At 35.1% G+C, this 72,089-nt stretch overlaps 2 pseudogenes; both read right to left on the minus strand.

Moving 5' to 3' along the window:
• Positions 1–556: 556 nt before the first annotated feature.
• LOC124521062 (D-aminoacyl-tRNA deacylase 2-like) lies at positions 557–38,520 on the minus strand (annotated as a pseudogene).
• A 4,509-nt stretch (positions 38,521–43,029) lies between these two features.
• LOC124520845 (actin, cytoplasmic type 5-like) lies at positions 43,030–45,353 on the minus strand (annotated as a pseudogene).
• Between the last annotated feature and the right edge of the window lie 26,736 nt (positions 45,354–72,089).

Consider the following 72,089-nt stretch of genomic DNA (forward strand, 5'->3'; position numbering starts at 1 on the left):
CTTGTGGCTTTTGAGCCAGCTCTGTGGCAAGGCCTTTCCTGTTCTGTTAGCCCTTAGAGGTAGCTCTGAAAGTGTGACTGTTAACTTTCAGGGTGGCTCCAAAGGTGTGGCCAGCACCTGCTTTATCCTTCCTTGCTCATGTCTAACTAACACAGTGTTTTGCGACTTGACAAGGTCATCCAATTAGCAGGTTACAGAGTTATGGATGGGACCCAGGATTTTCTTATCTAAAATTGCTGCAGGTTAGCATAGTCAAGAAGAAGAGGAAGAATGGGGCACTTGGGTCACTTAGTGGGTTAAACGTCTGACTTCAGCTCAGGTCATGATCTCGCGGTTTGTGAGTTCAAGCTCTGCATCCGGCTCTGTGCTGACAGCTCAGAGCCTGGAGCCTGCTTCGGATTCTGTGTCTCCCTCGCTCTTTGCCCCTCCCCTTCTCACACTCTCTCTCACTCTCTCAAAAATAAACATTAAAAAAAAAGAAGGCGAAGAAAATAATTAGAGTTGAGATCATTTTATACCACAAAACAATTGCAGAAGCTAACTTAATTTTTCAAAACTAAACTAGGTGTGTATATGGTCCACTGGTATCCAGCTTTATAACTCCTGTTTGTTCGGGCAAGTATCCTGTTCCCGCCACAACCGTGGCTTCAGCTGTCTTGCTGTTAGCAACTAATTCCTTTTCACACAGAGTCACAAATTGCGGATAAAGTTTTAACCCTTCTGCTTTTCCAGAGTTAGAGTGATACTGCATGTTTCTGCCTTTTATTCTCCCACCAAGGGTGGCTTGAGGGATGATAAGAATGTTGCCAAGGAGCTCTAATACAGACACGTGCTTGCCATTTTCTGTTTCACTTAATCATATTAACCATTTTGTGAAGAAGTTTTTTATTAGGTGCCTTGCAAAAACACACATAGATCACTAATGCTCCCTGAACCTCCTGGGTCTCGGTGACCCCCTTGGGTGGGTGTATTTACAGCCAGCCCCGCAGGCACTGATCCAGAACTCCCCGGGCCTGAGGTATCCGGCCACCCTCAGCCTGGGCTCAAACCCTGGCAATCTAACATGTCCAGGTCCTGGGCTTGAGGCCATTTACATTTTTAGCCATAGTAACTAATATGTAATCTTTGGAAGAATTATATTTTGAGTACATCTTCTGGTAGTTAATGACTGAGTGTGTTTCCCGAAAATTCACATGGTGAAGTCTTAACTCCCAATGTGATAGTATTTGGAGGTGGGACCTTTGGAAGGTAATAAGGTTTAGATGAGGTCATGAGGATACAGTCCTCAGGATGAGATTAGTGCCCTAATAAGAATAGACCAGATAACCTGCTTTCTTTCTTCTCTCTTCTATTTCCTCACCATTTGAGGATACACCAAGAAAGCAGTCATCTGCAAGACAGATGACTTCACCATAATTTAATGATGTTGGCATTCTGATCTCAGGTCAGACTTACATCCAGAACTGTAAGAAACAAATGTCTGCAATTTAGGACACCTAGCCCATGGCATTTTGTTATAGCAGCCTGTGCTAAGACACTGTATTGGATTTCGATTCTTCTCTCTATGACTTGTAAATAGAGATTTCCAAAGGTCTGCTGTTTTAGTGAATCAAATTTTTAAATTTTTATTAATAAAGTAAATTTGAGAGAGAGACAAAGAGAGACGAGAGAGTGAGTGGGGGAGGGGCAGAGAGTGAGGGAGACACAGAATCTGAAAGAGGCTCCTGGCTGTGAGCTCTCAGCACAGAGCCCAATGTGGGGCTCGAACTTACAAGCCATGAACTGACCTGAGCCAACTATCATATGTTCAAGCAATTCTACTTTTGGGTATTTATCTGAAGAAAACAAAAATGTCAATTCAAAGATATATATATTTATATATATATATATATATATATATATATATATATAGCAGCATTATTTACAATAGCTAAGACATAAAAGTAACCTAAGTGTCCATTGATAAGTGAATAAAGATGATGGATGTATGTATGTGTATATGCATTCCTTCACTGGACATACTTCATTTTATTGTACTCACTTTACTGCACTTTGTAGATACTGCCTTCTCTACGAATTGAAGATTTATGGCAACTCTCGAGCAAGTCTATCAGTCCCATTTTGCTCTCAGCATTTGCTCACTCCATGTCTGTCATATTTTGATAATTCTTGTAATATTTCAAACTTTTTCATTGTTATTATATTTGTAATGGTGATCTATGATCAATGATTATGATTTGCTGAAAGTTCAGATGATGGTTAGCATTTTTTAGCAATAAAGTATTTTTTCATTAAGGTACGTACTCTTTTTTGACATAATGATATTGCACACTTACTAGTCTACAGTAGAAACAGAACTTTCATATATGTATTGGGAACCAGAAAAATTATTTGTTGTAAAGATCACTTTATTGCTGTGGTCTGGAACTGAACTTGTAGCATCTTCAAGGGACTCCTGTGCCTCAGAATATTACTCAGCATTAAAGAAGAAAGAAATGTTGCCATTTGTGACATCATGGATGGGCTTACAGAGTATTATGCTAAGTGAAATAAATCTGAAAAGGACAAATACTTATATGTGGAATCTAAACAAGACAAACAAACAAAATAAAGCAAACTTATAGAGAACAAAGTGTTGGTTGGTGACCAGCTGGGAGATGCTGAAGGTGATCAAAATATGTGAAGGGCACTAAGAGGTACAAACTTCTAGAAGAGAGAGAGAGAGAGAGAGAGAGAGAGAGAGAGAGGATGGGACCAATACTGTATGCTCTCACTTCTGTGTTAGAAATTTAAAAATAAATAAATAAACAGATAACACAAATTCATAGAAAACATCAGATCTGTGATTACCAGAAATAGGGGTGGGGAAGGGGGAAATGGAGGAAGGTGGTCAAATTTTCAGTTACAAGTACTAGGGATGTAATGTACAACATGATGACTATAGTTAACACTGCTGTTTGGCATACGTAAAAGTTGTTTGGCATATATAAAAGTTGTTAAGAGTAAATCCTCAACGTTCTCATCACCAGGAAAAATAAATGTATTTTCTTTTTTTTTCGCTGTATCTATATGAGGTGATCAGAGTTAACTTACTGTAGTAATCATTTCATGGTATGTGAAATGGTAAGTGAAATCATTAAGCTGTACACTTTACTTATGTGGTGATATGTCAATTACATCTCAATATAACTGAGGATAAGACACTTGAAAAATATTATTGATGGATTTGAGTACTGAAAACATATAGCTTTTAAAGTTCTAAAACATAGAAAAGCAGTAAGTTAATAAACAAGAAGTAAAGATCAAACTAGGAAAATATTTAAAAATAACATTATTAATGGTTACTATCCGCGATATATATGAAGTTTCCATAAGTAAGAAACATTAGATTCTACATAAAATAAGAAGATGCATAAGGAGACAATGTGTAGAGCAAACAAAATTGGCCAATTCACTTAGAAATATATCATGCTTAAAAGTGAAACTAATGTGCAGTTTTAAAGTGTTTTGTCTATCACATTTGCAAAGTTATAAATAAATCCTGGAATATATCATAGTTTTCAAGCATAAATTATGTTTAAGCATAAACTAGTACTATCTTTATGAGACATATTTAGGCATAATTTTAACTTTTTTGGTTTGTTTGCCATATTTTGACCCAGAATTTGCATTTTTGGGGATCTAGCTTAAAACCTCCACACTGTGGAATAATTAATGTTCCATACATTTATTTCATCATTAATCACAGTAATCCAAAATTAACATTAAAAATCTCAGAGAGATACTTTTCTTTAGTGGTTACTGATCCCAATACCCACTCTCCTTTTCTTTTTTTTTTTAATACTAGAACATTGATAATTTTAGCTGGATGCATGACCATCTACTTAAAGACCACATTAGCAAGACTCTGGTAAGTTCAAAATTGCCATATCTTGTCCAGTAAGATAGCAGCAGATGGTGAATGTCACTGTCTAATAATTCCTGAAAAGAAAATGCTACCCATTCAAGTATGTTTTCTGACATTCAGTCTTATTTAGATGAGGCATGGTGACAGAAACAACCTAGGGGATGGTAGCCTAACAGTATAGAAGATACCTCTTTCCCTCCAACTCATCTGGCATTTCAGAATTTTTAGAAAAGACGAGCATGATTATTACATTGTTTAAGACACCACTATCAGCTCTCAAAGAGCATTGACCACGTCTTAACTAATAGTTTTCTGTACTTTCCCAATAATCTACAATGAATATCTACACAGATAACACAAGTCAACATTTAAAAGAAGAAAGTGGGGCGCCTGGGTGGCGCAGTCGGTTAAGCGTCCGACTTCAGCTCAGGTCACGATCTCGCGGTCCGTGAGTTCGAGCCCCGCATCAGGCTCTGGGCTGATGGCTCAGAGCCTGGAGCCTGTTTCCCATTCTGTGTCTCCCTCTCTCTCTGCCCCTCCCCCGTTCATGCTCTGTCTCTCTCTGTCCCAAAAATAAATAAACGTTGAAAAAAAAATTTAAAAAAATTAAAATAAAAGAAGAAAGTAACCAAAAATAAAACTGGACAGAATTCACTCAACTGGTGTTTTACTGCTAAAAGCTGGTGGTCTTAACTCTAAGCTATTTGGGTGCTTAAGAATTTCTTAGGACTTATCACTAGAAAATATTCTATATGTAAGTAATAGATGTAATATACTGACTTTAAACGAATGCTTTTATGTGTATATTCATATATACATGAATATAACAGAATTGGGGGAAAGGTAATATATAACAGCCTTGTTGAATTAGCAGAAGGTCCTCTATACTTAGAAAAAAAAACAACAGAATAATGTTAGCACTATGCTTCTTAGAGAAACCTTGCATTTTAGCATTGTCAAATAGACTTAGAAATAGTTATTCTGTATAATGATAACCATTAATTTGGGTTAACTTTTTAGTCATAATTAAGTGACTATAATACAACAACCTAGCTCATCGAGTTAGATGAGGATTAAAAAATAACTTATCACTGTAGCTAGCACGCACACATGGAGTTCCATAAAGATTAGTTTTTGTGATTATGATAAGCAAATTTAGAGATGAGATACTAAGATTAAGTGACAAACAGAAAACGTATACCTGGGTACCTCTCAATGGACGTTAAGGTTAGAAAGTTAATGTGGATTAATTGAAAAGGACTACGTGGTAGTTAATAATTTTTCACTTATTCAGTTAGTAATTCAAAGCTGGAGATGTGCCTTGGAATAAAGATATAACAAAACACATATTTTAAGATATTGAACCGTGTCAAATTATACTTAACATGTGTATTTAAAATTTATTGTGCTATGACCTTTTTACTGGCACACATGACTAATATCCTCCAATGATGCTATAGAGGCAAAGTGTTTTCATAGATGAAATATTTTTATAGGCAGAATGTAGCCTCAATAGAGAATAATTATTTTATTTCTAGTATCATTCAGTATCAAAAGACTGCTTAATATCATCATTAATAAACTTAAATGTAAAAAAAAAAGAAAAAAAATTAAAAAAAATAAACTTAAATGTAATATCTGTCTGGGTGTCATTGCTCACTTTTATAGAATGTCATCTAGAGTAAGAAGATGCAGGAGATTATGTTTGAGTTCTATACTACTCCACGTAAATTATGTAATGTGTTTTTTAGGTAGGTGAAGGAGTAGAAGTGGGATAAAGTAGGCTGAGTAAATTCATTAGGGATACATGTAAGCTGTGTTTTAATTATACATTATCCCAAGGTAATATATACCTAATAAACTATATACATAACTATATATAACTATATGAGAAACTACGTATATAACAGTTTATGTTACTGAAAACCATAGATTTGTAAAAATATATCCATTTTCTTTCTTCTAAGCCTGGCTTTCATGTCTTCTGATATTAATTACTCCATCATTATTTTCCCTTAATTTTTATTACCAATCTTATTAGAATGTAAGCTTCTCAGCAGAAGAATATAGGTCTGTTTTATTCAACAGTTCATCATCATCATCAAACTGCCTTGCAATAAAACTGCCATATAGTCTCTTACACATATAAATAAAATGTTTAATAAATACATATTTTTAACTAAAGAGAATCAGCAACATTAGTAAAGGAAAGAAACTTGGAGATCATCAAGTTTTCGTAAATAAGAAAACTGAGGCCAAGAGAGGACAGACAAAAAAGCTCAAGATCACAGAACAAGTCTATGGGAGAGATTATATGGTCATGCAAATAGTGGTAATTTTGGATTTTTTCCTTTAAACATTATTGCAATATCCATTCTCTCTTTCTTCTTTTTAGTAAGAAAATATTTCTCATTATTATTTTCAATCACTTTCCCTTTTAACGATAAAGGATAGTCTCTTTAATAAAAATGAGTTGTTGGGAAAATGAATGAACATAGCGTTAAGGGTAGTTTCTCTGGTCACCATGCATGATGTTTCTGAAGTATGCAGTGGATAAAACATTAAGATTAACTTAATGTATATGGATAACATTTCTACAAACTAGTTTCAGTCATAAAAAATATAGCACAGAAAATGTCATTTCCAAAGTACAAAGAGTTTCATGGTTGTGCTAGGATTCAAACTGAGGACTTTCTAGTTCAAGTGTAGAATTTTCTATGAAATAAACGTATATATATGTTAAATTAGCACGGTTTCAGAATAAATAATAGATAAATGTAGTGCACACTAGTAACCAATTTTAAGTTTCTATTCTCTTTTCCTCCTTCAGAAGCTCTACCTGGTGACTGTATTTTACAACCTCTCTTTCAGTTTGATATGGTCATATGACTGTGTCCACACTAATGGCATATGAACAGAGGTGGTATGTGCAACTTTTGATGTATCATTGCATTGCACTATTTCCCCTGGAAAAAAATGTTAGAACACAGACTTTGTCTTGGACCGTGCAGATCAGGACAATACCTTGGAGTATGGGCAGATTTATAAAGGATCTTGGTTACTGAATATTTTTTAAAATGTTTATTTATTTTTGAGAGAGAGAGAAAGAGAGCACACATGCATGCAAGCAGGGAAGGGACAGTGAGAGAGGGGGAAAAGGATCCAAAGTGGGTTCATTTGGCTCTGTGCTAACATCAGAGAGCCTAAAGTAGGGCTTGAACTCATGAGCTGCGAGATCATAACCTGAGCCAAAGTCAGAAGCTTAACTGAGTCACCCAGGATGTCTAGGTCTCATTTTTACTACATCCTTAGCCATATGTATGTAGCCTATACACTTACTAATATAAAGTAAATAAGAAATCAAGAGAGACAGAAGGGATGTAACTCTAACTTAAGCAAGAGATCAGAACTCAGATCCTGGAAGCCAAGAGTAGGTGGAAAATAGAAGACCAAGAATTGGACAGGGTAATTAATGACAACTACAGACTGGGAAACATATACTGCTTATGGACACAAAGAACTCATGCTGGATATGCTTAAGAGTAATAAATAGATAAAAGGAGAAGGTCTGTTCCTTTTCAGGTTATCTCAGAGAAATTAGAGTGGAAATAAAGTAAAAAAAAAGTAATGAGGATGAAGGTCTTCTCAGGGAGATAAGCAAATAGATGAGAAGCAAGAGAGTTAAATGAACAGTATGGTGAGAATTAATGTGTATCTAAATATGAAGAATTATTTACAAATACACTCATTGAGGGGCTTTTTAAAGGGTTCATTAAGTAGTAGGGACTGAGCTTATATTCTCTTGGCTGAATTAAGTAATGGTTCTGAACCTCAGCTTTATCACCTGAAAAATAGTGGTTTTAAGAATTTGATAAAAACACGATGGAAAGAAAATGGCACATAAAAGTCTAATCATTCTTGTTTATATCATTGTTAGAGAAAATGAGGCAACTAATTCTCTGTAGGATCTGACATCATCAAAGTAGAATATAATAATTTATCTGTGCTCTTGAAAAATAAGTAGACATCTTTTAGGCAGAGAGCAAGATAGGGTTTTTCTTTTCTTTTTTTTTTTTTTTTTTAACGTTTATTTATTTTTGGGACAGAGAGAGACAGAGCATGAACGGGGGAGGGGCAGAGAGAGAGGGAGACACAGAATCGGAAACAGGCTCCAGGCTCCGAGCCATCAGCCCAGAGCCCGACGCGGGGCTCGAACTCACGGACCGCGAGATCGTGACCTGGCTGAAGTCGGACGCTTAACCGACTGCGCCACCCAGGCGCCCCAAGATAGGGTTTTTCAAACAGAAGAAAGTATAGACTTAAAGGCAAAGAATCAGGTAAGATCATCATATATAGAGGAAATTAATAGAGATTTACAAAGCTTGGAACACAGGTTACAAAATAGAAAATAACTGAACAAGTAGATAGGGACAAAATCTGAAAGATTTAACTTCCAATTTAAAGATATTAGACATAATCCTATGTGTTAAAAAGCATACTTTTTTTTTAACCAAAGAGTGATATGAAAGGTATATTTTATACAAAGAAATCCAAGCTTCATTATGGTGTATGGAAGAACAAAACAGGCCACTACAGGGAGATTGGACAAAAGATTTGGAAAGAGAATTGATAAGTCAGGGGAAACAGGCATACATAAAGAAAACAAAAAAATGATTGAAGAGATAATCTGAAAATAGAATCAGTATCACTTGGTAAATAACTGGATGTGGGATACTCTGTAACTTGAGAAACTCATGATTCTAATAAGCAAAATTTCAAAAACTGGGAAAGAAATAGATTTTTAGAAAAGAAATGAGTAAGTTTTATGAAATTGTGATTGTTGCCAAAAGTATAGGGATATGGGTATGCCTCAGGTATATATACTTAAGGTAAAATGATGCATATAAGAGTAACATAAAAATCATATTTTTGCTATATTGTTCATCTCCTATATCTTCATACTTCTTCATAAGGAGTTTGTATATTTAATATCAGCTGCTTACTCCCAAGAAAGTATTTGAATTTCAGTGTGAAGGAGCTCGTTGTATGACAAAAGGAACAGAATGAGGAAGACATTAAACATGGCCCCTGCATTTATAAAGCAGAGTCTAGAGTGAGGAAGCAGATGAATTGTGATGGTTAATTTTATGTGTCAACTTTGACAAGGGAAATGGATGTCCAGATTAAACGATATTCTTGGTTGTGACTTTGAGTATTTCTGAGCAAGATTACCATTTGAATGAGTAGACTCATTAAAATAGATAGTCTTCCCCAATGTGGGTGAGTATCATCCAATCTGTGAGGGCTCCAATAGAACAAAAAGGTTTATGAAGGAGGAATTCACCCCTTTTTGTTTCCTTCATGCCTTCCTGGGCCAGGATATCAGTCTCCTGCCCTTGAACTGAGATTTGCACCATCAGCTCCCCTGGTTTTTAGGCCTTGGGAATAGGACTGGGATTATACCAACGGCTTTGTGGGGTTTCCATCTTGCAGATAACAGATCATGGGACTTCTCAGGCTCCATAAAAGCATGAGCTAAATTATTACAATCTCTTTATATAAATCCACTATGGCTTTATTTCTCTGGAGGACTCTAATACACAAACTAAGAGAAATTTGTTGATCAAGGTACCATCATGACCAATGGTGAGGAGAATAGCAAGGTGAAGTCTAGCTTGTGGGGTTATACTCACATGGTAAATGGAATCACACAGCTATTCTTAGTCATGTTTCCTGTTGAAAGGATTTCTGTCCCTAATAGAAATGAAGTGAACACCTTCCAGTAGCAACAGCTAATATATATAAGAAGAATAGAAGCAAAAAACCACTCATCTAATCTAGAAAGGCCTGATGGACAAGCAGGGAGAGGAGAAAAAAAGAAAAACACTGGCCTATATGAAACCATTTCATCTGAAAACTTTCAACTTCAGTAAAAGGGGTTTGTTTAGTCCTAACAATTTCTTCACCAACTCAGGCTAATATTAAATTTAGTCCTCTGTAAAATCCCAAGAAAAACATAAGTAAATTGAAACTAAGAGATAAAGAAAAAACTTTCACTGAACTTGTAATTTAACAAAAATTGTTATCTATAGATAAGAAAAGGAACAGGGTGAAGAGGCAATGATGGAAGGGTGCCTTTTCGAAACACACCCTGTTACTGTAGTTTTGGTTTAGAAAATATATAAATATTTTACATATTCACAAAGAAAATTTTAATTTACAAAAGCCCCCTTCACCAAAAAAAAAATTGAAAAAAGTAAGTAAAGAAACTCAACTTTATATCAAGGTGGAGAGATAGCCACATACAGAAGTAAATTACTTTAAATGACTTTGAAATAAATTAGAAGCACAAAGAAATAGTAAATATTATTTAGCAGTTTAAATTTGGGGTGTAATCAATATTTCGAATTTAAACTTATTGTGTAGAATAACACAACTGTGTTTTACCTTAATGTTATAAACCAAATACTTCAGTAAAAAAGAATGAGACCAAGATCCAACCAGTTTAAATTTTATAATGTTAAAATTGAGTCTGAAATATGATAAACCTATAATTTTTCTTAGGAAAACTACATTTTTCTATCTAAAGAAAGGTTTGTATCTTCAAAAACAGCCATGTCGTGAATGACAAGAAAGATAAGAAACTCCAGATGAACAATCAAGAGAAATAACAAAAGAATTCTTTGAAATTCAGAGTATTCAATATTCAATACTTAGAAATACTGAAGTGATTTTAAAGTTTAATGTAAAAATTTCAAAAACACTGTCATAAAATAATTTTTCTGCAATATAAACCAGTAAAATATTGCTGAAATCATTGACTGAACAAACGCTTTTAGGTCAAATTAGATTTTTGTAAACAAAGAATCCTGTGACTAGCTTCAAAGTTAGTTCTGTTAAATTAAGAAAAAATCCCATTTACAATTGTACCAAAAATAAGATACACAGAATAAACCTAACCAAAGAGGTGAAACAGGTATACTCTGAAAACTAGAAAACATTGATGAAAGAAATTAAAGACACAAAAAAGTAGAAAAACATTCCATGCTCATGGACTGGGAGAACAATTATTGTCAAAACGTTTATACTACCCAAAGCAACCTACACATGTACTGCAATCCCTAACAAAATATGAACATCCTTTTTCACAGAACTAGAACAAAGAATCCTAAAATTTGTATGGGACCACAAAAGACCCCGAATAGCCAAAGCAATCTTGAAAATGAAATCAAAGCTGGAGACATCACAATTCCAGACTTCAAGTTATATTACAAAGCTATAGTCATGAAGAGAGTATGGAACTTGCACAAAAACAATAGAACAGAAGAGAAGACTCAGAAATGAACCCAAATCTATATGGTCAATTATTCTTTGGCAAAGCAGGAAAGAATACCTAACCGGAAAAAAGACAGTCTCTTCAATAAATGGTGATTGGAAAACTGGACAGCAGCCTAAAAAGAGAAAGAAACTGGGACACTTTCTTATACCATATGCAAAAGTACACTCAAAATGGATGAAAGACCTAAATGTGAGACCTGAAACCATAAATAAATAAACCATAAAATCTTAGAATGAGAACACAGGCAGTAATTTCTTTGACATCAGCCAAAGTAACTCTTTTGTAGATAGGTCTCCTGAGGCCAGGGAAACAAAAGCAAATATAAGCTCTTGGGACTATATCAGGAAAAAAAAGGAAAACAAACAAACAAACAAAAACACCTTTTGCATAGCAAAGGAAACAACCAACAAAACTAAAGGGCAATCTATGGAATGGGAGAAGATATTTGCAAATGACATATCCAATAAAGAGTTAGTATCCAAAATATATAAAAAATTTATACAACTCAACACCCCAAAACCAAATAATCCAATTAAAAATGGGCAGAGGATATGAACAGACATTTCTCCAAAGAAAACATACAGATGACCAAAAGAAACATGAAAAGATGTTCATCATCACTAGCCATCAGGAAAATGTAAATCAAAACTACAATGAGATATCACCTCATACCTGTCAAAATGGGTAAAATCAACAACACAAGCAACGACAAGTATTGGAGAGGACGTGGAGAAAGGGAAACCCTCTTGCACTGTTAGTGGAAATACAAGTTGATGCAGCCACTCTGGAAAACAGTATGGAGGTTTCTCAAAAAGTTAAAAATAGAACTACCTATGATCCAGTAATCACACTACTGGGTATTTTCCTAAAATTTGCAAAAACACTAATTCAAAGGGATACATTCACCCCTATATTTATAGCAGATTGTATACAGTAGCCAAGATATGGAAGCAGCCCCAGTATACATCAGCTGATGAATGGATAAGGAAGGAGTGAGTGTGTGTGTGTGTGTATGTGTGTGTGTGTGTATGTGTGTGTGTGTGTGTGTATGTGTATAATTAGGTATGTATACACACACACACACACACACACACACACACACACACACACACACAGAATATTATTTGGCCATATAGAAGAATGAAGCCTTGCCATTTGCAATGACATGGATGGAGCTAGAGAGTATAATGCTAAGCGAAATAAATTAGAGAAAGAAAAATACCATGGGCTTTCACTCATATGTGGAATTTAAGAAACAAAACAAATGAGCAAAGGGAAAAAAGAGAGAGAAAGAAACAAATCAAAAACAGAGTTGTAACCTCTAAAGAACACTTTGGTGGTTACTAGAGGGAAGTTAGGTGGGCAGATGGGATAAAGCGTAATAGGGATTAAGGAGGGCACTTATCGTGATGAACACTGAGTAATGTATGGAATCATTGGATCACTATATTGTACACCTGAAACTAACATAACACTGTAAGTTAACTAAATAGAACGAAAATAAAAACTAAAGAAACTACTTCTTTTAAAATTCTCAGGAAAGGGTCCCCTGGGTGACTCAGTCGGTTAAGTGTCTGACTGCCTCAGGCCATGATCTCACAGTTCGTGAGTTTGAGCCCCACTTCTGTCTCTATGCTGATAGCTCGGAGCCTGGAGCCTGCTTTGGATTCTGTGCCTGCGCTCCTCTCTCTGTCTGTCTCTCTCTCTTCTCACTCTCAAAAATAAACATTTACAAAAATAAAATTCTTAGGCAAGTGTTACTCAACATTTTCAGATTTGGATGAGCAAAAGGTAATTCATAAAGGTAATCCGTAAGCAATGGATGTAATTATTTATGATTTATTCGGGATTTCTTTTTAAGTTCCAGTTTAGTTGGTCGTTGTTTTTAGTTTTTTTTTAAGAAATACATTATGTTAATCTTTCTTTTCTGGGAAGTAAGAAACATGGGCTTTCAAAAACCTATCTATTTGCATGGCATTATTTTGTATGTTATTATTATACACAGAACACCATGGCCATGGTTTATTTAGATTAGATTTATTTATCTTAATTTAGAAAAAACCTGTGGTATTTACTACTAAAACATTATCTTTAAGATTTTTTTTAAATGTAAGATTTCAGGCACAAAAATTGAATGGTTAAAGAAATGTCTTTCTATTAATGTGCTGCTTATATAATAACTGAGCACCTCAGAAATAGAGAGTGATATTTAAACTCAGTGGGAAGATCATGAATATCAGAGTTCCACTTAACAAACATTCTTGACAGGTTTTTATTTATTTTTAATATGCTAGCAAAAACATTTAACAGAACTCAGGGTGATTTTCAGTATGCTCTCACACAATCTTAGTACTTCATGTGAACTTCAGGCATCTGTGAAGTGATCATTTACTTTCACTTCTTTCCCAATTCACTTTGTCTAAAATGACTTGACACAACATAAATTTACTTTATTTCACTTACAAATATAAAAAGAGAAGTCTTTTTGTTTTATGAATTAGTTTCCCTTTGTCCATATATCTTTCCCAGCTGACAAAAATAATGTATATTAGAGTCTGTGTTAATCTCAAATTCCTCTAGACTTTTAGTCAGGTAAACATGAAAATCTGCATATTATAATTACTATAAACCTGGAAAGGTTAATTTGGACATAATTTTTAATGTATCATCTGCTAGACTTGGAAAACAATGATAATTTTACTTCGTCTCATGCTTTCTCTCGAACCTCCTTTCAAAACTTTTCCAACTTCGGCCTTCCAGAAACTAGGGAATTTCAAACTATAAAAATATACTTAATATATACGTTTCAAACTAATCAATTTTACATAACAAAATAGTTTTAGTCTCAATATTGTTACATGAGTTTGATTTGGTCTGTGTATGATCTTTTGGGATTTCTGTTTTGTCTCCTGATATCATTTTCTTGAATGTACCATGTGGCAATACTACCTACTATTTTTCTTGTTTTCTAAAAATTGCTTGTAAAACCTCCCAGAGTATTTAACGAAAATGTTAAATTATTTGAAAAATAGTTATTTTATTTTTTTTTAATTTTTTTTTCAAAGTTTATTTATTTTTGGGACAGAGAGAGACAGAGCATGAACGGGGGAGGAGCAGAGAGAGGGAGACACAGAATCGGAAACAGGCTCCAGGCTCTGAGCCATCAGCCCAGAGCCTGACGTGGGGCTCGAACTCACGGACCGCGAGATCGTGACCTGGCTGAAGTCGGACGCTTAACCGACTGCGCCACCCAGGCGCCCCGAAAAATAGTTATTTTAGCTATATTTATTACTATGAAATTTTTTATAAGCTGTGATGCTGTATTTTTAATCTATTGATGCAGCTGTGTTCTTTTCGTTAAAATATTTTAAACCGTTTGTATTCATATAGCTCTAATTTCTAATAAATCCATGAATCTCAATGTTTATAATGGGTAAACTTTTCTTAAATATTTACTTGATGAATTTTTCATATTCTAGAATTTTCCCTTAACCATGTTTACTTTTGTGAATATGTCAATTTGTATGTTGAGGTCTGAAACAGGTTTCTGACAATTATGTTGAGATAATAAACAATAATCTAGTTGATCTTTCTCTTTACAGTTCAAAGAAAACAATCATGAGATAATTAAAATAAGACAAAACTGAATGCTAAGACCCTGAGTTTTTAACTCAGTGCCAGAAATTAATATCACAAAAGTCATACTTTTCCAATGTGAGTAGAATAAAACAAATAAATAATAAAAAGATTTCCTAAATAATTTCTAAGTTCTTTGGAGTTTAAAAATTCTAGAAAATTATACTTTTGTTGATATGACCTATATATATAGTTATATATATTTATATTATTTTATGTATATATTATATATACAATGCTGAATGAATATTAAAATTGGACATCTTAATTTCTTTTTAGCTTCAAGTTTTTATGTAAATTCCAGTTAGTTAACCTACAGTGTAATATTAATTTCAGGTGTGCAATATAGCAATTCAACACTTCCATACATCACCCTGTGCTCATCATGACAGGTGAATTCCTTAATCCCCATCTCCCATTTAATCCATGCCCCCACCCACCTCCTCTCTGATAATAATCCCTGTGCTCTCTGTAGTTCAGTGTCTGTTTTCTGGTTTGCCCCCACCTTTTTACTCTTTTTCCCTTATGTCTGTTTTGTTTCTTAAATTCTACATGAGTGAAATCATATGGTATTTGCCTTTCTCTGACAGATTTATTTCACTTAGCTGTACACTCTCTAGCCCCACACGTGTCATTGCAAATGGCAAGATTTAATTCTTTTTGATGGTTGAGTAATATTCCATTCTATATAAATATCACATCTTCTTTATCCATTCATCAGTCAGTGGACATTTGGGCTCTTTCCATGATTTGGCTATTATTAAAAATACTGCTGTAAACATCAGGGTGCATGTGACCCTTCAAATCAGAATTTTTGTAACATTTGGGTAAATACCTAGAGGCGCAATTGCTGAGTCAGGGTAGTTCTATTTTTAACTTTTTGAGGGACTTTCATACTGTTTTTCAGAGTGGCTGTACCAGTTTGCATTCCCACCAACAGTGTAAGAGGGTTCCCCTTTCTCTGCATTCTCCCCAACACCTGTTTCCTGTGCTGTTAATTTTAGCCATTCTGACAGGTGGGAAGTGATAGTGCATTGTAGCCTTGAATTGTATTTCCCTGATAGTGATGTTGAGCATCATTTCATGTGTCTGTCATCTAACTTCATGTTTTTGAAAAATTGTTTATTCATGTCTTCTGTTCATTTTTTAATTGGATGGCTTGTTTTTTGAGGTGTTGACTTTTATAAGTTCTTTATATATTTTGAATACTAGTCTTTTACCACATATGTCATTTGCAAGTATTTTCTCCCATTCCATAAGTTGCCTTTTAGTTTTGTTGATTATTTCCTTCCCTTTACAGAAGGTTTTTATCTTGATGAAGTCCCAATAGTTTATTTTTTTTCTTTTGTTTCCCTTACTAAAGGAGACATTTCTAATAAGAAGTTGCTATGGCTGATGTCAAGGAAGTTACTGCCTGTGTTCTCCTCTAGGATTTTGATGATTTCCTATCTCACATTAAGGTTTTTCATCCATTTTGAGTTTCTTTTGTATGTAAGAAATTGGTCCAGTTTTATTCTTTTGTAGGCTGCTGTCCAGTTTTTCCAACACCATTTGTTAAAAAGACTTTTCCATTGTGTATTCTTTCCTTTTTTGTCAAAGATTAGTTAACCATATAGTTGTGGATCCATTTCTGGGTTTTCTCTTCTGTTCCATTGATCTATGTGTTTGTTTTTGTGCCAGTGCCCTATTGTCTTGATCACTACTTATTTGTTGTTTTTTTCTTTCATAAATGTCATAGCAGGTTTATTAGTAAGAGCCATAAATGGAAGCGGTCAAAATATCTATCAACAGGTGAATGGATAAATAAGCAACCATATGGAACAATCTAAAAATCATTATTCTACTTGAAAATAAGCCAGATTACGGGGAGGGGGGGAGGGGGGGAGGGAGGGAGGGAGGGAGACAGAGAGAAAACACTGAGTGATTCTACACATAAGATTCTAAGAATACAAACTCATCTATATTTGTAATATAACTTGAAGTCTGTGATGCGTCCAGCTTTGTTTTTCTTTTTCAAGATTGCTTTAGCTATTTGGGGTCTTTTATGGTTCCATACAAATTCTGGGATTTTTTGTTCTAGTTACGTAAAAACGATGTTGGTATTTTGATAGTGATTGCATTAAATGTGGAGATTGCTTTGGGTAATATAGACATTTTAACAATATTTGCTTTTCCATCCATGAGCATGGAATGTTTTTCCATTTCTTTGTGTCATCTTCAATTTCTTTCAAAATTGTTTTATAGTTTTCAGAGTACAGATCTTTTACTTTGGTTAGGTTTATTCCTAGGTATCTTATGGATTTTGGTACAATTGTAAATGAGATTGATCCCTTGATTTCTCTTTATCCTTCTTCATTGTTGGTGTATAGAAGTACATATCTACATATATTATCATGTCATTGGCAAATAGTGAAAGTTTGATTTCTTCCTTGCCAATTTGGATGCCCTTTGTTTCTTTTTGTTTTCTGATTGCTGAGATTAGGATTTCCAGGACTATGTTAAATAAAAATGGTGAGACTTGGGGCTCCCGAGTGGCTCAGTCAGTTAAGCTTCTGACTTCAGCTCAGGTCATGATCTCACAGCTTATGAGTTTGAGCCCCACGTGGGGCTCTGTGCTGACAACTCAGAGCCTGGAGTTTGCTTCGGATTCTGTGTCTCCCTCTCTCTCTGTCCCTCCCCCACTCACACTCTGTCTCTCTCAAAAATAAATAAATATTAAAACAAGTTTTTAAAAATAAAAATGGGAAGACTTGACATCCCTGTTTTGTTCCAGACTGTAGATGAAAAGTTCAGTTTTTCCCCATTGATGATGATAATATTAACTGTGGATTTTTTGTATATGACCTTTACAATGTTGAGATATGTTCCCTCTATCCCTACTTATTGATGTTTTTTCAGACTTTTGTAGTGGTTACTCCACAAAGGACTTGAAACCAAATGCTTCTGTTTTTTTGACTTAGGTATCAAAATATTGGGATAGTTTTTTTTGGGTTATTTCTTTTTAGAATATTAGTTATTACTGCCCTCATTTTTGTCTGAAAGTAGTGTTGGAGAATATGGATAGGACAGATCTAGAATTGCTGATCATTAGGGAAATGTTAAACTATTAATAGCATTTAGAGAGAAAATAGAAAAATATAATACTTTTGTAACAGTATTTTCTTTCTAGTATTAAAGTTATTTATGTGCATTCTTTTATATACTGTAAGAAAAAGGCAGTATATCTGATTCATATCTCACTCATGACATGCATGAATGTATGCTTAATAAATGATGTAATTATTTCTATTGCTTGCTTCTCTTGCAGGGTAAGTTTTTTTTTTTTATTTTTTGTTTTTTAATGTTTACTTTTGAAAGAGCATGAGTGGGAGAGGGGCAGAGAGAGAAGAAGACAGAGAATCCGAAGCAGGCTCCACGCTGTCAGCACAAAGCCCGTCGTGAGGCTCAAACCCACCAACTGTGATATCATGACCTGAACCAAAGTCAGACACTCAACCAACTGAGCCCCCCAGGTGCCCCAGGGTCAGTTTCAAGGATAAGAAAAAAGAGAAAAGAATCTCATATATCTTTAAACTCTTTTTTTATTTCCTGAAGTTTAATTCTTTCTGAATTAGGAAAACCAAGCAAACAAAAATATACCCTCACTCTCAGTGTTGGTCTCCATTCTGGCTCCTTCTCAGTCTCCTCTCTATATGGCACTAACTCTGGTCTTGCCAAGGCCCCAGATTTACAGAGCAAGGAAGCCAAGGTTCAGGAGTCCTCACCGGTGTGTTCTTCCCCAGTGGTTTGTATCGTAGGGAGACCAACCAGACTGCTTTATCAAATGTAGAAGATATGTGCCAGCATGCATGCCATCACCCTTCTCTTTATTGTAGTTCTCTCTCAAGGGCTTGAATTTAAATTTTAGTTCTATCATCCTTCTGGGGAGGATAACTAAAGATTAAGAAAAATAATGTTCTCTAACAGAACTCTACTTCAGTGGTTCTCCACCCTGGTTTACATGGGAATCCCCTAGAAAACTTTAAACATCATGACCAAGCTGCCAAAGAGAAAAAAACTAATAAAGTTGATGTGGGAAGGGACATCAGAATTCTCACATACAGTCAATTTGACAATCAGTGACTTGGAAGCTACCTGGATCACCTGCTCAAAAAATGACAAAATGATCTGAAGATAACAAAAAGAAACATAACTAAAGCTCATTATCTCCAGCCTTGCCTTATTTGAGAATTATGGGTATGATTTATCTTTTCTTAATGACCCATTAAAAAGGTTTTATAATGGGGATGCCTGTGTGACTCAGTCAAATGGCTCTTGATTTTGGCTCTGGTCATAGTCTTATGGTTCATGGAATCGAGCCCCATATCACACCCACACTACGTGTAGAACCTGCTTGGGATTCTCTCTTTCCCTCTCTCTCTGCCCTTCCACCACTTGCACTTTGTCTCTCTCAAAATAAATAAACATTTAAAAAAAAGTGTTTGCAATCGCTCTCTATGTGATATTGAAAATTACAAATTTAAGCAGCGACAACTCCCTGAACTGCCTCAAGATGAATGTGACTGAGGGATGCTACACATGGTTATATGCGTACACTCTCACATGCACGTTTTATCCAAGGGAATCTATTTTCACCTCAGATTCCTTTCATCAAAGAGAACCTAATCTATTGTTTCCCATTATGACTGTGCAATCAAGAAAGAAGAATATAAGACATGGAGAATGCATTGTCCGTGATTGAAAAAAACACATTAATCTAGTAAATACACAGAAATAGCCTTTCAGTTCTTCCAGTATATGCTTTAAGTGCATACACCTACATAGTTTTACCTTGTAGCCCCTCCCACTCCTAGTTAACATAAGATCTGTTCTTCACCTGAAGATTTCCAACCACTGGTGTTTTCAAGATTATAGTCGATTATAGTCCTGTAAGAGCAGAGTGGCTACGCTTATACATAATTCAAATGGGAAATATAAGTTTTTTTCAAATTTATGTTTGGCTATTTTTCCAAATTTGAGTTCATTATTAGCCATAATTGCTAAGGGGAAAACATATCCTTTCTTAAATATGAGACACAAATATTTTATTTAGAAAAATAGAACCTGTGGGGCTCCTGGGTGGCTCCGTGGGTTAAGTGTCCAACTTAGGGTCAGGTCATGATCTCACAGTACTGACAGCTCAGAGCCTGGAGCCTGCTTTTGATTCTGTGTCTCCCTCTCTCTCTCTCTGTCCCTCCCCTACTTGTGTTCCATCTCTCTCAAAAGTAAATAAACATTTAAAAAATTTAAAACATAGAACCTGATATTTCTCTGTACAGCATCCACTTGAGAAGCTTTCTTGTTTATATTCCCATGACTTTTTAAAAGAAATCTTTCAACTTTATTGACTATATTTTCTGTTTGCTTATGTTAATTTATATGATCTATCACTATGGTTTTATTGGTAAAATTTCCTTCTCAAAAAGTTGGAACAAAATGTTATATATAAACAGATTAATCACTGAATTCTAATAAAAGAACTCAAATTTACCTTCCAAGTTCACTGAGTTTGTGCATTAAGTCAATCAATCAGTCAGTCAGTTAGTCAATAAATGTTAATTGAGAACCGGTCTCTGCATATGATTAGGTTTGGGGCCAGAAAAACTAACACTAACACACATTCAAAGAAGGCAGTAAAGTAGTGAAATTTCTACACTTACTGTAATTGTAAACTCTGAAGCTTAAGGACTTAATTAACACTTTAAATTAGTAAGTAATTCAAGCTCTAACTTCTATTACTGAAAATCAGGTAAACAAACCCCATATTTCTCCATTGTCTTACATTTAACAATATTTGGTTATGACTATACATTTGTTGTGTTACGTATATCCCACTTTGATTTATGTAGACAAATGAGAGATCAGTTGTTCTCATGCAGATAATAGTCAAAATCAGATTTAGTATGAAAGTCTCCCCAAATTATTTCCTATTACTGAATGTATGTTCTATAAACCACATACGACCAACTCTAATAATGTCAAAACACAAACACAAAGAAGTATATAAAAAATGTTCCAAAACACAAGATTGATCATATTCAGAAGCCAAAGGAATAAGAAAATAATGCTTCAACATGTTCAGGAACTCAAAGGAATCCCACAATGCTGAGATCACTGTGGTGAAAAGTTCCTCCCTTCTAAAAATAAAGGGCCTAAATCCTGAGCATGAGGGATTTTATTTCTCAAATAAGTTTTTTATAAATTCATTTTGGCTAAGGACAAAAGGAAGGTTGGTAGATTGTGCAGGGCTTTTACATTTAGACTCCTATTCTGTTTTAATACAAGGAGACACAATTGAAAGCATTGGACTCAGACTAGAGTGACCATCTAATTTATCATCCAAACCAGGCAATTTTGTGAACAAAAGAGGAACTACTGATCATTAGGCTGGACAATACACAAAATCTTGAACTCTCCTGTGCTTTCCACGACATAGGGTCATGTCTATTGCACACAGACCTGAAGTTCTAACCCTATTTTTTTTTTTTTACCTAACTAGGTATAAAAATTTGTGGAAATTTTATAATACATCTTGTATCTCAATGCATAGAATTAAACCCGAAAATATGCACCAGGTGTCTGTGACACATTAATCATTCAAAATATGGTAGTTATTCCAGGAGATCTATTTTTTCTTTTGGCATCTTTGATCTAAATTCTGTCAGACATAAGATATTTCAAATTTTTCTATTGCCAAATTTTCTCTATATGTTCGTGAAGATATTCCAGGATATCTTTACGAAATATAGTCGTGCCTGTCATCACTGCCATGAGAGGAACGTGCCCGTTCTACGAGGAGAGAGACATGTGGAGGAGAGCCATCTCAGGCAAGCTCAAGCTAAGTCAGCTGATGTATATATATATTTTTTTTTAGCTCAGGGGCCAAGGAACTTTCTTCCATAGAGGAAAAGGCAGTAAATATCTTCAGCTTCGGGGCCATATGGTCTCAATACCAACTATCAACTCCGCTGTTGTACAACATAGTCTTAGATAACATAAACCAACAGTCATAGCTAAATTCTAATAAAATTTTACTCCTAGAGACTGAATTTGAATTTTATATTATTTTCATGTGTTACACAATATTTTCCCTTGTTTTTTTCAACCATTTAAAAATGTAAAACCCATTCTTAGTTTTAATGAAATATACAAAAATAGTTTTCAAGCCTTATTTGGCCATTAGGCAGTAGTTTGCGAACCCCTGTGTTACTTTGTTGTTTATTCATTTACTATTGAAATAAATATACTTGAGCTTATTGTTTACTTTTACATGTCACTGAAGTTGGTAAATTTTTGTAATTTAGAGTTATTTTACTAACAGCGAATTGATACAACTTCAGTACAGAATAGCCGAAGATTGTCAGTGTATAAACATTCATATCAATATGTGTACACGATTTTGGCAACTTATCACCTTTGCATGTAGTAGCACAATGTCAGTTGTGGTTGATTTGAAAACTGTGCTAAGAAAGAACCATAAAGTCAGGTAGTATTTTGAAATTTTTCACCTGTCTTCTGGAAATTGAAAACAAGCAAACCAGCTATTTTGTTGGTTGAAAGTGAACACAGCATCTATTTATTACCTTTGGACTGAGAATTGCCAGAGCTCACTTTCCTCCTTTCCTTCTGAAACTGTAATGACCAGCTTTTAAGATCAATCAGCCTGGGTCCTTAAGTGACCGTGTTTGAGATGCCCCGTTTCTGTCTGCTAATGGACATCCAGCATGAATGAGAATTGTTAACTTAATTAAACAAAGAGGCCATTAGACTGAGGCGGCTTTAATGCCTCTGTAGCCTACATAAGCAAACCAAAATCTAAGCCAGTATATCCTGCAAGGTTAAGAAATCAAAACCTGAGGACAACCAATCTCAAATAGCCAGCTAAGTTTTTCCATATAAGGCAAATGCTTAAACTACAGCCAATCATAATTTCCTGGTTCTGCTTCCATCACTTTTCTATAAAGGTCTCTCAGAGCTCCTGCCAGTAGTGAGCTCCTAACCATTTCTAGTTCAGCACTGCCAGATCATGATTTTTGCTCAGATAAACTCATAGTTTTTTAGTACAGGAATTAAACAGAATGAAAACCGTTTAGTCGCATAGATTTGGGACTATTTGCTGTCACCATGTAACCTGGTATGATGTGTGCATACATAAACAGTAAAAATTTAGGCTGTATTTTAAGTGCTGTATTTTAAAGATAAATATACATATTGCAAAATAAAATAGAATACTTTTAAAAGTTGTTGTTGTGGTCTTCCTATTTAAAAGGCAAATATTGTTTACTTTTCAAGACCATATCACTGAGCTACAAATTTTACAGGTCCCAAAATTTTCTCCACGGGAGATTAAATACAGAACTCCAGAAAATAAATATAAATGTCAAATAGGATATTTAGGCAGATATGTTTGGCTGTCACCATCAAATTTTAAAACTGCTAATGTGGACCAAAGCAGTTCCTTTACATACAGTAAGCTTCTATCATCAGAAAGTCTAAAGCAAGTCTATTACGGTCCATAAAGAAATACCATAAATTGTTCTTCCATACAAACAAAAAGCAAATAAATGACACGTTGGATGAATTTTTCTTATCTACAAGTAATTCTTATATTGCTCAAAAGGAGTTGAGGTCTGGTGACTTGAAATAATGCAACTGTTAACCTAGGAGTGGTTGTGTCTTTTCTGTGCCCTAAGTTGTTGCTCAAAGCACATTAATATAAATTTTGCATTTCAAGTATCCTCTCTTGATTTAAGGAATGAAAGGGCAAACAAGGAACCACCACACACTTTTCTTGCCTTTTACCACACAATCAATTGCATTCAATCTGTTGCTAGAAATCCTCTAGTGCTGCTTGGCCCTAAATCACCGGTATTCAAAGGTTTATTGCACATTCACACTCGCTTGTCATTTGCAGGAAGTCTAATTGAGAGAATTTACAGTTGGTTGAGTGTTTCATTTAGATTGTACATGTTTAATAAAAGCTTTTTAAGTTACTAATCTCAGCTCAGGAAACAACAAAAGTGCTCGAGGGTTAAAGAATAAAACATAGCAGGTAAATGTTATTGTGTGACATTTCCTTATAATGTTTCCAAGGAACTGCATTTACTGGCTTTGAATTGTTTTTACACATCTAACTCGCTTTGCTGGAAAAATTGAGCCTATTAGTTATACCACGTGACAGAAATGTGATGGTAGAATTACTTCTCAGTCAAAATGCTGTGGTTAGCTGAAAATAGTGTCAATAATTATTGCACTCGAGAAGAAAACTTAATATCTCCAGTGAAATAATCTTGAGCATCTTTTCATAAAAATAAATCTAATTAAATGTTAGGAACTGATTTTAGCCTATGTTCCTGTGCCATCATCTTAAAATGGGACCCTGATTTTCACCTTGCATTATTGAACCATATGCATTGTTTATGGATGGTACTGCGCAGAGGGGACTCATTTCATGCAAATAATCCTTGTTGCTATTTAGCCTTATATTTCAAAGAAAATGTGAAACTATGTAGTAAAAAAGACCACAATGTTAAGGTTCAAAAATGTGACATGATAAACTTCCCAGATATATCAACATCTGAATTCTTCTCTCTGTTTTGATGTGGCTAAAATTGTTTAGCCACATAACAATACAAAAAATTAGACAGTGCTAATAAACAATGCTATAGGACAAAAAATGAAATATGTAGACTAGCTCTTTTAGTAGAAAGTTGGGAACTTGCCTGCCTTCTCATTACTCAGTAAACATTAGTCCCTTGCTATTTTCCTTAGTTTGGTGCACTAAATGCTAATCCTACTGCTTGACACGGAGTAGCTCTTTAAACTCCATTGTTTCTAAATAAACTCTTCTCTTAAATAAAAGTGTGGATCCACCATTACCACCTAGCTCAATTGGATTAGAATTTGCATTTAAAAAACACATAATTTGCAAATGGTGTTGATGATAACACGAGGCATGAAACACATTAGTGTATTAGGATAGAACCATTTGTCCTTAGAATTAAATTTACAGTGGACAAAATAAAGAAAAGCATTCTCTAAACAGATGGCTAAAATTACTAATACCAAAAAAAAATAATGAAAACATTTTCACTAATTAGACTGTTGGACAACATTTCTCTAGAAATATTTTAATGAGTTTTAATTTTAATTGATTTTGATCCAGATTCACTTATTTTCATTTTGGAAAGCTTCAAGCAGAATGATGCAGGGAAGTACTTTGACAACATGGAGGAGAGTATTTCAAAGTGAAATCGAGAGTTTAGATTTCTCTTTCATCCACTCAATCATTGAGCAAATTATATAATTGTCTACATGCTAGATATAGAGCAGTGCACCAATATGCTTCCCGTGTTCCTGAAGCAGACATTCAAATGGAAGAAAGAGATAAACAAGTAAATGTTTTCTTCATGAGTTCCATGGAGAAAAATAAAGTTATAAAGAGAGGTCAGAAGTGGGGTACAGACGGTACGCTTCTTTAGAGTATCAGAGCAGGTCTCACTCATGATGTGATATTTGAACAGAGACCAAGGGCAAGTGAGGGAGTTAACCACATGGATCACCAGGGAGAAAAACTATCAACATTGGTAATCTAGTTCTGTATTAAGCCAAAATCAGCTATGACTACATAAACAGCAATGTGCACTAGAATTGTTTCTTGAGTCATCAATTCGCTGAAAGCTTTATTCAACACAGCACCACATCTGCCATCCGTATCTTCATTCCCTTCCCTTTTCTTTCTGAGCCAGCTTCAACTCTCACCGTGGCTTTCCTCACACGAGGCCCTGTGCACAATCTGCTTAACTACTATTAGGACACATCAAATAGCTTCAACTACTGCATCCTTTTTCCTGCCTGATTTTGTCTGTGTAACCATGGTAGGCTTGAAAGAGAGAAGAAATTCACCTACTTTCTCTGAAAGTTGGTTTTAATGTTTTCCATCTTATCGTGTATTAGCTTCCTCGATATTTGTATGTCATCTGTTAATGCCTTTGTTTCATCACTTCGTGTGTATTCAAATCAGTCAATAAAGACATCCTTGCTTCCCAACAACTGCACACTTGCCATTACTTCTTCTTAGCAAATAAGTACATGTTAGTTTTCTACTGCAATTGTAACAAATTACTATAAACTTGGTGGCTTACAACAACAGCTATTTATTATCTCACATTCTGTGTGGGTCAGAAGTCCAGGAGAAGCACAGCTCAGCTGTGCATAGAGTCTCACAAGGCTGAAATCAACATGTCAGTAAGGCTGCCTTCTTATCCCAAGACTGTAGGGATGAATTTGCTTCCAAGCTCATTTAAGTTGTTGGCTAAATTCACTTCTTTGCAGCTAGGGGAGAGAGGTCCCTGTTTCATCCCTGTCAGCCCCAGGGCCTGACTTTCCTGTTAGAGGCTGCCCACATTCCTCGTTATGTTTTACATGTGGCCCTTCCTGCAACAGCAAGGCTGGTCCACACATTCGGAATGGCTAACCTCTTCTGCACTATTATCTCTCTTCTGCCACCCCACCCAAAAATGTAGTCTTTCTCTGAGTCCAGCCAGAGAAACTTCTCTACTTTAAAGGACCTAGGTGTTTACATTGGGTCTACCTGGATAATCAAGTATAATCTCCCTATTTTAAGGTCAATTAATAATTTTTTTTAATGTCCACTTACTGATTTTGAGAGAAAGAGAGAGAGTGCAGGGCAGGGGCAGGGAGAGAAATAGGGATAGAGAGAACCCTAAGCAGGCTCCAAGCTCAACTCAGAGCCCAACGCAGGGCTCAATCTAACAACTAGGAGATCAGGACCTGAGTCAATATCAAGAGTCATATGTTTAACTGCCTGAGCCACCCAGGTGCCCCAGTTGATTAGCAATTTTGATTCCATCTGCAAAGTCCCTTCACAACAGAAACTAAATTAGTGTTTAAGAACGGAAATCTTGGGGGAACACCTTCAGAATTTAATCTACCATAACGTGCTAGCACCTTATGTTAGTATGTGTTGTCATAAAAAGAGCAGCTGTTAAAGCTGGTAACTATTAATATCTTTACGCTATAGGTGGAGAAAGTGAATGCAATTTAAGTAACTTCCCCAATGTTCTTTACCCAGTGAGACCTGGAACAGGAATTAAATCTATGTCTGTATGATTCCAGAGCACATGTTCTTCCTCAAAGAATGGCATGCTCTTCTTCAAACAATGAATGGCGATGTCAGATACACCTTGATGAGCAGGAATCAAGGCAATGGTTCTAAGTTAAGCTTGATTAAGCAACTACTTTGAGGTCAGATTATGGATTAGGTACCTGAAAGACTTCTCTGTAGCACAGTAAATAGTAATCTTCTACCTGGAAATGCATTGCATTTGAAACTACTGATGGTCCTTTTAAAAGTACAGTATTCTTTTTGTTTGTTTGTTTCTTTAGATAATTTTGTTCACATTATTTTAACTCATGAGTTAAAACAATCACCTCTCCATTTAAAAGAATAATTTTATATTTAAATATAAAGGAAATAGATTAAAGCATTAATTAGAAGAATACAAAATATGTATATCCCAATACTAGAATTATGTCATGATTCTTTAAAAGGCATATGTTATTTTAATAATAAAGTTACAATTAAAAAGATAACCACTTTAATGTTGTGAAAATAGTAATGAGATTTTTAACATCAGTTCTAGATCACTGATATATATATACAGCAGCGTTTCATATTTATAAGTTTCAGTCATGAACTTCAGCTTCTACATATCATTTGTTTATTCTAGAAATTTTGACTAAATGTAAGTAAATCAAAACACAGTTAGAAATCATAGATAAGGATTTCCAAGCGCAAATTAAAAAAAAAAAAAAAGAGGTGAGTTTGGCAATACTCATTTAATTTATAGTCAGACTAAAAAAATTGTAAAAATACTTGCATTTGTAGCCAAACTAGATAATTTGAGGGCAGAATATTTTAAAAGCACTAATAGTAACTATTTTTTCCATTATTCAATGAATAGATTAATATACTAGATATTGAAGAAAGCATTCCCTGACTTACATTATGGATTACGGTTGTATAGCCTTTAGAATAGTGTGAGTTCCAAGATTGCAACATTTTTCAGATAAAATAAAGTGAACATAAAGTAAACATACTGTTTAAATTTTAAATTCAATGCTATGTTTTTCACAAAAGTCTTTTATTGTATTGTAATTTCAAGAAAAAAAGAAATGATGCACTTGGGTCATTTTCTCAACTCATATTACCTAGTTAATTAGATTAATATACAGAATCAATTGATCAGCAAATTGTCATTACTTGTAATATAGAATCTGTAACCTTGCTCTTTTAAACTATAGGTCTTCTCAAATTTAAGAAAAAAATTGCAATCAAAGTAAATATTTTTAAAAGATGAATGCTTATACCAATAGGGATTAAACACAGTAAGGATTCTCCTCTTAATTATTGACAATTTTTAAAATTTTTTTCTTTTTGAAATTTTTTTTAATGTTTATTTATTTTTGACAGAAAGAGAGAGAGAGAGAGAGAGAGCGAGCACGCATGAGTGGGGGAGGAGCAGAGAGAGAGGGAGACACAGAATCTGAAGCAGGCTCCAGGCTCGGAGCTGTTAGCAGAACGGGGCTCTAACTCACCAGCCATGAGATCATGACCTGAGCCAAAGTCAGACACTTAACCAACTGAGCCACCCAGGCTCCCCGCAAATTTTTTTAATTTCTATTAGCCGACAAGAAAGATAATCTTTGCATTCACTGATATATTGGTTACAGAGAATAAAATAAAATTTGAGGATTTGTCTAGCACATTGGAAACTTAAAAATCTTAGCTTTTAACAGCTTTATAACTTTAAGGATTTGCTATTTTCTATACCCAATACACATGCACACACATATACACACACGCGCACGTACACACATCCACCACAAAAAACTTAGCTGGAGACAAGTTAAATCTCTGTAGGGACCAGAACCTCTCTACACTAGCCGACTGTGATTTTTAACTTATTTCCAGGCCACCCGTCTAGTTTTCTGGGTAGTCAGATTTCTTTCCACTAGCTACTGCCAGAGGATGTGTTCAAAGACCTTAGTTCTGGGATTCCGCTTGGCATGCACAGGGTTACTCAGAGGAGCGACTCTGCAGTGTTTTCATAGTATAGTATAGAAATGGAGGTTTGCGTGTATCAAATCCTTGACAAATGTTCCAGCAGTTAAGTAAAACTTTGTTTATATTGCGTGCCTCTCAACAGAAATTAAGAGCTGTGGAAACAATTCACGCAAGTGGTTGGCAATCTTCTCTCGTTCTCTCTTAGTGAATATGACAAGCTCACCTGCTGTGGGAGGCTGAAAATAAAGGACAATCTCACCACATTAATAAAACATGAGCCACAACTGAATCTGAGGCCAACTAAACCACCAGAGACCTAGTGTGACGCTTAATTTTGTCGATGATGGAAGTACTTTAGCCTGAGGTAACTTTCGTGGAGGCCATATTTGCGTGCAAACCTTCACTTAAAGCACTACAGCTGGGCAGAGTTAATGTTCATAGGAGTGTAAACTTACAGTAAAAGGCAGGAACCACATGAGATGTTACATCGCTCAAGCCAGTCAACTTTGGTAGTGGCCTAATGTTTTATTGAAGCTCATTCCTCCTCACAAGAGATCTGAAAACCCACTTAGTGCCCTCAGAAAATTGTCTGTTTTGGCTGCATGGACTGGTTCCTAATCACAGAAAGATAAAAACATCAAAATAAGCTAATAGGGTTTTGCCATGAAATACGGTCCCGGGAGAGCAAGAAGTAAAAGGGGAAGGTTTCTGGGGGATCTATTAAGTTCAAGGGTTTGGTGAGGTTAAGGGAACATGCTCCCATACAATGAAAGGAGGAGACAGAAAAGGCATACAAGTAAAAGGGGAAGTTAAGAAGAAAAAATAAAAAACATATTTTTTAGGAAATGAAAAAAAGATCCAGTAAATTAAGTAAAACCATCCTTAAATTATGTATCAGTCAGTGTTTGAAAATGATGCTGAGGCATTGAAACAGAATTATGGTGATGGCTCATATGAAAAATGTTCCTTGGAAAACAGTTTAAATAAGAAATCATGATACAATGCCACCAGAGAAAAGACATTTTGTGAAAGAAAATTTTGCCTTCTGTCAATTAGATATTCCAGGCAAAGATTTCAAAATTATGTTTTCACTTATTTCCATGTTCGTTCCTTGAGAATGAGAAAATAGGATTTCTTTAAATTATATTCTTAACCAAACAGTGTTTAAAAATGGAAATATGGAAGAGAAAACATATAAAATGATTGATTATTGGAGAACCTTGGGATTTCTTGTTGATCTCATCTCCAGCTACTTAGGAGATTTCAAACAAGGGCTTATGGAAAGAAGTCTATAAAGAAAATAGTGCAACTTACAGAGTTAATACTTCTGAGTCTCCGTATGCTTCAATTTGTCGTGAGTTGACTATCCCCATGGTTTAGAAAGTAAATGTTTTATCACCTTTTGTGCAACAGCAAAGTTTTATATCTAATAACTCCCAGAAATTCTTTCTGGGAGGCAATGGCACCCACTAATGGATTCATAAATTTGTTACATAGGGCGCTGATGGTTTTGGTAAAGGTATTAGAGCACAAATTTAGAATCATATATTCTCACATTTGCAAACGTATCCATGTCATTGTCTGCACTTTCTTAGTTCCATAGCAAAGAAGGGTTTTAAGGAAAGAATAAATTATATAAATGTGCACTACCTTGACAGTTCTTGTCTTATATTGTATTTATTGTGAACCTGAGCCAAATTCAGATTTTTAGAAATGATCACTGAGGTAAAAATTCTTACTGTTCTTTCAAAACCGAATAAAACATTACTTCAGGGAGCACTGCAAATCGCTTCCCCCTCTAGCTGAATTCAACCAGCATAGGCATTTTGTGTGGCTCAGACTTTTTTTTTCTCCAATTTTTAATAGCTTGATCCAACTGTTAAAAATTGAGATGCTTTGGAGAGCCTCGGTGGCTCAGTTGGTGAAGCATCTGACTCTTGGTTTCTGTTCAGGTCATGATCTCACGGACCGTGAATTCGAGCCCTGCATCGGGCTCTGTTCTGTCAGTGAGGAGCCTGCTTGGGATTCTCTTTCTCCCCTGGAACTCCTCCGCTTGTTCTCTCTCTGTCTCTCTCTCTCATTCTCTCTCAAGATAAATACACTATAAAAAATTAAAAAATTGAGATGTTTTATATTCCAAGTCTGAATTCCAGCTTCCCTTGGAAGTCAGAAGATCAGCTTCTACCAGCTACTACTACCCACCCACCATATCAGTTGTGATCTATCAGGTGGAACACTGCCAAGACTGAGCCCTATGGCCAGCCTTTTCCAACCCAGTACTTCTCCATCTTCCCTGTGGTCTTAACTTACAATGAGACAAAACCTCTTTGCCATCTATTGTCACTCTTGCCCTATTTTTTAAAATTATTTTTTCTGGTTGTTTTTTTGTTTTTAAATTGTTTTACTCTACATCCTTATCTGTATCGAACATTGAAAAATGTGTATAAGAGTCTTCCAGTTCAAAAGCATAGCAGAGCATACTTCCTTGTGCATATGAAGAATGCGTCTAAAAAAAGAAAAGAATGCATCTAAGTAACATAATATATGCACCTCTATCTTCCACATAGAGTACTCTTTCACCTCCCTGTCCCACAAGGCATTCATATTTCAATGCTTTTAAATCCTTGTTAGAATGTTAATCTCTTTCCTGTGAACCTCTAAGGTATTTCTCATGAAACCTACGTTGTACTTCACCATGGATATGCCTCTTTCCTCTTAACAGACTCAGGGATCTTTGAAGACAAGCCTCATGCCATACTTCTATTTCGTAGCCCCCAAAACACTTGGTTTAACACTGTTAAATAACTTTAACAATTTTTTTATTAGAACTAATGTGTGAAAATGAAACTAGTTAAGAAATACCACATTTATTTTTTTTTTAATTTTTTTTTTTAAGAAATACCACATTTAAATGGCAAGGTACATTAAAGGATTACTATCCAAAAAAGTTCTAGCATCTAGATGAGATGAGTTTGCCCACTACTGGATTTAATAATTACATCTCTCCTTTCTTTAAATACAATTAATAAAGCAGTGTTATGTACAGACCTTCTTTACTGTAGTTTTGTCCACCAGGACTTTTGCTCAAGATTCTTCTTGATTTGGGGCACCTGGGTGGCTTGTCAGTTAAGTGCCTGACCTGACTTTGGCTCAGGTTATGATCTCACAGTTTCTGAGTTTGAGTATCACATCAGGCTCCATACTGAGAGTAAGGAGCCTGCGTGGGATTCTCTCTTTCCCTCTCTCTCTGTCCCTACCTGTTCACAGGTGTGTGCATGCTCTCTCCTAAAATAAATCAATACACTTGAAAAAAAAAAAAGACTCTCTGATTTGCCAAATATAGGTCATAATTTGAAAGTGGAGTAAGATATAGAATGACATTTTTAAAATTCTCTTTCACCCTGGATGAGACATTTTATGACTGCATCGTATTTTTTTTAGAAGTAACTTTACCTCTGCCTATAGTTGAAATAGAGACTTATGTGTTAATTGACCCAGAAATATTTGGTACATTCATTTAATATTTAATGGGTTATATGCAAGAATTATTTTCTATTAGTTAACTTCAATAATTACTATGATAAATAAAAAAAATAATAAAAAATAAAAATAAAAAAATAATTACTATTAAATATCTAGGATTACCCCAAAATTAAAGAGAAACTTGAATAGTTCAAGCAAACTATGGTTATTGCTATAGCACGCCCTAGATAACTCTCTAGAGAATACTTTTTATGCTATCATTCACAATGTGTTAATATTCTAAAATCATTTCCCATTGGGTTCTCTCACATGCTATAAAGTTTACATTATTAAAATTAATTAGATATGGGGCTACGTAATAATAATACGAGCTATAAAAATAACTTATGAATTATTTTCCATATGCCAGGCATGATGACAGATTTGAGATGTATAAATATAATGCTCACAACAACCCTCATTTTGTTGATGAGGAAACTGAGACACCTAGAGATTAAGTAACATGTTCCAGGTCACCCCACTAATAAGGAGCAGAGCCTGCTTTCCACTCAGTCTGGTTAGCTTCCAAGCCTATGCTCATAAATACCATATAAAACAGGCTTTATTTATGGCAATATCATATGAAGTAATTGTGAGTTTCAATAGTTAATTTTTCCCAATTTTAAAGATATATCCTGGATATAATATTTCACGAAGAGAACATAGCTTTGTTAAATTCTGAGACAAATGTGACTATAGTGATTATTTTTAATGTGCAAAAAGATGGTCTAGTGATTCTTTATTCTTCTCTTAATAGGTACCAAATTGGTTAGTCTATGAAGTACAAGTTTAAACCAGTAATAAAATACACTTATGCATTATCATTTATAAAAAATCAGGCATATATTTTAGCACATTTATCAGGGCCAGAGCTGTTGGCTCTGTGTAAATGGTGAATCTATTCCTCCTCTTCCTTGCAAAGTTGGCCGTTTTTTTTTCAAATTTTAGGCCCTGGCATAGATATTGCCTCTCTTGATGTCCCTTTGCACATACTTTGCACACATTTGACTATCACTCCATTAATTTCTTTCAGAGAATTCCTCTAAACTCATGTTTACATAAAAGTTTGTATATATGTATATTGTTTCTTTCCCAGATTAGAGGATAAATTTACAGAATGTGGAAACCATGTGTATTACATTCACTGAGGCATATAATATCATAGGGATTGGCATGAAGAAATGTGTTGCATAAAAGATTTTCAATTAGCTGTAAGTAGTTTGATACTAAAATATAGAGAGTTGGCAGTTGTGAATTGGTGAGAACCCAATAAGAGATCAATTGCAGAGAAAGCCAAAATGTATTCCATACAGTCTATCATACTGTAGATAGTTTCAGTAATACTCTTTAGTGTTTCCAAACCATTTTCTTACATATTTCAATCAATGCAACTTTTGAGCAAACCTTTAAACATAAAAATTGTCAAAATATAATTTCATCTCCACTGCTACAACCTTGGTCCAAGCCACCATCATCTCTCACTTAGACTCCAGCAATAGTGTCCTAATTGGCCTTCCTACTTCTACCCTTACTCCCCTACAGTCTCATCTTGGCACTTAAGTCAGAGCGAATCAGATCATGTAACTCCTCTGATCAAATCCTGCCATGGTTCCTCAACTCAGTAGAAGCCAAAGCCCTCACAACAACCTACATAGCTCTAAAGATCTGGCTTCCACTTAAATCTCTAATTCCTATCCTACTTCATTCTACCTCCCTTTCTTTACTCCAATCATTCTATGTACTTTTTGTTTTTTGAAATGGTATACAAATACACACCTTAGGACTATGCATAGGGTGATCCCTGTGTCTAGATTGCTATTCTTTGAGGTATCCACATAGAGAACTCCCTCACCTTCCTCAGATCTATGTTTAAATGCCATCTCAGTGAGGACTATTCAGACAACATGATTTAAATTGCAACTTAATCCCTCAAAGCCTTCAATACCATTTCCCCTGCTCAATTTTTTTTAACCATACAATTTAGCATCTTCTAACACATTTCAATGGATTACTTTCTTGTCAAGTATCTTAAGGCAAAATATCCTTCTCTGACCATCTGACCTAACATGGGCAATGGGGTGTAAATAGATGTGATGTAAACAGAAGCTTTGCACAAGTCTGAGGTTCGATTTGTCCCTAGGACTCCCAAATTCTGGGAGGAGGACATGTCTGAGCAGTTGCTGGTCAAAAGAGAATGAGGAAACCTGTGGGACAGAATCCAATCTGCAGCCTCAAGTCAAGCCCAGGCTACACGAACCCTGAAGAAAAATCATCTGAATCCACTGACAGACCAAACATCAAGAAAAACAATTATTTATTGTTATAAGCTACCAGGTCTTATGGCAACTCATAAATTATTATTGTGGGAATAGCTGACAAATATATGTGGAATATATTTATCTGTTTTATTTCCTATCTCTCTCCCTCTCTGTTTCTTCCATAAACACAGGTTTACATTATTTTGTATTCCCAATGCATAGCACAGGAAATGGTATGTTGTAGGCACTTAACAATAGTTAAATGAATAAATGAATGTATGATAGCTAATTCTAATGTCACAGTATACAATTAGAATGAATCCTCCTTCATACACATAGGATGCACATTTGTATTTTGAAGAATATCAAAACCCCAAGAGTAATTATAATTTTTAAAATTATTTGAAGATGTGAAAATTATTCTAAAATGTCTTATGCAGAATAACACATACGAATAGCTAGATACAAGGAAAAAAAACTGAAAAAATCCCACAAACATGTAGAAGCTAAACAACATACTACTAAACACATTTGAAGAAATAAAAAGGAAATATAAAAATACATGAAGGAAAATGAAAACACAATGGTCTAAAATCTGTGAGAAATAGCCAAAGCAGTTCTAAGAGGGAAGTTTATAGTAATACACACCAGTGTCAAAAAACAAGAAAGATCTCCAAATAAACAACCTAACCCTACACCTAAAGGTGCTAGAAAAACAACAAAGCCCAAAGGAAGTAGAGGGAAGGAAATGGTAAAGATTAGAGCAGAAATAAATGAAACAAAGACTCAAAAAGACAACAACAACAAAAAATCAATGAAGCAAAGAGCTGGTTCTTTGAAGAGATAAACTCGATAAATCTTTAGCTGCCTCATCAAGAAGAAAAGAGAAAAAAAGGAGAGGACACAAAATCAGAAATCAAGGAGAAATAACAACTGACACCACAGAAATACAAGGAACTATAAAAGAATATTAACAAGAATTATATGCTAACAGATTAGACAACCTAGAAGAAATTGACAAATTCCTGGAAACATGTAATCTTCCATAACTGAATCATAAATAGAAAATTTGAACAGAGCAATTACAAGTAATGAAATCGAATTGGTAATCAAAAACTCCCAACAAACAAAAGTCCAGGAATAGACAGCTTTGAAGGTGAATTATTCCAAACATTTGAAGAGATCATACTTATTCTTCTTAAACTATTCCAGAAAACAGAAGAGGGAGGAAGACTTTCAAATTCATTCTACAAGGCCAGAATTAGCCGGATACCAAAATCAAAGACACTAAAAAGAAAGACAAGAAAGGAAAAAACAGAAAAAAAACCCCCAAAACTATAGGCTGATATCTCTGATGAACATAGATGCAAAAATCCTCAACAAAATGTTAGTAGACCACTTCAATAATGCATTAAAAAAATAATTCACCATGATCTAATGGGATTCATTCCAAGGATGCAAGTGTGGTTCAACACTTGCAAATCAATATGATACATCATGTTAACAAGAGAAAGGATAAAAACCATATGTTCATCTCAAAGATACAGAAAAAGCCCCGACAAAATAAAACATCCCTTCATGATAAAAACTTTCAACAAAATGGTTTTAAAGGGAACATACTTCAACATAATAAAGGCCATACATGTAAACCTAGGGCCAACATCATACCCTGTGGTGAAATACAGAAAGTATTTTCCTCTAAGATCAGGAACAAGACAAAGATGCCTATTCTTGCCATTTTTATTCAACATGGTGCTGCATGTCCTAGCCATAGTAATCAGAAAAGAAAAAGATATAAAAGGCATCTAAATTGGTAAAGAAGATGTAAAACTGTCACTATTTGCAGATGACCTACTATACATAGGAAACCCTAAAGACTCTACCAAAAATCTACTACAATAAATAAATTAGATAAAGTTTCAGGATAACAAAATTAACACATGGAAATTGGTTGTGTTTCTATACACTAACAACAATTAGCAGAAAGAAATTAAGAGAATAATCCATTTACAATTGCACCAAAAAGTATAAAATATCTAGGAAATAAACTTAAAGAAGTTAAAGAACTAACTCTGAAAACTATAAAACACTGATGAGAGAAACTGAAGCCAACACAAACAAATGGATATTCCATGTTCATGGATTGGAACAAGTAATATTAAAAAAATCTATGCTTCCCATAACAATCTACAGATTCAATGCAATCATTATCAAAAAAAAAACAAACAGCATTCTTCACAGAATTAGAACAAATAATACTAAAATTTCTGTGGAATCACAAAAGGCTCCAATTAACCACAAAAATGGTATGGTACTGCCATAAAAATAGACACACAGATCAATAAAACAGGATAGAGAGCCCAGAAATAAACCCACACCTATATGGTCAATTCATCTATAATGAAGGAGGCAAAAATATCCAACAGGGAAAATATAGTATTTTTAATAAATGGTGTTGGGAAAAACTGGACATCTACATGCAAAAGAATGAAACTGGACCACTTTCCTATACCATACACAAAAATAAACTCAAAATGGATTAAAGACCTGAAGCCATAAACCTCCTAAAAGAAAAGACAGGTAGTAATCTTTTGGAATGATGATCAGGGTCATTTATTTTAGTAAATATTAAAGTATGTGATAAAGCTACTATATTTGAGCAACTTGCACATCACCAGATGGTGAATTAGGAAACCCCAGCCTCTGTTACTCCCACCCAAAGATAAAAATTTAAGATAGCTTTCTATAAACAAAAACAGCTCTGGGAGAGCAAAGGTGTCCACTTAAGAGTAAAAAACAGGGGCACCTGGGTGGCTCAGTTGGTTAAGCATCCAACTCCAGATCAGGTCATGATCTCATGGTTTGTGGGTACGAGTCCCAAGTTGGAATTTGGGGCCTTATACTGACAGCTTGAAGCCTAGAGCCTACTTTGGATTGTGTCTTTCTCTCTCTCTCTCTCTCTCTCTCTCTCTCTCTCTCTGCCCTTCCCCCACTCACATTCTGCTTCTCTCTCAAAAATAAACATCAAAAAAATTTTAAAAAAAGGAATGACAGAACAAAAAACCTGATAATAATTACACAAAAAAGGCAGAACAGCTTCATTTTGCTTGCATCATCACATCGCCTAGACTCACACTGCTTAGCACCAAGAAGGAACAAGCCAGCTAGAAAGATTCCCTCCCACCACTGGAAAAGTGAATGCAGGGTGAATGACTAGCTTCTGTAGCCATTCAGGGCACTATAGGAAAAACCCATTTAGTTTTCACCCCACCCAGAGACCAGCAACTATCAGATATACAGAGATAGCTGGAAATAAGGAAGAACAGGGGCTACCAGTAACAACCATGCAGTGGGAGTAACCACAATTTCCAGTGACCTGCTCTTCAGAGGACCCCAGGGTCTTTTGCCACTGAAGAAACCAATAGCCAGCACAGCCTCTACAGAGCCCCTACAGATTCCACCAGTTTTAGGCTCACAGGTATACATGTTTGCAGACACTACCATCTAAATCTTTCCCAGTCCCTCCCCCAACCCCTCCCAAAACCTGGGATCCAAACAGGCAGGCAGATAGCCCAGGCTTCTGCCACTGCACAAGTGCTAAATGCCAGTCTAGACCCCAAATGTGGACCCCTACCATCATGTGCACACTTTTGGCACTAGTCCTCCAGCCATAGCTCGGTATGCCACTGGCCTGAATTCTGTCACTGGCCTCCACCACTTGTATGCACATTCATGGTTACATCCTGCAGCCTTAGAAGTGCACATAGACAGAAAAACCCTCACAACTGTTTGTGGGCCTGAATTCAGCCCTATCTCCAGTTAGTGGCCTGCACCACTGGATTCACACATGTTAGCCATTCCATCTTTACACCTGCATGAACCTTTATAAAGCTATCAGTTTCTCAGCAAAGACTTTGCAGGCCAGGTGAGTACAATGATATATTCAAAGTGCTAAAAGACAAAAAAAAAAGAAAGAAAAAAAACTGCCAACCAAGAATACTCTACTCAGCAAAGTTGTTTTTCAGAAATGAAGGCAATATAAAGACATCCTTAAACACACAACAGTTAAAGGATTTCACACCACTAGACTTTCCTTACAAGAAATGCTGAAGAGAGTTCTTCAAGCTGAAACAAAAGGACAGTAATTAGTACCATAAAAATGTGTAAAATATACAACACACTGGTAAAGCCAAGTATATAGTTAGATTCAGAATACTTTAATGGTGAAATATGGTGGTGTGTTACCCACATACCTCGAGTATAAAAATTAAAAAACAAAGGTATTTAAAAGAACAATAACTATAAGGACACCTGGGTGGCCCAGTTGGTTAAGCATCTGATTTCAGCTCAGGTAATGATCTCAAGATTTGTGATTTCAAGCCCTACGTCAGGCACTCTGCTATCAGCATTGAGTCTGCTTCAGATCTTCTGTCCCCCCTCTCTCTCTGCCCCACCCACGATCATGCTCCCTCTTTCAAAAAATAAACATTAAAAATTAAAAGAGAAATAACTATAAAAATATTAATAAATACACAATATAAAATATGTAATTTTTGACAACATATGTAGGGGGGAGTAAAAGGGTAGAGTTTTTATGTGTGATCAAAGTTAAGTTGTCATCAGCTGAAAGTAAACTTTTATATCTCTATCAGGTTTCAAGTAAGCCTTGGGATAACCAAAAGAAGAGATAGGAATCAAAGTATACCACACTAAAGAAAATCATCAATTCACAAAGGAAGACAGCAAGAAGCAAGAAACAAAGGAACCACATATCAGGTAGAAAACAATGAACAAGATGGCAAGAGAGAGAAAGTTCTTACAAAAGGCATAGTATGTTGAATGGATTAAAACAAACAAAAAACACAAACCAACCAACCAACCAACCAACCAACAACAACAACAAAAAAAAACACAAGACCCAACTATAAAAGACTCACTTCAGCTGTGAGGACACACATACACACACACACACACACATACCCAACACAGAAGCACCTAAATATAGTAAGCAAGTACTAACAGATGTGAAGGGAGTAGTAGATAGCAATACAATAACAGTAAGACACTTCAATTCCCCACTCCTGACAATGGGTAAATCAACAAAGGAAATGTTTTTGTTTTTTTTGTTTTTTTTTTTTAATTTTTTTTTTCAACATTTTTATTTATTTTGGGGACAGAGAGAGACAGAGCATGAATGGGGGAGGGGCAGAGAGACAGGGAGACACAGAATCGGAAACAGGCTCCAGGCTCTGAGCCATCAGCCCAGAGCCTGACGCGGGGCTCGAACTCCCGGACCGCGAGATCGTGACCTGGCTGAAGTCGGACGCTTAACCGACTGCGCCACCCAGGCGCCACAAAGGAAATGTTTTAATTGAACCATATTTTAGACCAAGTAGACCTAACAGATATATACAAAAGTTTGCATCTAACAGAAGCAGAATATATACTCTTCTTAAGTGCACATAAAACATTTTCAAAGAGAGATTATATGTTAGGTAACAAAACAAATCTTAACAAATTTAACAAATCATACAAAGTTCTCTTTTCTGACCAAAATGGTGTGAAACTGGAAATTAATAACAAAAAGAGCTCTGGAAAATCTACAATATGTGAAAATTGCACACACTCCTGAACAAACCAATGGGTCAAAGAAAAAATCAAAAGGGAAACCAAAAAATATCTTGCAACAAAAAATGAAAGCAAAACATAACAAAAGTTATGAGATGCACCAGATACAGTGTTAACAAGGACTTTCACACCAATAAATGACTACATTAAAAAAAGAGAAAGATCTCAAATAACCTAGATTTAAACCTCAAGCAACTAAGAAAATAAATAAATAACTAAACCCAAAGTTAGCAAAAGGAATAAGATCAGAGAATAGAGAAAAATATATAAAAGATGATAAGAGGTGTTTTTTTGAAAAGATAAACAAAAATTGACAAACCTTCAGTTGGACTTACCAAGAAAAAATAAAAGGAGTACTTCCATATGTAAAATCAGAAATGAAAGATGCTACAACTGATAAAAGAAATGCAAAAAATCCTAACAACCTACTATGAATAATTATGACAACAAATGTTATTACTTAGAATAAATTGATAAATTTCTAGAAACAACTTTCCACATTTGAATCATGCAACTTACCACATCTGAATAATGAAAAAGAATATAAATTTGAACATATCAATAAACAAGAAATTGAATCAGCAATCAAAAATTTCCCAACAAAGAAAAGCTCAGAACCAAGTGGCTTCACTGGTGAATTCTAAACATTTAAGGAATTAACGCTAATCCTTCTCAAAATCTTCCAAAAATTTAAAGAGGGAACACTTTCAAAATCATTTATGAGGTTAGCATTACCCTAATACCAAAGCCAGGTAAGGGCACTACAAGAAAATAAAGCTATGGACCAATATCCCTGATAAATATAGATGTAAAATTCTCAACAAAATAGTAGCAAACCAAATTCAACAGCACATGAAAAAGGTCATGTCATGATCAAAGGGGACTTATCCCTGTGATGCAAGAATAGTTTCACATATGCAAATCAATAAATGTGATATACCACATTAATAGAATGAAAGACAAAAATCATAAGATCATCTAGGTAGATACACTAAAAGATAACTTTCAACATCCTATCTTGATAAAAACTCTCAAGGGGCGCCTGGGTGGCGCAGTCGGTTGAGCGTCCGACTTCAGCCAGGTCACGATCTCGCGGTCCGTGAGTTCGAGCCCCGCGTCGGGCTCTGGGCTGATGGCTCAGAGCCTGGAGCCTGTTTCCGATTCTGTGTCTCCCTCTCTCTCTGCCCCTCCCCCGTTCATGCTCTGTCTCTCTCTGTCCCAAAGATAAATAAACGTTGAAAAAAAAAAAAAAACTCTCAAAAAAAATTGGGTATAGAATAAACATACCTCAACATATTGAAAACCACACATAACAAGTCCACAACTAATATACTCAATGATGGTAGGTTGTAGGCTTTCCGTCTGAGATTAGGAACAAGACAAGGATGCCCACTCTTGCCACTTTTATTCAACATAGTACCATAAGTCCTAACCAGAATGATTAGGCAAGAAAAATAAATAAAAGACATCCAAATTAAAAAGAAAAAAGTTACCTTGTATGTTTGTTGATGACATAATCTTTGATGTAGATAATACTAAAAATGCCACCAGAAAAACTGATAGAATAATAAACTCAGTATAGTTTTAGGATACAAAATCAACAGACAAAAAACACGTATCTATACAACAACGTCTGAAAAAAATATCTGCTATCTATTATCTATCAAATCCCATTTACCAAAGCATCAAAAATAATGAAATATTTAGGAATACATTTACCCTATGAGGAGAAAGATCTCAACTCTGAAAAATATAAGATGATGAAAGAAATAGAAGAAAACACAAATAGATATTTTGTGTTCATGGATCAGAAGTGTTAATATTATTTTTAAAAAAAATACTACCCCAGTCTATAGATTTAATGCAATCTCTATCAAAATCCCAATGAATTTTTCACAGAAATTCAAATGGTACCAGCAAAGACCTTGAAATGTAAAGCAATATTAAGTATAAAGTTGTAGACATCACACTTCTTGGTTTCAAATTATTCTACAATAATTACTATAGTAATCAAAACAGTATGGTATAGGAATAAAAACAGACACATAGACTCTATGGAACAGAATGAAAAGCCCAAGAGTAATTATGGGCAATTAATAGTGGACAGGGGAGCCAAGAATACTCAGTGGGGAAAGGATAGTATCTTCATTAAATGGTATTAGGATGGGGCGCCTGGGTGGCGCAGTCGGTTAAGCGTCCGACTTCAGCCAGGTCACGATCTCACGGTCTGTGGGTTCGAGCCCCGTGTCAGGCTCTGGGCTGATGGCTCAGAGCCTGGAGCCTGTTTCCGATTCTGTGTCTCCCTCTCTCTCTCTGCCCCTCCCCCGTTCATGCTCTGTCTCTCTCTGTCCCAAAAATAAATAAACGTTGAAAAAAAATTAAATAAATGGTATTAGGAAAACTGGAATTTCACATGCAAAATAAATAAATAAATAAATAAATAAATAAATAAATCCTACAATCCAGTGCAGATATCAGATACAAACTTCAAAGACAAATTTATTTTCAAAGGCTTATTCCAGTTTCATGGGGCTAGCATGAGGTGTATACGTTTCGGCAAATGTATACTTCAGAATTCACTCATGTAGCAAATGCTACACATGTCCTCCGTTTAGAAGCATTTGTGATGGATGATGGAGAGGCCAGACCCATCACAATCCTGCTTGCTGATCTGCATCTGCTGGAAGATAGACAGCAGAATGTAGCCCCCTATCCACACAGAGTACTTAAGTACAGGAGTAGAGATTATCTTGCTTTTCATCAGGCTGGGCTGTGATCTCCTTCTGCATCCTGTTGGCATTGCCCGGGTATATGATGGTCCCACCAGTCAGCACCATGTTAGCATAGCAGTCCTTTCAGATATCAACGTCACACTTCAAGATAGAGTTGAAGGTGGTCTTCTGGATACCACAGGACTCCATACACAGAAAGGAGAGCTGGAGGAGCACTCAGGACAGCAGAACCACTCACTGCCAATGGTAATCACCTGCACATAGGCAGCTCATAGATTTTCTCCAGGAAGGATGAAGGGGTGGCAGTGGCCATCTCCTGCTCGAAATCCAGGGCAACATAACAGAGCTTCTCCTTGATGTCACTCACAATTTCCCATTCTGCGATGGTGGTGGTGAAACTGTAGTCAAGCTACCCAAGAATCCTCATGAGGTGGTTCCATCAGGTAGCAGTCAGCCAGGTCCAGATGCAGGATGGCTTGGGGCAGGGTGTACCCGTCATAGATGGGCACGGTGTGGGCGACCCCATCCCCAGAGCCCATGACAATACCAGTGGCGTGGCCAGAAGCATACGAAGAGGGAACAGACTGGATGGCCATGTACATGGCTAAGGTATTGAAGGTCTGGAACATGATCTGAGTCATCTTTTCATGGCTAGCCTTTGGGTTCAAGGGGGCCTTGGTCAGCAGCATGAGGTGCTCCTCAGGAGCCACACACAGCTCATTGTACAAGGTATGGTGCCATCTTCTCCATGTCATCCCAGTTGGTAACAATGCCATGTTCAGGGGGGTACTTGAGGGTCAGGATGCCCGGTTTGATTTGGGCCTCATCACCTATGTGGCAGTCCTTCTGGTCCCTGCTCATGATAATGCCCTGTTGCCGGGGCACTCAACCATGGGCGGGAAAATGGCCAGGGGATATCATCCCCAGCAAAGCCTGCCTTGAGCTTGTCAGAGCCATTGTCAATGACGAGCCCAGCAATCTCCTCTACTATTGCCGTTGGTGGAGGTGGAGGTGGCGGCAGTGGATACAGAGACCAGGCAGTGGGAGAAGGCAGAATCCAGGCTGGCTACAGTGAGTGAGACTTCCAGGTTTCTTTTAATTGGAATCATGGATACTTAGTCTACTGTCCTGTTGGTAAGAATATCAGTGAGAAAAAAAAAAAAAAACAGGCTGGCATCCTACTTTAAATATTTTCATACTTGATGCATCTTCTTTTATCACCCAAAATCCTTCAACTTCATGCTTTTCCCAAATTTGAGATCATACCATCTTTGTCCCGTTAAGAGTGTCCTTTGTGTACAAATGATACTGCTCCTTTAAAAGTCATTAGTGAGATGTAGACTCCCCTAAGAGACTCCATGATATGCTGTTTGTGCAGTTGGTTCTCTGAGAGTTCTTCTTCTGTTTTATTCTTGTCCTTCATCTTCAAGATGACATGGTGCCTTCACAAGTATCTCCTTATAATCTATGTAAATTATTTACTATGTTGGTTTTCTACTGCCATACTAACACATTACCAGAAATTTAGCAGCTGAAACAACACAAATTTGTTATTTTACATTTCTGAAGGTCAAAAGTCCCACACAGATTTTGGGATGTCAAGATGGCTGTGTTTCCCCCCTCCCAAGAATGCTCTAGGGGAAACCTGTTTCCATGCCTTTTCTAGCTTCCAGAGATCTATACATCCCTTAGCTTGGGCTCTCCTTCCCTAATCTGCAAAGGCAGCACTATTTCAGTTCTTGGACCCTTCTTCATGGTCACATCTGTCTCTAAGCTCTGCCAAGAAAGTATCATGCTTTTAAGGACTCATGTGATTAGATTTGGTCAATTGGATAATCCAGGATAATTTCCCATCTCAGAATACATATCCCTATTCATTTCTGCAAAGGCCCTTTGACTCTTTGCCATGTAAAGTAACAATATACACATCCCAGGGATTGTGTTTAGCACATTTTTAAGGGTTTATTATTCTGCCCACCACTTTCACCATGACATCTTCCAAATATGGGGATGTACTGTGTAATATTTCAATATAAAAGCAGATGCAGGGGTGCCTGGGTGGCTCAGTCGGTTAAGTGTCCGACTTCGGCTCAGGTCATGATCTCGCGGGTTCATGAGTTCAAGCCCCGCGTCGGGCTGACAGCTCAGAGCCTGGAGCCTGTTTCAGATTCTGTGTCTCCCTCTCTCTCTGACCCTCTCCCATTCATGCTCTGTCTCTCTCTGTCTCAAAAATAAATAAATGTTAAAAAAAATTAAAAAAAAAAAGCAGATGCAGAATTCCACACATACCTCCAAGAAAAAGTGAATCACATTCAACTTATGTATTTATTAATAACCTCAAAAATTTCTATGTACCAGGATGACAAATTTCTTTCTGATCAAATGTACTCAATATAACTTAGTATTTGATTTAAAATAAAACATTAACATTTTATAAGAAAGGCAGAGATTGTTAAACTAGGGTTCTAAAGATGGATTACTTGGAAACAAACACATTTATATCCCATCTTAAAAATGATTAGGATGAATGAAGATGTAAATTATAATAAAATGATCAAAGAGAAGGCTGGCTGCATCTGGCTCTCTGCCTTAGAAGCTCAGGGATGCCCTTCTTTCTATTTTCAGGGATAATCAGTCCCTCAGGGACTGTCTTATGCTAACTAAAGAGTGGAGACTGCAGGGAAAAAAACAGATTGCACTTTTATTAATTAAAGTGAGAAATAAAGTTGTCACAAGCCCCCAAATTCAGAACTTATGTCAGATCAAGCAGCAGATCTTCAGGCTGTAGCTTTGCTACATGGAAGTCATCATCAGTAGCCACTTCATTGAAGTGACTCAAGAAATAATTTTCCCAGTGACATAATGCTCATGTACAATATAAGCAACTCATCATAATTTTAGTGTAGGATATCCACCTGGGATTCCCAACACCAACATAGGTGAGTTTAAAATGAGAAGAAGAGGCTTGAAAATAATTAAAATCATTGGCTTCAAAGTGTCATATATTCCTTCGCTTCAAATGTCATTAAGAGAGAAATATTCAAATGGTCTCACCTATATGTAAGGAGCGGTGAGAAAATTAGTCCTTGTCTGGGCACAGCATGTTAGAGCCAGCATGGGCAAGGAGAAACATGGAAAGAAAGATGTGTAAATTAATGAAATCTGAGTATCTCTCTCATCATGCTTGTAACTTATAGTCTTTCCTTCCTTTTTAATCACCTGCCTCGTTGTCAGTTACATTGAGGAGTTTAAAACCTCTTTGTCATAACATATCCCGCAGAAACATTTCATGAGGTTTGTACCTTTCGGTGCACAATATCTGAAGATACATGGTTAAGATGAGATTTTAATTTTTCTTTCATCTTCTGATTTTTTTTCTTAAGAACAGACTTACACACACATGTCCGTAAGGAAATGCAAATGAGTTAGCTTCAGCTACTTCTGTTTAGACTACTGCTTATTGGTCTAGTAAGAAAACTAAGAAATGTTTTTTATTTCCAAGAACCACAAGTATCTTCGGTTGTCATGGTATGCAGTTCTTCTAAGCCGCTAAATCTCAATGGTTTCTTTTTCCCTGAGGGATTTTAGTCTGTCTTTGAAGGCATTTCTCTGCTCTTCCCCACTTTGGATTACTGGTAGTTGAATCAGTGTTAACTTCCTAGACTTTGAGTCTATCTTTGTAAAAGATCTTACATTTAACCCTTAAAATGATAGAAATAGAATTTCTAAGGCTAATAATGGGTTTTCCCCCTCTTCTAGACTTTCAAACTTTGCAGGAATCAATTTTCAAAATATATATGCTCAAATCAAAGCAGTTGGAAGTAACAAAGTATATGATGCTACTATAGGCAAAGTTTTTTTTAAATTTTTTTTAAATGTTTATCTATTATTGAGAGAGAGAGAGAGAGAGAAAGAGATAGAGAGCTTGCACAAGCAGGGGAGGGGCAGAGAGACAGGGAGACACAGAATCGAAAGCAGGCTCCAGGATCCAGGCTCTGAGCTGTCAGCACAGAACCTGACCCGGGGCTCAAATTCATGAACTGTGAGATCATGATCTGAGCCAAAGTTGGACTCTTAGCAGACTGAGCCATCCAGGCGCCCCTTAGCAAAGCTGTTAATGCAGGTCGAAGCAGGCTTTTAATTGTTGCAAAGTACTGTGCTCATCTGAGATAACAAAAAATTCCCAGGATTTTTTAATAAATGCATTTTTCTTAATTAGTTTGTGCACTCTTTTGGAATAAGATCTGGAAATGAGTGAGGCACTGGGGAAATTTATTGTTTATACCTCAGAGAAACTAGAATAGTGTAAGACACAGAAATGTTTGCATACAATTGTTTTTAATCTTACTTTGGGGAAAATGAGCACACACTTGAGAAACTCAATAGAAGAGTTAAATGTTTCAGATGACGGTGGGCTTTTCTATTTATCATGATTGCTTGGGGGAATAGGTTACTTTGAAGCACAGGAAGGCATTGTTATATCTAATCCTGGATACCTTCTAAAAATAAAGGACCATTATTTGTGGTTCAAATGCTCATTCCTAAGCAATAAAACTGGATTTGAAAACTTCTATAGTGTTGAAATAAATGAGCAAAATTTTTGAGCTTTTCTTTATTGTCCTCTTCTCCATGACCAAGAGTCTTTCTTTTGGAATCTCAGTTGATTCTCATTATCCTCCCAGAAATAATCTTCTCTTTGTTTCTAGTTTTCTATATATTCTAGTTTTTTTTTTTCAGTGTTACCTAAGGTCTGTTTTAGAAACGAGGTAGAAAGGTTGAAGAAGCATGAATCAAACAATAAAAGTTATGGTGTCAGAGGAAATGAGATGATTTTGCACTTCCTGAAATCTGAAAGCAGTTTATGGCTTTTTCTATTGTAGCAGCCTGAATTTGATCACTTAATTACAATGCAATGTTCTTATAAAAGGCCCATTAACCAAAAAGAGAAGACCAAAAGAGTTTGAGTAGTGTTTATTCAAAACTTTAGAAAGATAATTAAAATGAATGAATCACCATAAATCATTCTGACCCTGAATTTGCTCACACCCTTGTCTTGACAAATTAACAGAGTGGTACAAAAAAATAGCCTGTTTCCAAAGAGATTTTTTCCTCTTCTCTTCAGGTTCTCTATTTACATTCTCACATTTAACTTGTCTAACCAAATGGATTAGAATTAAATTGTAAATGCAACTTATTTCCCGCCTTAAAAAGACGAACACCGTTTAAAACATGTTCACTGCCTTAACACATTTTGTAATAAATTTGGTTTAAAAATTAAATTGATGCATATTCTCTAAATACATTTTTTAGACCAGGAAAAAATATTCTCTTCTTCCCCTAATAATTTTTTTTAATTTTTCAATACACTTCAAGCTACATTCTTCAACTTAGTTTGTTCAATGAAGAATGGAGCTGCACATATTCAGAAAACATCTATAGTAATTTATAATTTTCTTTGGAGGCAGAGATCTAATGCAGTAGGAAATTAAATATTGATATATCATCTGCTCCACACTGTTTGGTAGCACAACCATTTCTGGGATTTTTATTGACACTTTTCATAAAAATATTTAGTTTGTTTATGATGAACTCAGAAAACTAGACTGATATTCCAAAGAGTTAAACATTTCTGTCCTACAGCTGAACAGTAACAGAAACTTTTGCACCTGCCACTTCCTTGAAGTAGTTTAAAGTATTTTATAGTTGACATGACTAGGAAATATGGAGAATATTTCACGTTTTCTTTTAAAATTATATATAAGGGTTGTCTACTCAAAGACTGAAAATGATAGGAATGATTGTCACTCCACATCTATTGCAGTAAACTGTAAAAGGAGACATTCTTTTAGCTTACAAAAAGTGTACCAGAACAGATACTAACATTTTAGTACTCAATGGTACCTTACTAAACTAGCATCTTCATCATTAAGATAATAACACAATGGCCCAGAGAATTTAATGATTTTACCAAAATCATAAAACTTTATTACATCTCAAGTCTCATGCTTCTTACCAAGGATGAGAGCATTCAGCTGCTCGGCTCTAATACCCACTGGGATACTGGAAACAGCATTTTTATCCCCTGTATTAACGTTTTCTCATACCTCCTACAAGTAAGGCAAACTGTACATTGGTATTCAACCATTTCTCACCGATGGTTTATAAACAGCATTATCACCTGTGAAGTAATATCAGCGATGTGTGCTACCTCTTCTATAACCTGAGGGATAAAAAAGCTGCTGACCATAGAAAAGACCAAAAAGAAAAAAAAATTGGCAAAGCCATAATCTTAAAAATCGTCATGCTCATCTTTCCCACTGCAAAGAACGCCTTCACAGAGTTAAAAGTCCATGTCTATCAAAGTAACATTATTTCAGGGAAAAAATATTCTAACCCCTGGTAAATACCTGTCTTTCCTACTTAAATAGTATCTAATAAACTAAGAAGTCTGGACAGACCCTCAGCATTTGGTATAAGAAGATTTAATTAGGGCTTATCTCTTGGAGTGCCTGGGTGGCTCAGTCGGTTGAGCATCTGGCTTCAGCTCAGGTCATGATCTTGTGGTTTGTGAGTTCGAGCCCCATGTCGGGCTCTGTGCTGACAGCTCAGAGTCTGGAGCCTGCTTCAGATTCTGTGTCCCCCTCTCTCTCCGCCCCACCCCTGCTTGTGCTCTGTCTCTGTCTTTCAAAAATGAATAAACATAAAAAAAAATTAGAGCTTATCTCTTTAATCAAAACAAAAAAAATAGCATGTTATCTGTATTCTACCATATATTCAGTGCTTACTAAGTGCTAATAGACATTCTTCCAAGAATTTTCTTTGTATCAGCTTATTACATCTTCCTAAACAACCTCAATAAATAGAACTATTATTGTCTCTATTTTGTAAATGAAAGGAAAGAAACTAAGACACAATTAACCAAATCCCATGTACCACACAGTAGCAACTCTCTTGGACACAGCTTAAACTCCCTAAATCTTTGGTGAACAAATAAATTAATTCTATAACCTGACACTAATTACACAGATCTAGCCATCATTAATAATGCTCAAAAATGTTAATAAGCATGCTATAAATGCTTATTGATTGCTATTGCTTGGGGAATGACACATATTTTCCTTCTTAATTCAATACTAGAGAAAAGAAAGGCTGTATCCAGCCTCGCCAGTTCTTTTTAGGACATTTCAACTTTCGAAGAAGGCCTGTAGAAATACAGTTATCTATATTTATACAGATTGATATTTTCATATATATGTATCTGTGTATATAAATATATGTATATGGAGAGCGAGAGGAAGAAAGATTTCAAATAGTTAATCTGCACTAAAAGTATATCACTGCATTAGGAATAATATACAATGCTGTGCTCTCTTTCCCTCTATGTCTGAATCATCTTTCATTATTGGATAAAAGATTGATTTGGCTGGAGTTAGACAAACCCAGGTGGCTCCCTGATGCTTATCGTGTGCACATATTGTCTAGCACCTGCTGAATATTACTTCATTCTGTTCTTTTCTGTAATAGCCCTTTAACCACAAAATTAATAGTGTACTCAGAGGTGTACAAATGGAAACTAAGCACACATTATTTCAAATTGTTATTATTTCTTTCAGATTGGCTTGAAGGCATTTCACCATTTTGGGACCCAAAACTGGTACATTTGTCTGGTACCACATGGTCAAGCAGAGTCATAATTTTCTCTCCAATATCTGGTGCAGTTATGGTTTCCTTATAAAATATGCATGTCTTTGAGGGAAGAGATTCTAAATGGTAAATATAAATGACTGACTTTTTGTGTGATTTACTCTTTCTTGTTATGACTCTATTTTAAAGTGCTCCATTAATATAGATTTATTTATATGGCATGGGTTGGGTGCACAGAAATGAGACTTGATTGCACTTCAGAATGAAAAGAAAAAGGTTATAAAATGTAATCAGTGTTTATAGTATGTGCTTGTATGTGTGATTCACTGAAAATCCACAGATACAGGATTTACAAGAGATTCTGTATGAGGAATAAAGATGTGTTTGGATACCCTCAGGCAATTGAGTTCAACACATAGAAAGTTAACCTACTAAAAATTCAATTTATATAATCTGTTACTAATTATAAATTGCAATAATATAAAAATTATACATTGAAGTAAGTGATCTATAATTAACATTGTAATCTGTTATTAATTTACCTTAAATACTTAATGAGTTTCTCTTATAATTATTCTGATACTAGATTTTCTTGGCAAACATGAAAGATGAAGTTCCTCAAAGAGATCTTCATCTGTGGAAGGTGGGAGGGTATAAACAGATAAAAAAGAAAATATAAACGGAGATAATCTGATTAGAAAATTCTAAGAAGTTCCTAGAATTCTGATACTCTAGTGTAAGCAAGATTATAATTTAGATTATTTGGTCTATCAAAAAAAATCATCAAGGAACTGATAATATTCAGACAAAGCTAACCCTGCAATATAACAACCCCTTAACCACATCATCACAAGTTTAGGAAATAATGATCTCTTAGATTTACTTTTGGTTGCTTTTTGTGAGACAGATTTTTGTATCTTTGTTTCCCCATGTGCTATTTCTGCTCATTTTAAGTGAAATTTCTAAAAAAGCACAAAAAACAAAAAACACACAAAGAAACAAGCATAGCACTTTCGTGGGTTAATACAAACTCTATTAGTAAATGTTTGCATGCTCCTCCAGTGTTATATCATGTTAATATTCCTAAACCCTGAATACCAAGTTATTCAAGTAATAATCAGTCATCCAGCATGATCCTAATTAGTTTGTGAACTTCCCTACAACTGAGATATAACACTTGAGAAGGAAGCACCTGCTGAACCCTGTGATGAGGAGGGATCTGTGTTTTGGCGAATCTCCAATATTTAATTAACCTGTCATCTTTTATTATGTCTCTGCAAAGCATCTAAATCTTGTACAACTTAAACACGCTAAAAATATTTCGAAACCCAACCTGGCATTGATTTAAGGTTAGTCCCCTATGGGCATCGTATTATTTTTTATAAATTACAATGTTTTTCGGCTTGTGAAAGTGTTTTGTCCTTTTTATGGTTAACATTTGGGCAAGTCCAACTCACAGAAATGTTAAATAGATTAAGCAAAGCAAACTCAGAAGAACGTGATTCTACCTCATTTACACATTGCATTTGTAATTATTCTTTTCAGTTAGGTTCAAAACTCAGAAGTTAAATACCTTGAGCAATGTTTTGAGTTAATGAGCCCAAACTACAACACAATGGTCAGAATGATGACACAGCATACTTTAATTATATAACGCAAGGTAGGTCCTGTACACAAGAATTCTATTTCACTAGAATATCACTATTGTGTGTGTGTGTGTGTGTGTGTGTGTGTGTGTGTGTGTGTGTCTGTGTGTGTGTGTATAATTACCAGTTAAAATAAGTAGTCTATTTCAGGAGTTGCTCATGAGTATAGAATCCTAAATTAAGGTCGGATTCAGGGTCCTCTACGTGACGTGGTACTTAACTCAGATAGGACCCTTTTAACTAAAGTAAATTTGCAAAGCATATCTTTAGTAATTTTTATTAACCTCTCTAAATTTGTCTACTTGTTTATGAACGTCCTTTTGATAAAGCATAATATTTAGAATAATTAATATTTCCCTAGCCACAATATTTTCTTTTTAATTTTTTAATGTTTATTTATTTTTGACAGAGGGAGACAGAGAGACAGAGCATGAGCAGGGGAGGGGCAGAGAGAGAGGGAGACACAGAATCCAAAGCAGGCTCTAGGCTCTGAACTGTCAGCACAGAGCCTGACATGGGGCCCAAACTCACAAACTGTGAGATCATGATATGAACCAAAGTCGGATGCTTAACACACTGAGCCACTCAGGTGCCCCTAGCCACGATATTTTCTCAGCCAAGGGTTCTTTTCACTCATTGAAATTTCTATCAGTTATTCTAAGGTAATAATCCATTGAAAAGAATTAATTTCCATTTGGTATTTCAGACCCAGGGATGACAAGGAGAGAAAACTGGTTGCAGCCTTTTCTGAAAGAGACAGGTAGTCTCCGTATTTCATAGGAGACTTGTGCATAACCCATGAATGTGCAAATTTGTCCACTGCAGAATACACTTGTGTTAAACAGAGCATTTGTAGATATTTGTGGCAGGTGAAAACTCACAAAGTCTTTCAAAATGTAAAAGATAACCTATTATGATCTGAGTTTTTGAACATAAATTGTCTGCTCTTTCTTTCTTAAAGCTAGAGTAATGACTGCTATAGAATTAAAAATACACCTAAATGTATGGTATCACCTAAATCAACGTTACATACAAAAAGAAAAAAAAAAAAAGAGGATGAGTAAATCCATTACCTGTATAAATTGTACAAGAACATAAAATTTCCTAAGTTCTATAACTGCCAGTGCAAACACATTGAAAATGTAACACACAAATATATTTCTGACTTAGGAGTCGGGCTTTTCCAATTATAAGATGTGACTCAGTAGGACTGTTACTCCCAGAAGTGACACTTCAATATTCAAGCAGTGAACTACTAGATTACTGCTCCAAAATGCCTGAAAAACTATGTAACTGCTCCAACTTCACCTTAACACTAGAGTGAACAGTCTGAGGCTTCAATAGTTTTGACTTGTGGCAAAACTTTAAACTGCAAATGTACTACCATTTTCCTGGAATTGTTCACCTTTTTAGAATACCTTTGGCCTAAAACAGTATGAATGAGATGCCACCACAAATTAATATAATGCTTTGCTCACCAGTGTTTCCAGTGTAGATGATTTTTACAAACCAAATACATGATACAATAGGTGGCTAAACAATAGAAATTATTTGACACTAAATACTTAAGTATATGTAATTCAATTTATTAAATTTCTATATTTTCTGGACATTAGAAATAGCTAATTTGGATATTCTATAAAGTGAATCTATTAATCATCAGTTCCACTGACCTTTCTGAGATATATAATTTTTCAGTAGACTTCCAAATACTCCAACAGATTAAGGCCAAATGTGACGTGCATAATAGGTGAATAATAAATATTTTTGAGTGAATAAATGTAAGAATCATAAGTGGATATTCAGGATTTATCCTCACTTCAATAAAACCCATAGCAGGTTTATTTCATTACAAATGATGGAATCTGCTTTATTATATTGGGATAGAATTCTCAATTGGCTATAGGAGTACAGGAAGAGAAAGTAATATTGTACAAATCAAAGTTATGCCTCAAAATGTGGTCATATAATAAGATTTCCTCAATAACAATAGATCTCAAAATAGACACAAGTGGTGATAGATTTTATCTAAACAGAGTGCAATCAAAACAACAATTTTGATTGAAAGTTATAATAAAATTTTAATTCTCACAATAAGGTTTATAAAAGTTCTAAGAATAAATTTATGGTTTACTTATCCCGATTTTGTTTTTTTGTGTTTTCTTTTTTAACAAAACATATTAGAGAGCATGCGAGCAGGGGAGAGGAGTAGGAGGAGAGAGAGAGAGAATCTCAAGCAGGCTTCCCACTCAGTGCAGAGCCCAACATGGAGCTGAATCCCAAGACCCTGGGATCATGACCTGAGCCAAAATCAAGAGTCAGATGCTCAAGGACTAAGACATGCAGGCACCCCATGTATCCTGTTATAATACTAAGTAGTTTCCCCAATTTTGATTCCAAGTAAACATTTCTCAGATAGAAAACAATGATTCCTGTTACCTACACATATTATAGCTCAATATAATTAGTATTGAGATATAAGTAATATTTGATATTTTCTTATATTCCTTTGTTTCAGGCCAGAGAAGAATAAGAAAATGCATTTATAACACTTAGTTGATCTAGATAATCTGTGAGGATAAAACACTTATAATTAAAAAAAATTCACCTATTCTGCACACGATGCAACATTATTTGGTTATTGGCTATAACCTGAATTTGGGAATTACTTTCAAAATGCCAGTATTTATTTCATAAGATTATCTCCACATTTTTATCTATCCTTATCTGTATACTTACATACAAATGATTGAAACTAATTATTTGAATACCTTAAACTATTTGTCTTAAAAGACTTTAATGGTTAAAAACAAAATGGCACTTCTTTACACAGAAAGCTATGTCATAGCAATTAGGAAAATGAAAGGCCAGCAAATTTTCGTGACTGACTCTAGTCAGTAGTCAGTTGAATACTTTGGTTCATCACCCATACAACCTGCCTTTGGGAAGAAGGCATTCTTGCCTGCACTGCTAGAATACCTTGGAAGGTGAAAGTGACCTCACCCAAGGTTATATGCTTCCCTCGGACTGGCAGTCATCCAATGAGCCATCAGAAGGGACAGTAAATCATCCCAGGCTCATGCCTCAATTTGAGACATTTCTGATGGTCACCCTAACTCCAGAGTTCCATGCAGGAATAATGCTAAGGCCATTATTCCAATGGCATTATTCCAACCACACTGTAATTTTCTTCTTTCCCTACATTCCTGCTTCCTTCCTTTACTCCCAACAGATGTTATTCCTGAGAGTATCCCTCATAAGCTTTGTGCATGCAAATCTCTGTTCAGAGTCTGTTCCCAGAAAATCTAAGATACCTTCTGTGTTGGAAGAGGAAAATAGCAGCAGACATTGGGGGAGGGGCAGGCAGTGATTTTCAGACAGTTTTCCTTACTGGAGAATTGGGTATGAGGGCAAATGCTTACATTTTGTCCTTGAGCAGAACAGTTAAGTTAGAGCTAGCCGTGGAGACAATAGGTAGAATTACTTCACTTCAATCCCCAACAGCAAGAATTTAAGTCAGCATTCTGGAGAGAGGAAAATAGGAGAAAATGAAGAGACTGAGGAAGTGTCAAATTAAAAGCTCAGTGCAGATATTCTCAGTGTTCATGTGGCTGAGCATCTGGAAGTCAAAGCATTCTTTGGTGAACACTAGGAAATATTGCCATTGGATTTTAGGATTCAAAATATAAATCATTTTTTACCAGCGGAAAGGGCCAATATTACATAAAGGCAAATGGAAATCACACTTGGTCTAACAAAATGCTTTATAGTTCTAAACATGCCTTCAGTTTTTCTGTTAGCATTTGTTACCCTAACCTTCACTATGTAGCTGCAAGCTCTTATAGCAGATGACAAAGGGTTAAGAAATAACACTTAATTTAGAAAATGCTATTTCTTATTTTCTTCTCCATGAATTTGGAAAATACTCCTTGTGTAAATTTTAATAACAGAACATCTATATGCAGCAGAAGCATAGCTTTAGAGTCCCTAGCTTCGTGTATGCAAGCTTCCAGACAACGGAAAGAAATGAGAAGAATTAGAATAGCTTGGATATATGGTTTATGGATTGTGAGCAAAGAGCCTTCACCTTCATGGAGTCCGTACCAGTAACTGACAGGGTGCATGACACAGCTATATACCCACACACACACACGCACTCGCCACACACACACACACACACACACACACACTCAAATCTGTCAACTTGATTACTCAACATTGTGAAAAACAATTTCACAGACACCTAAATATATGAATATTTGTACTGTTCAATTGTATAATCAATCTTTATAATTTGAAAAAAGGGCTATTTGCAAAACAAGTTATTAGCCATAGCAAGAAATGTCTCCATATAAAATGCTGTTGAGAAACCAAACAAGAAGGGAACATAATTCAGAAAAATGATCAAATTATTCTCACGTTTAGCAGAAAGCCCTAAAACCTATTGTTGCCATTAAATGTTTTGTCTTTATTATTTTATAAAGACTTAAATATATTTAGAATGAAGATAATGCTTCTCTGCATTACATTATTACATATCAGGTGAACACAATGGCAATTTAAAGTTTGTAATTTTAATGGTAATAGCAGAAACCTTTTGCAAGGCTTAAACCAGACTTTTAAAAAAGGGTTTTCAAGGGCTCTTGGGTGGCTCAGTTGGTTAAGTGGCTAACTCTTGGTTTCTTCTCAGGTCATGATCTTAGGTCATGATCTCATGGTTCATGAAATTGAGCCCAGTCCCTCATGGGACTCTCTGAGCCTGCTTAGGATTCTCTCTCTCTCTCTCTCTCTCTCTCTCTCTCTCTGCCCCTCCCCCACTTACACTTGCGTGCACGCTCTCCCTCTCTCTCACTCTCAAAATAAAGTTAAAAAAAGTGTTTTCAGTATATAATGCTGTTATTCCTTAAATATTTCTTTTAAAGACTACAGATTCTTTGGAAATAAACATGTTAGCTGGCCCCTTCTAATGAATTATTTTTACTATTGAAACCACCAATATATTTGGTGGATGTGCTACTATTATTTACTTCTTTTTTTTTTCTTTTTCAACGTTTATTTATTTTTGGGACAGAGAGAGACAGAGCATGAACGGGGGAGGGGCAGAGAGAGAGGGAGACACAGAATCGGAAACAGGCTCCAGGCTCTGAGCCATCAGCCCAGAGCCCGACGCGGGGCTCGAACTCACAGACCGCGAGATCGTGACCTGGCTGAAGTCGGACGCTTAACCGACTGCGCCACCCAGGCGCCCCTTATTTACTTCTTAATAAGAATATAATCATAGTTATTTCTATTTTATTTTTGTCCAAATCCATGTTACTCTTAGAGGTTATTTTTTATCTGATTTTTTTAACCCAATGTTTTTGTTTTTAATATCAATGAGTGTGACGACTGATTACCTAGACCACAAAAGCAATAACCTTAGAATTAAATCAGAGAAGTCTTTGTGAATTTTAACATTATGATCTATTAATTATAACATGGTCTTACATCAGTATAAGGATTATAACACAAACTTTTCTTAAAAGAAAAATTCTTAATTTTTCTTCCAAGCAAGTGAAAACATTCAAGAAGAATTTAAGTGGAGAATATTTGCACATGAGTTACAAACTAGTAAAAAATCACTCTAAATACCACATTTTCAGAGATAAACAGAGACTCTGTTTAGCCTGCATATTGGAGACTTATAATTTAGCAAAAAGAAGGAAAACCATGAATATATTTAACAAATCTCACAGCAGCAAATATTCTTCTATACCCACACACTAAATACTAAAGTACTTTGGTTTACTATTGGCTTCTATCTTTCTTCCACTTATCCTCATTTTAGAATATATCATGGCCATTTACTTGAATAAGACATGCTACATCACCAAAATAACACACAGATGGAGTTTTAGGATTCATTTTATGATGCATTAATGTGTTTTATAGGCAGATTCACACACACTGGAGAAAAAAGAGATTATTTTCAAAAGTCTGTTAAGACCTATGAGCTATATATTTTCTATGAAATCATATCATAAATGCACAGGACCATAATAAGTTAGGGAGTTGCAAGGGGCATAGATCTCCTAAGTTAGAATGTGCTGTGAAAGTCCTACAGAAACATTTCTTAAATTGAGGATGATGATATGTAGGAGATGGAGTACTGAAGGGCATATGAAGGGTAAACTAGGGATGCAAAAAGTAACCAATTGCTGTGGCTAGAGAGAATGACAAATCCTATGAAGGTGGGAGTGATCCTTTGCCCCCTATCTGAACGTGTTCTCTTCCTGAAAAGAGACATTGAAAGTTTCATAGGGATCACCATGATGTTAAAAGACCACATAAGGCATAGTTACATTATTCTTTGGCAGTTACTTAAAAAAATTATATACAATTAATTTGCTTCAGCTACTTTGTTTTATGCTAATTAAAGCCTAGATATTTGCTCTTGTATGAGATTAGACTATCAGCATTAGTTCAACTTGATTCTGGAAGCCTGCAATACTGTGTTTATTACTTATGTAAATTTGGTTAATTACACACCAACTCGGTTATTTATTGCATTTCAATTAGTATCCTTTTAATAGTTACTAACTCTTTAATTAACTCACAAGAATAAGAGGTGTCTTGTTAAATGTAAATTAAATAGATTTAAATAGACAATAGATTGCAAATGGTAGATTTACTGCTAATGCTATAGAAAACTGTTGTTGAAGAACTAAATGTACTCAATACCATCTGCCTTCATCTCTAGGCAAGAAGAGAATTGTAGTTTCTTTAGAATCCTTTTTAGGCCAAAGACCAGACCAAGACAAAACCAAAGTATGGCAAGTTTTTGTTTTGTTGTTTTTGCAAGAGTGTGTTAAATGTAATTTTGAGTTTTGGCTTATTACTGATGAAAAATTCAAACAAAGAGAAAGAAATGTAAAATCTCTCTTGAGTGTGGCATTACTTCTAAAATGAATGTTATAAGGCTTAAAAATAATCCATGATCACTGATTTATCTGTCCAGTGTACAAGGGAGCAAACTACTACAGCTCTTCCTTAAGTGCTCCCTTATGACCTAACAAGAAAATTAATTACCAGGGCACCACTATATGGCAACAACCATGACTATGAGGAAGACTGAATGTCAATGGGCTGACACTGTAACCCAGTTTTGTGAACATAAATGTTTCTTTTTTAGCTAGTTTATTTCTCAGAGGTGAAATAAAGACTTGGCTAAGATTTAGAGAGAATCTAATTTCATTTAATAGCAAGTTTTACTCCTCGCAAAGGGAGTTCAAGAGCATTTCTGGATCCTGTTATTTATGTCTTGTGACTGACAGAGTCTGTCACTGTAAACACCCACAATAGGTGGAATGGGGATTTGTACATATTCCTCTGCTATGTCCTCCACACTTTGGATGTAAAAAGGTTTAACATGGAGGAAAAATATTTTAAGATCTGTTGGGCCAAGGTTTGGTATACCTACTGTAACAGAATAATACAAGATATAGTTATGCTGACATAAGTTCCTGAAATTTAAACAAAGTATTTAGTTTTTTCTTCAAGATTATAATATCTCAAAATGATGAAATCAAACAGTTAAGGCAATAATATCATCAAATGTAAAATTAATGGAAAAATTATTAAAAAACACCATCATGTCTTCGGCAGTACTCAAATTACATTTAACTTTTATAATCACTGTCAATATGACAGCCTCAGATAGTCCCCTTTTCCTCCTTTCTTTTACAGCTTCCAAGATATTCTGTTTTTCTCCAGGAATTAGTGAACTGGAATAGTATCCATCATAGAAGATTCTGATTGCAGGCAATGTTATACTGTGAATATTACATGAGACTACTTACTGCATTCTACATTTTCCTTTCTATCATTACTTTATATCATTTCAAAATGATAAAGTTTTCTACTAAATATTCATTTAAACTTTTTAAAAATAAAAAGTTCCGTCGTCAAATTCCTTTGCAGAACTCAAGTGCGTAAAAAAGGTCTACAAATTTCTTGAGGTAATTAATCTTGGGAATATTCTCTAAAGAATATGCATCTTGCTCTTCCCATGAAATTCTTTCTAAAGAAGCATCCTGAGGATCTATTCTTAGCAAAACTTTTCTAACCAGAATACTAAATGGTATAGCATTTACATTCTGGAGCGATAGGTCTGAGTTTGGGTCATGCCTCCAACAATCAGCATCTAAATGACATGGGTAAATTTCTTAAGCTCTCCAAACTCAAATATTTAATTTTCAATGAGGATAATAATTATTAACATCTTAAGTTTTACATGAGGATTTATTGATATATTACGTGAGAATTATTTGCCAGATGTTTAATGCAGTGTTTGGTATTTAGTAATTGCTAAATAAGTGGTATTGTGCCTATTCAAATATTAAAGGGTTCTGTGAGATTTAGGGACAGAAACATGGTGCTATATGCAAATAAGAAAATATATGCTATTATACTTTGTAAATGAATAATTATTTCCCAGGTTTAAACTATAATTATTTGAAAAAAATTTTTTTTCTTAAATTATGTAGCCACAAAACAAAATAAAAATATTAATGGCTTATAGGGACTCTACCTACAAGTTATGCAAAGACCTTTTTATAAGCTATTCTTTCATTAGAGAAGACAACTTTGATAACTACTTTATGCAGTTCAGTTCCACCAACTTAAATGTTATTATACTTCCTTGATATCATTACTATTTATATATATTTATTTGAGCAAACCATGTCACCGTACTACCCTGAGCCCAATTTTCCAGAATTGTCCTACCTCTGGAATCCTAAAATCTATTCCCCACATATTGCAGGACTTCACCACTCTTCCTAATGTACCTACCAAGCCACTGCCACTTTTCAACAGTGAAGTTTTTATCTGGTTTGGGAGAGACCACTGCATGTACAAGGCTTAGAGGTACTCAGCTCCCCGAGTCCACAGCTCCAAATGTTTGTATAGCTCCTCATCCTGACATTTTTTTTTTTTAGTTTCAAAGAATGGGAAATGTATTAAACTGTTCATGTATAATTTGATCAATGAAACCAAGGGATTTTTTAAACTAAATTCTACATCCAATGTGGGGCTCAAACTCAAAACCTCAAGATCAAGAGTTGCATGCTCTACTAACTGAGCCAGCCAAGCACCCCAAAATCTTGTTCTTTGCAAAGATAAATAAAATTGATACAACTTTAGCTAGACCTATGAGATAAAAGCAGAAAGGACCCCAAAGGGAAGTAACAACTGACACCACAGAAATACAAAGGATTGTTAAGAGTATACTATAAAAAACTATATGCCAGCAAACTGAACAACCTAGAATAAATGGATAAATGTCTAGAAACATACAACCTTCCCAAACTGAATTAGAAAGAAATAGAAAATCTCAACAGACCAATTATTAGTAACAAAAGTGAATTGGTAATCAAAAACCTCCCAACAAACAAAAGTCCAGAACCAGATGGATTCATATGTGAATTCTACCACTTATCATTACCCTGATACGAAAACCAGATAAAGACATATAAAAAAGGAAAACTACAGGCCAAGATTCCTGATGAATGTAGATGCAAAAATCCACAACAAAATATCAGTACACTATATTTAACAATACATTAAAAATAACATTACCACTATCATTCAGGATTAATTCCCAAGATGGAAGGATGGCTTAATATTTGTAAATCAATCAATATGATAGACCACATCAACAAAATAAAAAATAAAAATCATATGATCAGGGTGCCTGGGGGGCTCAGTTGGTTAAGCATCCAAGTCTTGATTTCAGCTCAGGTCATGATCTCATAGTTTGTGAGTTTGAGCCCTGTGTTGTGCTCTGCACTGACAGCACAGAGCCTACTTGAAATTCTCTCCATTTCCCTCCCTGTCTCTGTCCCACCCCCCACTCACGCTGTCTCTCTCAAAATAAATAAATAATACTTAAAAAATCATATGACAATTTAAATAGTTGAAGAAAACACATGACATAATTGAACATCCATTCACCACAAAAATTCTCAACAAAGTGGGTTTAAAGGGAACATAACATAATAAAGACCATAAATGAAAAACCCACAGCTAACATTATAGTCAATGGTGAAATAGTGAAAATGTTTCCTCTGAGATCAAGGATAAGACAAAGATGTCCATTCTTGCCACTTTATTCAACATGGTACTGCATGTCCTAACCACAGTTATCAAACAAGGAAGGAAAAGATATAAAAGTAACCAAATACTGGTAAGGAAGACATAAAACTGTCACTATTTGCAGATGACCTACTATACATAGAAAACCCTAAAGACTCTACCAAAAATCTATTAGAACTAATAAATGAATAAAGTTTCAGGGTAAAAAATTAATACATGGAAATTGATTGTATTTCTATACACTAATAACAATTAGCAGAAAAATTAAGAAAGCAGTCCTATTTACAATTGCACCAGAAAGAATAAAGTATCTAGGAATAAACTTAACCCAGGGGTAAAATAACTAACTCTGAAAACTATAAAATATTGATGAAAGAAATTGAAGATGTCATGAATGGAAAGATATTTCATGCTAATGGGTTGAAAGAAGTATACTGTTAAAAAGTCTATACTACCCAAAGCAATCTATAGATTAAAGCAATCACAAAGCATTCTCCACAGAACTAGAACAAATAATACTAAAATTCCTGTGGAACTACAAAAGACCCTGAATAGCCAAAGCAATCTTGAGAAAGAGGAATAAAGCTAGAGGTATCACAATACCAGATTTCAAGATATACTGCAAAGCTATAGTAATCAAAACAGTATGGTATTAGCACAGAATAGATACATAGATCAATGAACAGAAGAGTCCAGAAATAGACCCACACTTAGTCAATTAATATAAGCCAAAAAAAGGCAAGAATATACAATAGTAAAAAAAGATGGTCTCTTTAATAAATGGTGTTAAGAAAACTGGACAGCTACATGCAAAAGAATGAAACCGAACCATTTTCCTATACCATACACAAAAATAAACTCAAAACAGATTAAAGACCTAAAAGTGAAACCTGAAACCATTAAACTCCTAGAATACAGGCAGTAATCTCATTGACATCAACCATAGCAATAGTTTTCTTGATATGTCTCCTTGGAAAAGACAACAAAAACAAAAATAAACTATCAGGACTACACCAAAATAAAAAGCTTTTGCACAGCAAAGCAAACCAACAACAGAATGGAAAGGCAACCTACTGAATGGAAATATATATTTGCCTATTGTATATCTGATAATGGGTTAACATCCAAAATATATAAAGAACTTATATAACTTTAAATGGGCAGAGCACATGAATAGTTATTTTTCCAAAGAAGACATACAAATGGCCAACATACATGAAAAGATGCTCAACATCATTAATCACCAGGGAAATGTAAATCAAACCCACAAAGACGTATCTTAGACCTCTCAGAATAGCAAAAATAAAAAAAAATAAATACATAAAACACAAGAAATAACAAGTGTCAGTGAGGATGTGGAGAACTAAAGGAACCCTATGCACTATTGATGGGAATGTAATTTGGTACAGCTGCTATAGAAAACAGTATGGAGATTCCTGAAAAAATAAAAATAGAAATACCATAAGATCCAATAATTCCACTACTGGGTATTTAGCTAAAAAAAAATGAAAATTAATTCTAAAAGATATATGCACCCCTGTGTTTATTGCAGCACTATTTACAATAACCAAGATATGGAAGCAACCCAAATGTCCGTCTATAGATGAATGGATAAAGAAGGTGTGTGTGCGTGTGTACAATGAAATATTACTCAGCCATAAGGAAGAATGAGATCTTGCCATTTGAGACAACATGGATGGACCTAGAAGGTATTACGTTAAGTGAAATCAGACAGGGAAAAACAAATACTATATGATTTCATTTATACATGGAATCCATAAAAGCAGAAACCCATAAACACAGAGAATGTTATGGATGCCAGAGGAGAGAGGGATGGGGGGATAGACATAATGAATGGGTTATGGGGATTGGGAGATACAAGCTTCCAGTTATGGAATGAGTAAGTCATGAGGATAGAAAGGTACAGCAAAGGGGATGTAGTCAATGGTATTGTTACAGGTAAGCATAGCATAAAATATAAATTTGTTCAATCACTATGTTATAAATGTATAAGCTTATTGAACAACTATGTTGTACACTTGAAGCTAATGTAACATTGTGTGACAACTCCAATGGAAAAAAATATTTATACCTCACTGTGGGACAAGGAAATATACTATGTAATGCTGGATGTTAAAAAATGTTTGTAACCATAATAAAAATTCACTACTTCCCAGTAAATGTTATTTTAGTGAAAGAATGTGTTTTCCACATACATGGCTTTTAATGCACTTTGTGAAGTCACTAGTATAAAACATGTAAGAATGCTAATTGTGTATGTAAATAAAAACAATGTGGGTGCGCCTGGGTAGCTCAGTTGGTTGAGTATCTGTCTGACTTCTGCTCAGGTCATCATCTTGTGGTTCGGTTCCTGAGTTTGAGCCCTGCACTGGGCTTGCTGCTGTGGGTGCAGTCCCTCCCCCACTTACTCTCTCTCTTCCAAAAACAAAAGCAAAACAAACAAAAACAATGTTTCTTCACGAAAACAAAACAAAACAAAACAAAACTGACCAGAGGAATATGCTTCAACAGCATTTTAATAACTGTTAAAGGTGGTGGGTTTTATTTAACGATGTAAATTTTAATTCTAATGTCTCAAGCAAAATATTGAAATGGAAATTTTGGCTTATACTCCTGATAGGGCTCTCTTTCATAGACTTAGGAACACTCAAAGAACTTTAGTACAGAATCATCGAGTAGGTGGTTAGAATGATTTTTGTCCTTAATCTCTGTGCTCAAAGTGCCTTTTAGAATATATTAAAACTAGTAATAATTACATTGAAGTGTAATTATTCCAAGTGTTATTTTTTCCCTATTCAGAATGAACCACTTATTTTAAAGAGGATTGTCTAATGAAATAGAGATGTATGACTAGAGACAAATTTTACCTAATAATTCATCTTTTGATTGTTTTTACTGTAATTTTTTAGAACACAATTGCAATAATGGTCCTTGAAAGTTTTATCATTTATATCTTGCTATACTAAGCAGATTTTTTAGAGAAAATGTTCATGATAGTTTACTTTTCTTATTTTTTGACCTGGACTGCATCTCTGAATGTTGAATACCATGACTGCCAGGATAATGGAAGACTGACTCCTTAATTTATACATTCACAACTCCTGCTAAAAGAAGAGAAAGTAAGTTGCATTGCTTTGCTCAGCTCAGTGTGGGATGAGGAAGACGAGCTGAGTGAAGAAGAAAAATGAATGGACACAGTCAATATTTGACACTTGTTACACGATCCTTTTAAGAAAAGAGAGAACAAATTTATTCTATATTTTGCCTAATTATATAGTTATTGTTCATCTTTGCAGGGTCTGAGAAAACAAAATAGCATGCAAAATTAGAAAACTGCAGAAATCCTTAATGCTGATGCATATACATATACAAATTGAGGTGGCTTAGCTGAAGAAGTGTTAAGTGACAAACACTTTAAACACTTGCTAAGTGTTTTCTGTTTCTCAGCTTTTGAAAGCTAATTGGTCAAATGACAATGAGAGAGTGGATTTAATAAAAATTTAATAAACCACATTTCGTTTCTATTTCCTCTAGTAGAAACCCCTTATTTTTTTGAGGGCACCTGCTCATATTTTCCTGCTTTAGTAATCCTGAGAATAGGAATAACAGAAAAATCAGGCTGAGTATCTGACATTTATGGATTGCCACCTGCTTTAGTGAGTAGGTGGACTTTTTCTCCCTTCAAATGGATTCCTGATAAAGCTGGGGTCTTCACATTGTAATGGTGATAAACTTTTGTGATCAAAGAAGAGGATGCTATATACACATATGTGATGGAGATTATTACACATCTGGTGGAAAACACATAAAACACATCTGGTGGGAAATAATTTTGTTAAAACACTTTACAAACATAATTGATACATTTATTCCCAGTATTCAGAGTTGTAAAACCAATAGACAGGTCACTATAGAAGATTCAAAATATTTATTTTCTTAGTTTGCTATCTGATTCTACATATATCCAAAAGACCTGATGTGGGCCTCAATTTTTCTAACTATAAAGTAGATAATTACCAATCATATAAGTAAAAGGTTAGAAAAAAATTTTTTTGATATATTTTATCATGGTTGCCCTTTTCTGTCCACAATATTTATCAATGTTTATTTAGCTAGTACACATGATTCATTTTTCTGTTAGTCTCCATGGAGACAACAAGGGACAAAGGTCATGGCTCCACAAAGCATTTCCTCAGGTAATTGCTCAATTTTCATAGCTCTCAAGCTGTTACTAGTGAATAGATAGTCTAAGGGGACATAACATATCAGAGATGTTTGCTAACTCATCCATTTGAAAATGACCTTAGAGAGGTTTTAGAAATTGGAAGCTACTGAAAACTTCTGTAGTTTCACTGGTTCAAATGTGAGTGAAATAGAACAAGGGAATTCTTTTTACAAATATTGTTTATATGGAAATTGAAACAGTCTTAATGACAAGACTCATTTATTATTTCTTTCAGCAAAGAGTTAACAGGTGAAATTGATAACTAACACAGGATAGGACAGATCACTAACACGTATTTCCACTAACACAGGATAGGACAGATCCACTAACACAGGATAGGACAGATCACACACGTATTTCTTTTAGTGTGAGATGAGTCATGAAGTTAGTTTTGGCAAAGAAAGGGTGCTAGGTCCAAAATAGCTACTTCTCATCTCTGCAAGTGAGTATTGTGACACATTCACATGGTGCTCTTAATTTCCTATTCTCATGTACAGGTCAAAATTCCTAATACACCTCCATGGCATAAAATGTCCTAGACTTAAAATATTGGTTTATATAAAATAAATCATGAAAGCTTTCTGCTCAGCCTGGTACATCTTTATCCTAATGTGCAACTAAAATGAGAAATATTCAGGGGTTACTTTGTAAAATCAGAAAAGACTTTCATTGGTGGTTGAATCAATTTTGATTGACTATTTTCATTAGGAAGTGACTTAATTAAGGTCAACAAAAAAATTATAGACCGACCGCTCTTGTTTGAAGATAAGCTTCTGTTTGAAATATTTTTTATTATGAAGGAATTGATACATTTCCTTTACACCCTGAAACTCACTCCAGAATGACTGGCCATGGGTATGAGCCCTAGTGGTTAATGATTATTTTTGTGCATACCAGTGTTTACACTTAAAATTACCAAGGATGGGGCGCCTGGGTGGCGCAGTCGGTTAAGCGTCCGACATCAGCCAGGTCACGATCTTGCGGTCCGTGAGTTCGAGCCCCGCGTCAGGCTCTGGGCTGATGGCTCAGAGCCTGGAGCCTGTTTCCGATTCTGTGTCTCCCTCTCTCTCTGCCCCTCCCCCGTTCATGCTCTGTCTCTGTCCCAAAAATAAATAAAAAACGTTGAAAAAAAAAATTTAAAATTACCAAGGATAAGGAAACCGTCATTTTTAAGTGAGAAAGGTAAAAGACATACTCTTTAATGTTACATCAATCAAATTCCTGACACCTGACGAATGTTTTTGATTATTTTCTGTCAAAATTCTATTAACGTAATAAAATGTGCCAGAAGTTCAGTGTATACATAAAATGTATTTTTAACATTTGGATGAAGTGGTTTTCACTATTAAGTTTTGATACACTTTGATACAATCAGTGTCGCTAAATAATTGGACCAGTAAATCAGATATTATTAGTGAGCTAAATATTCATTTGCATTCCTTTTCTCCCGGTAATTTTTTTTAACTAGAGGTTTATCTTACAATTTCGTGGCATTTTTCTTTGAATTTAGTGATGTAAATCATTTATCTGTAAATAAACTTGGTGAATTAAAACAACAATTAAAAAAAATCTTAAAATGACATCAGGAGTACATTTATCCCAGAAAGGAAAATCTTACTATATTGATTTCTATTATTTATTCCTAAAATTTCAAGTAAAACTTTCAGGATGCCTGTACTGTTACAGTGTTTTTTGTCAATTCAAAAAACCCATTCTAAATTCTCTAAATACTCTAAATTCTCTCGTCCAACTTTAAGGTGAAAAAAAAGGGTTTCTTTCTTCACAGTTGATTAATTATTAGAAATTATATTGGTAAATCTACATGACACAAAAAAAGGTCGTAATAGCATTAATTTTCCTTTGATAAGGAAGTCTGTCAGGAACTATTCCCCTTCAATGTCAGTAACCCTGGCAAGAGAAAATCACCTACTTTCAAATTAAATTTAACCTTTGGAACATTAATTATTTACTCAACAATTTCCTTTCTGAGTATTCAAGTACAGTATTACTCACATGCTTTGACTTTCATGATGATGAATATTTACAAAATGGGGAATGAAGGGATTGAATCCGCTTGGTTGAATTGGTTTTAAGGAGTTTCTATTTTAGCTCTTTTAACTACATGGTACTAAAAAATAGTCATGCTTTCAGCATTAAAAATTTTTAATCAAATGTGTTTTTTGCATGAGAATTATAATACAAAATAAAAATCTGTATGTAACACATTTTTACAGAGTAATCAAATTAAAACTTTTAAAACTTAACTGTAAAGTTCAAATATGAAGAAGAGTATGATAGTTTTTATAAAGTACACAGTGGTTTATTTTGTTTGTTTTTTGTTTTCTGTTTGAGTCCTCATAGTTTGCTCAATTTACTGAGGCTAATTTTCATATTGTCCCAGCATGGAACCACTCCAGTGAAAAAGAATGAGACATGGTAATTTGCTGTTTAAATTACAAAATCCTGGATCTCAACTAATCCCCATTCTGGGGCTGTATCCCCACAGATTCTGAATAGATGAGTTTGGGGAGGGAATCACATTGGTATGCAGAAGCTCCCAGGTGATTCTAATGAGCATATAGTTCTTTAAATTCCTTTAAAGCAAGGTCCTCAGCCTTGTTGCACTTTGCAAGGATCTGGAGACTTAAAAAAAAAAAAAATAAGGATGTTTGGGTCCTATGTCCAGCCATTCTAATTTAATTGTTCTGAGCCATGGCCAGAGTGTCATGTTTTTTTTTTAATTTCCCTAAATGATTCCATTGACTGAAACAATTACTTGCATCAGTCACCAGAAAATTCTAGCAGTCTTTATGTTCTTCTTGGTCCAGTTGTGAGCCAATGTTTTCAATCCACTGTTGCTACTGCATCTGAACCTTGATACTCAATCTCTTTTGGGCATCACCTCATGCTCTCTGCGTTATCTTCACATTTTCATTTTGGCATCTCTCAAATGTGATTCATGTTCTCCACTTGAAATCTTAGGAAATATCCTGTCCTTCTCACTTTATATGAGGCACCCATTCATGTCATCCTTGCCTCCCCGATGGCTACATAGAGTACTCCAATCAGATTCTGCAGGTTCCCACCAAACACAAAAGGACAAAATAAAGTCTGGTTCTCAGTCATGAAAACTGCGTGTGACAGTCGTGGAACGGGCTGGAGAACTCCTGTGTCAACTCAGTTCCCCAAGAATCCCTCAAATGATATGAACTCCTGAACCAATGTCTTCCATTAATTCTTCAGCAAAATTTGAATTATATACCCATACATCCCTGTAGACACAATCCTTCACTTCCAAGTTCTATAGCCTCCACTGCCCCTTGGAAAAAAATTTACTTTTAATTTGCTCTTGTGTTGTCCAATCTCTCCAGGTGTTTCCTTCTACTCTTCCTTGATTTTCTCTGATCATCCCAGAACTTATAGTTGACATTCTGTTACTTCTATGCACAGATATATATTTCACCAACTGTTTAGAATAACGTGTTTTGAATTGTACTTATTACTATGTTGTTTTAGTTTTTGTTTTTGACTTTTTCTCCTGTTACATTCTGTTGCTGTGGTTGACAATACTGAAATTTACTTTCATTAAACCTTTGAAACCTAATTTCCGAAATATACTATAGAATAGCATATTCACAATCCAACTGCAAAGGCATTGTTCAAAAACTGAAATACTCATCACACAAGCTTTGTAAATTCATGCTGAATATTAAATTCTTTGAAATGCTAAATTATACAGCTCTAGATTATAGTCTGTCTCCTTCAATTTCTTTCAATGAATGTAAAATTGACTCCACCTAGAATTCTAACAAATTGAGGAAGTAATTCAGTCTTTATAGTGAAAAACTATTACTGAGGTGATTTCTGCTGTTTTGTGAAAAATGAAGACTAAAACCTTGTTTCTTGATTGTAAAAAAGTTGGGTTTTTCTGTTTCTGTTTTTGTTTTTACAGAGGATCATATACTAAACAGTTCACTTATAGGCTATTTATATCTTTATTTAATCATTAATGAGTAACATGGAAAAGGACAGATGGTGTTTGATAATTCTAAAAAAAAAAGTCTAACTAAAAGGGCTCCCTTTCTACACACAATTGACAAATATATTGAAAGTTATATCAAAATTAATAATATGATCTTTTCCATAAACTACAATGGGTGTAATAGTGTATTAACAGTGTAATGATCAAGTTCTTTCTGTGTATAAATTTTGCTAATATTTTAGTTCCAAATTCTTTACTTCTTCAAGTAACTTCAATTGAAAAGGAATTAAACTCCTATAAAGCCAATTTTGTAAATTATTTTGTGAGTAGCACAAAAATGATACATAATACAACTACATATTAAGTATTTGTATAGTACTTATTTTATTATTATTACTATTTTTTTTAGAGAGAAAAAGCACAGGTGGGGGAGAGGGACAGAGAGAGAGACAGGGAGAGGGAGGGAGGGAGGCAGGGAGAGGGAGAGAGAGAGAGAGAGAGAGAATGAATGAATGAATGAATATCTCAAGCAGGCTCTATATTAAGCACCAACCCCAACACAAGGCTCAATCCCATGACCCTAGTATCATGACCTGAGCTGAAATCGAGAGTCAGAGACTCAACCGCCTAAGCCACCCAAGCTCCCCTGTATAGTATATTATTGTATTAGTGCATAATTATGAATACAATTAGGTATCTCTGAAGTAGTTTTAACAGAGGTAAAGGCACATAACTTTAAGCAGTGGTGTTCTGGTAAATGATAGCCCTGGTCCTCCCCAAAATATATACATATATGCAAATGCATTTGTTTATTATAAATTTTTCAGATAAAATGTTGTACAGCATACAATATACAAATAATAAAATTTACAGTACTCTGTATTCTAAATTTCATATAGCCAACTGATTCTCCTAGTATGTTTTTTGTTGATTTTTGCTAACTTCATAGGCACTATGATTTCCAGTGTTTAATATCATTCTGACCAATGTTGGTGGATATTTTTATTTACTTTAATAAGCCAGATGAAGTAAAAGATGGCATGCATTGGAGCTTCACTCTTAACATTAGGGACTTTTTTGCTGAATTGGATAATAATTTTTTGAATAGTTTTTTTTTGTATTATTCACAATGTGATGACCAAAGTCACAACACACTTTTAAATTCAACTACATAATTAACATTTTTTTTCCTTTGCTTTCTGAAGTCCAGGGTTTTGCAAACTTCTTCTCAAAGGGCAGATGGTATACAATGCAAGCTTGCTGGCCAGACAGTATTTGTTTCAACTA

This window comes from Lynx rufus, unplaced genomic scaffold (assembly GCF_022079265.1).
Source record: "Lynx rufus isolate CCGP_SWC_20201006 ecotype Redwood Valley unplaced genomic scaffold, mLynRuf1.p SCAF_3, whole genome shotgun sequence".
Classification (NCBI taxonomy): domain Eukaryota; kingdom Metazoa; phylum Chordata; class Mammalia; order Carnivora; family Felidae; genus Lynx; species Lynx rufus.